Source organism: Bufo gargarizans, chromosome 11, assembly GCF_014858855.1.
Source record: "Bufo gargarizans isolate SCDJY-AF-19 chromosome 11, ASM1485885v1, whole genome shotgun sequence".
In the NCBI taxonomy this organism is placed as follows: domain Eukaryota; kingdom Metazoa; phylum Chordata; class Amphibia; order Anura; family Bufonidae; genus Bufo; species Bufo gargarizans.
Genome location: NC_058090.1, coordinates 95,169,064 through 95,241,152, shown reverse-complemented (window position 1 = coordinate 95,241,152; position 72,089 = coordinate 95,169,064). Strand labels below are relative to the sequence as shown.

The 72,089-nt window shown below is 43.5% G+C and overlaps 3 protein-coding genes across 3 annotated transcripts; all 3 read left to right on the top strand.

Annotated features, from left to right (window-relative positions):
• The first annotated feature begins 32,046 nt into the window (after nt 1-32,046).
• LOC122921430 (olfactory receptor 5B21-like) lies at nt 32,047-32,646 on the top strand. Its single transcript, XM_044271408.1, has one exon. It carries the CDS (start codon nt 32,047-32,049, stop codon nt 32,644-32,646), a length of 600 nt encoding a protein of 199 aa, XP_044127343.1.
• A 177-nt stretch (nt 32,647-32,823) lies between these two features.
• On the top strand, nt 32,824-57,558 carry LOC122921429 (olfactory receptor 5B21-like). Its single transcript, XM_044271406.1, has 2 exons — nt 32,824-32,831; nt 56,592-57,558. The coding sequence occupies exons 1-2, from the start codon at nt 32,824-32,826 to the stop codon at nt 57,556-57,558; spliced, it is 975 nt and encodes a 324-aa protein (XP_044127341.1).
• Nucleotides 57,559-68,831: 11,273 nt separating this feature from the next.
• LOC122921428 (olfactory receptor 5B21-like) lies at nt 68,832-69,767 on the top strand. The gene has a single exon (XM_044271405.1). The coding sequence runs from the start codon at nt 68,832-68,834 to the stop codon at nt 69,765-69,767; it is 936 nt and encodes a 311-aa protein (XP_044127340.1).
• The last annotated feature ends 2,322 nt before the right edge of the window (nt 69,768-72,089 follow it).

The following is a 72,089-nucleotide window of genomic DNA, read 5'->3' as shown; positions in this document are numbered from 1 at the left end:
ATAGCATTGTTATCCTGAGGAGGTTTATGAACCACCAGGAAACACCATGTGCTTTAACTGAGTTTTTTTAAATTTGAGATTTCCACTTTACTTGAATTTTGCATTATGAGAACTCAGATGACCATTAAATATTACCATATGGCTGACGGTACCTATTTTAGAAGACTTGGCTGATGCTCTAGTTTATATGGGAGCCTTCCACAGATATCGGGTTTTAGAAGAACAAAAGGAATAGACGTATTAGATTTCAGAGGTGTCTGGCAGAAACTTATTCTCAGGTCTCAATTTAAAAAAAATCCTTTATTAAGAGTTTTAATCCACAAGAATGATTAAAAAAGGTTAAATTGAAATGAACAGAATACAAGCAAAACCATATCTTGAATAACCCTTCTCTCCCAACCACCCTCCCTCCTTTCTCTGTTCTTCTGGCCCGGGGCACAATTTTGCTATCAAAGCCATTCATTATGCAGTGCTTTCATATATGAATATTTGTTTCAGCTTATATATTTCCCGGCTTCCAGAAATGAGAGATACTAAGTTTCGCCAATCTCCCAGTTGTTTCCTACTTTGCCTCAGATCACCCCCTACCTAGATCTCAGAAAACACTAGATATCTTAAATTATTTAGAAATTCACTGGATGGATGGTGGATTATTCCGTCAATTCTTCCTAATAGTTTTCTCAGCTTCAATGAGAACCAGCAACTCTACTAATCTCTATTCTTCATAATGAGGTAGAAATAAGGAAGTATACACTCCTATCTCTCCATCCATGAACATTTTTACTATCCACCTTACTTCCAAAAACGAAATATTTATTGCATTTCCATAAACCATACACCATATTTGCATTCTTCTTTCCACACTTATGACACAACCTTTTACATTCCCTCTTTAAACTTTAATCTTTAATCCTCAAAATGATTTATATTTTTATTAGAATATGAACACAGTTTTACAGTGCATTCAGAAAGCCCTTAACTTTTTTCACATTTTGTTATCTTGTGGCCTTCTGCTAAAATAAAATAGAAAATAACGTCTTTGCCCATCAATGTGCACTCAATACCCCATAATGATAAAATGAAAACTGAATGTTCAAAATCTTTGCCAATTTATTGAAAATGAAAAACTAGCATCTCATATTGATATAAGTATTCAGACTCTTTACTCGGGACTTAGATAAAGTCCCTTTGGCAGTGATTGCAAATTCTAGTCTTCTTGGGTATAATGCTACAAAATCCTCTCAAGCTCTATCAGGTTGGATGGTGACCATCAGTGGTCAGGGCTCTGGCTGGACCACTCAAGGATATTCATGGAGTTGTCACTAAGCCACTCCTGTTGTCTTGTCTGTGTGCTTAGGGTCATTGTCTTGCTGGTAGGAGAAAATTCGGTCCAGTCTGAGTGTCAGAGCACTCTGGATCAGGTTTTCATTAAGGATATCTCTGTACCACCTTGCTCTGTTCAGGTTTCCCTCAATCCTGACCAGTCTCTCTGTCCCATCGGCTATAAAAAAACACTCTTACAGCATGATTCTGCCACCACCATGCTTCACTGTAGGGATGGTATTGAGCAGGTGATAAGCAGTACTTGGTTTAGGTGCTTTTTTGCAAACTCCAGGCAGGCTTCCATATGTCTTACTGAGAAGCTTCTTTCTGGCCACTCTGCCATAAAGCTCAGATTGGTGGAGTCCTGCGATGATGGTTGACTTTTAGGAAGTTTCTCAACAGAATCTTTGTAACTTATCCATAGTGACCATTGGGTTCTTGGTCACCTCTCCTCCAGGCCCCTTCTCTCCTAATTACTTAGTTTGGTGGGGCTGCAAGCTCTAGAAAGATTCTTGGTTGTTCCAAAAGTCCTCTTGAGGACTTTTCAATACAGCACACATTTTTGTACTCTTCTCCAAATCTGTGTCTCCACATAATCCTTTCTATGGACAGTTCTTTACTCTAAATTGCTTGATTTTTGCTCTGATATGCACTGTTAGCTGTGAGACCTTATACAGACAGGGGTGTATCTTTTGAAATCATGTCCAATCAGATGAATATACCACACAAGAAAAAACGTGGATAGATCCGGCACCGAAATAAAAACAAATTCTATTGAGGTGTTCAGCAATGTGATTTTTAAGGCTGCGGGAGGTGCACCCAACATACTGGATCCTGCATTCAATAACATAAATAATATAGCTGGTGTTGCAGTTAATAAAAGTATTGATATTAGGACAATAGTTATTTGCTGTGGAGGTCACAGACTTACAAGGTTTGATGGATTGACATATATTACATCTGTTATGACCACATTTATACAGGCCTTTGCATGTGAGCCAGTGTTGTGCATTTTTGCCAATGTGACCTATACATAGAAGGAGCTAAAGTATTACCTAGTGTGATACCCCGTTTGGTGACAAATTTGCAGCCATTCTTGAGAATGTTTTTCATTTAGGGGTCATCATCCAAAATAGTTAAGTATTTTTTGAGGAGATGAACAATCTCATAATATCCTAAATAATAATTTGTAGAAAAAGTAACCTAATCAGTATTACGATTAGTAGTGTTACGTTTTTTGGGGAATACACATTTTTTGTTTTGTGACAGTGCCATCGCTGAGTAAAGATTCTCTATTTTTAGTGATCGCGATATTTTTGGCACTATTAAGAGGCCAATCATTTCTTTGAGGTGGCTATCAATGATGACGCATTCTTTATAAATATCCTTGATGTCTGAACAGGCACGTAACGCCCTGATGTACTCCCCTGCCGGGATGCTGCGAATTGTGTGCTTGGGATGGCCAAAATAGTGTTACGTGCTGTAGGTTTTCAATACAACTTGGTAATAACCCGGTTATGAGAGGAATCTCCAATCAGAGTTAGATCCAGAAAATACATTTCATATGGTTAGCTATTGTAAGTGAAAATAAGCGGAAAACTATTGTTATTTAGATATTCAATATAACGTCCATACCAGCCTATATAAGATAAATAAGGATTATGTTCAGAAAAAAATTGGTATCAAAGGATACAGCGCTTGAATATCGCAGTGTAGATGATGATCCACCCAGTCACAAAGTTTTCAAAAATGAATCCAGAGCAGGAGACAATAGGTCTATATGTAATAGGGGTATCCTGCTTATGATAAGCCCAACATGATAGGTGTACAGGGACAATCCATTTTCAGGTACTCTTTTTCGTTGTCACTTAAGACACCCAATCTGAGACCTTCGTCTAGTATAGAATCAAGGGCCCTGACAAATTCTGGAGTGGGGTCTTTAATTAATTTCCTATAGGTACCAGTGTCCTGTAAAATGTTATTGATAGCTGCTTCATAATCCTTACAATTTATGAACACTACGGCGCCTCCCTTATCAGATTTGTGATTTATGATGTCTTTGTTATTTTGGAGTTCTCTAAGTGCCAGAGTTTAGGAAGCGGCCATAGTATATTTTTTTTCTTTATTGTATTTTATTGTAATGATCTAAGTTCCCTTTCCATGGTTTTGGTTCTTGACTGTACCGGAAAAAAATGGATTGGTGATATTTATAGGTGTCACCATAGTTTCACTAATTTTAGGTATAGATTCCTCACTTAAATCATAAAGATGCTTTAATTGCTAATTGTTCCTGGAAGGACAATCCACTAAATATGTTGGTAGGTACAATAGATGGTACATCAACATCTTCATTACACTGTTTATCAGTGGCATACTGCTCCTAGAAAAAAAGTTTTTTTCACGGTAATTGCACTTAGTAATTTATTTATATCAAGTAAAGTAGAATAAGAATCAAAATGATTATCAGGGACAACGTTAAGTTCTTTAGATAGAACACTGATTTGTTGTTCGGTAAGTTTAGTAGATGGCACAGGTTGATCACATTATGTCTTTGTTCAGACTGCTGCATTACCATGTCTTTCTCTTTGGATACCTTGGAGTAGGATCTTTTGTGTTTATGCCTGCCCGGCCTCGGTATCAGAAAAATCAGATAGTCTCAGTAGAATTGAAACTGACATTCATTTTAGATTTTCTATATTTCTTGGATCTATTTTTGCAAATAGACTTCAGTGTTTGGGGGTCATCCTCATTATGTTTCCAGATATAAACCATGCTGTGATCATAGTCATGGGGTTTGCAAAGAAATTTTGATCTTTTTAAGTCTGTTATTATTTTTTCCAATTTTGCCAGGTTATCGTTAATTTTTACTCCATTTCCAAATATTCGTTTTGAGAAAACTCTTTTTTAATCTGTTTTTACAATGGAATAATTTTGCTGTGTGTCTCGGTGAGTTGTACGCCTTCATGGGTCACTATCAACTCCATCAAGAAAATGGAGCAGTCCGATAAAAAAGCATTCCAGTTGGATATTAAATTTTTATTATATATTAACCCCTTCACGACTGCAATACGTTTATATACGTGATATTTGCACATGCCCCGTGCAGCTATCACGTATATAAACGTTCTGGCAGCTCTTTAATCCAAGCGCTGCAAAGCTTCTGCCCCTGCCCTGGTGCTGTCACGGACAGCATACAGTGCAGTAATGCCGGCAAGGGACCAATCAAAGTGGCCCCTTGCCGGCAATAGATCCGATTGGCTAGTCTGTGCAGACTAACCAATCGGATCGCGGCAGTGTTAAAATGCCGGTTTCAGGCTCTGATCTGCGCCCTGCACATCAGAGCCTGAAATCACATAGTGTCCTCGTGCCCCCCCTATCTGTGCCCCCCGATCTGTGCGCCTCGTCTCTGGCTCTGTCCACCTGCCGCTCGTCTCTGGCTCTCCTGCTCCTGCGCTCATCTCCTGCCCTGATGCGGTCCTCCACCCCCTCCCTGTCCCATTCATTCTCCCCACCCCTCCTGCCCCAGCCCCCCTCAATGTTGCTGGCCGTACATCCCAAACCGCCCCCCCTATCCAGCGCTGCCCCCGGTCCCCCTGCTGTGTGTGATGGCGGCAGCTCCATTCCTGAGCCGCCGCCATCAGCAGAGTGTCAGCTCTATGCTGACACTCTGCTGTAACCCCATAGATGCCGCGGCATCCATGGGGTTAATAGAGGGAGGGAGCTCCCTCTTTCAAACATCGGGGCTGCTGCGCTGCGATTGCAGCACCCGATGGTTGCCATGGCAGCTGGACGCTTTGCAAAAGTGTCCGCTGTTGCCACCTACAGGGCATCTTATAGTATTATACTTTGCAATGCAAGAGCATTGCAAAGTAATGTACAGCTATCAGCCCCACTGGATATTTATGATCCAAGAGGGACTTGATAAAAAAAAGAAAGTGAAAATAATAAAAATGAAAAAATAAAATAAAATTTTTAATTAAAACAATAAATTGCCTTTTCCTATAAAAAAAATGAAAAAATAAAATAAACATATTAGGTGTCACCGCGTCCGTAACTACTGTCTCTATAAATATATCACATGATAGACCCCGTCCGATAAACACCATAAAAAAAAAAGAAAAACAGTGCCAAAAAAGCTATTTTAGTCACCTTACATCACAAAAAGTGCAACAGCGAGCGATCAAAAGGGCTTATGACCCCCAAAATAGTACCAATCAAACCGTTACCTCATCCCGCAAAAAATGATACCCTATTTAAGACAATCGCACAAAAAATAAAAAAGCTATGGCGTTCAGACTATGGAGACACTAAAACATCATTTTTTTGGTTTCAGAAATGCTATTATTGTGTAAAACTTAAATAAATAAGAAAAAGTATACATATTAGGTATTGCCACGTCCATAACAATCTGCTCTATAAAACTATCACATGACCTAACTCCTCAGATGAACACTGTAAAAATAAATAAATGAAAACTGTTCCAAAACAGACAATTTTGGGGTCACCTTGCCCCATAAAGTATAATAATCAATGATCAATAAATCCTATGTACCAATAAAAACCTCAACATTTTCCGGAAAAAACGAGCCCCTACACAAGACGATCGGCAGAAAAATAAAAAACATATGGCGTTCAGAAAACCAATCCAGCAAAATCTGCCTTCCAAAAACCGTATGGCATTCCTTTTCTTCTGCGCCCTGCCGTGTGCCCGTACAGCGGTTTACGACTAGGGATGAGCGAACTCGAACTGTATAGTTCGGGTTCGTACCGAATTTTGGGGTGTCCGTGACACGGACCCGAACCCGGACATTTTCGTAAAAGTCCGGGTTCGGGTTCGGTGTTCGTCGCTTTCTTGGCGCTTTTGTGACGCTTTCTTGGCGCTTTTTGAAAGGCTGCAAAGCAGCCAATCAACAAGCGTCATACTACTTGCCCCAAGAGGCCGTCACAGCCATGCCTACTATTGGCATGGCTGTGATTGGCCAGAGCACCATGTGACCCAGCCTCTATTTAAGCTGGAGTCACATAGCGCCGCCCGTCACTCTGCTCTGATTAGCGTAGGGAGAGGTTGCGGCTGCGACAGTAGGGCGAGATTAGGCAGATTAACTCCTCCAAAGGACTTCACTTGATTAATCGATCGATCTGCAGCTGTGCATCATTGAGCTGCTGAAATTCAAATGCTCACTCACTGTTTTTAGGCTGCCCAGACCGTTTGTCAGTCACTTTTTTCTGGGGTGATCGGCGGCCATTTTGTGTCTTGTGCGGTGCTGCGACCAAGTGCATCCAAGCTGCGACCAAGTGCATTTAACCCTCAATGGTGTGGTTGTTTTTTGGCTAAAGCCTACATCAGGGTGAAGCTGTCACACCAAGTGCATTTAACCAGCAATAGTCTGTTCATTTTTTGGCCATATACTAAATCAGGGGCAAGCTGCGCCCGTCACCAAGTGCATTTAACCCTCAATGGTGTGGTTGTTTTTTGGCTAAAGCCTACATCAGGGTGAAGCTGTCACACCAAGTGCATTTAACCAGCAATAGTCTGTTTATTTTTTGGCCATATACTACATCAGGGGCAAGCTGCGCCTGTCACCAAGTGCATTTAACCCTCAGTAGTGTGGTTGGTCAAGCTGTGACACCAAGTGCATTTAACCAGCAATAGTCTGTTCATTTTTTGGCCATATACTACATCAGGGGCAAGTTGCGCCCGTCACCAAGTGCATTTAACCCTCAGTAGTGTGGTTGGTGAAGCTATCACACCAAGTGCATTTAACCAGCAATAGTCTGTTCATTTTTTGGCCATATACTACATCAGGGGCAAGCTGCGCCTGTCACCAAGTGCATTTAACCCTCAATGGTGTGGTTGTTTTTTGGCTAAAGCCTACATCAGGGTGAAGCTGTCACACCAAGTGCATTTAACCAGCAATAGTCTGTTCATTTTTTGGCCATATACTAAATCAGGGGCAAGCTGCGCCTGTCACCAAGTGCATTTAACCCTCAATGGTGTGGTTGTTTTTTGGCTAAAGCCTACATCAGGGTGAAGCTGTCACACCAAGTGCATTTAACCAGCAATAGTCTGTTTATTTTTTGGCCATATACTACATCAGGGGCAAGTTGCGCCCGTCACCAAGTGCATTTAACCCTCAGTAGTGTGGTTGGTCAAGCTGTGACACCAAGTGCATTTAACCAGCAATAGTCTGTTCATTTTTTGGCCATATACTACATCAGGGGCAAGTTGCGCCCGTCACCAAGTGCATTTAACCCTCAGTAGTGTGGTTGGTGAAGCTATCACACCAAGTGCATTTAACCAGCAATAGTCTGTTCATTTTTTGGCCATATACTAAATCAGGGGCAAGCTGCGCCCGTCACCAAGTGCATTTAACCAGCAATAGTCTGTTCATTTTTTGGCCATATACTACATCAGGGGCAAGCTGCGCCCGTCACCAAGTGCATTTAACCCTCAGTAGTGTGGTTGGTCAAGCTATCACACCAAGTGCATTTAACCAGCAATAGTCTGTTCATTTTTTGGCCATATACTAAATCAGGGGCAAGCTGCGCCCGTCACCAAGTGCATTTAACCAGCAATAGTCTGTTCATTTTTTGGCCATATACTACATCAGGGGCAAGCTGCGCCCGTCACCAAGTGCATTTAACCCTCAGTAGTGTGGTTGGTCAAGCTATCACACCAAGTGCATTTAACCAGCAATAGTCTGTTCATTTTTTGGCCATATACTAAATCAGGGGCAAGCTGCGCCCGTCACCAAGTGCATTTAACCAGCAATAGTCTGTTCATTTTTTGGCCATATACTACATCAGGGGCAAGCTGCGCCCGTCACCAAGTGCATTTAACCCTCAGTAGTGTGGTTCGTCAAGCTGTGGCACCAAGTGCATTTAACCAGCAATAGTCTGTTCATTTTTTGGCCATATACTACATCAGGGGCAAGCTGCGCCCATCACCAAGTGCATTTAACCAGCAATAGTGTGGTTATTTTTTGGCCATATCCCAGTCTAATTCTGTCACTAAATCCATACCGGTCACCCAGCGCCTAAATACTAGGCCTCAAATTTATATCCCGCTAAATCTCTCGTTACCGCTGTACTGTTGTGGCTGGGAAAGTTATTTAGTGTCCGTCAAAGCACATTTTTTGTTCTGGGTTGAAGTACAATTCCCAATTTAGCAATTTCATAATTTAGTGGTTCCTGCTATATCAGAGCTATTTGAAATCTATCCCTAAAAGGGTATATAATATTCAAGGTGCACATAGGGTCATTCAGAATAACTTCACACACACGCTACTGTGCATTTCCAAGTCTAATTCTGTTAGTAAATCCATACCGGTTACCCAGCGCCTAAATACTAGGCCTCAAATTTATATCCCGCTGAATTTGAATACAATACATTGGGCCAAATAATATTTTTGTTGTTGTGGTGAACCATAACAATGAGAAAAACATCTAGTAAGGGACGCGGACGTGGACATGGTCGTGGTGGTGTTAGTGGACCCTCTGGTGCTGGGAGAGGACGTGGCCGTTCTGCCACATCCACACGTCCTAGTGTACCAACTACCTCAGGTCCCAGTAGCCGCCAGAATTTACAGCGATATATGGTGGGGCCCAATGCCGTTCTAAGGATGGTAAGGCCTGAGCAGGTACAGGCATTAGTCAATTGGGTGGCCGACAGTGGATCCAGCACGTTCACATTATCTCCCACCCAGTCTTCTGCAGAAAGCGCACAGATGGCGCCTGAAAACCAACCCCATCAGTCTGTCACATCACCCCCATGCATACCAGGGAAACTGTCTCAGCCTCAAGTTATGCAGCAGTCTCTTATGCTGTTTGAAGACTCCGCTGGCAGGGTTTCCCAAGGGCATCCACCTAGCCCTTCCCCAGCGGTGAAAGATATAGAATGCACTGACGCACAACCACTTATGTTTCCTGATGATGAGGACATGGGAATACCACCTCAGCATGTCTCTGATGATGACGAAACACAGTTGCCAACTGCTGCGTCTTTCTGCAGTGTGCAGACTGAACAGGAGGTCAGGGATCAAGACTGGGTGGAAGACGATGCAGGGGATGATGAGGTCCTAGACCCCACATGGAATGAAGGTCGTGCCACTGACTTTCACAGTTCGGAGGAAGAGGCAGTGGTGAGAACGAGCCAACAGCGTAGCAAAAGAGGGAGCAGTGGGCAAAAGCAGAACACCCGCCGCCAAGAGACTCCGCCTGCTACTGCCCGCCGCCATCTGGGACCGAGCACCCCAAAGGCAGCTTCAAGGAGTTCCCTGGCATGGCACTTCTTCAAACAATGTGCTGACGACAAGACCCGAGTGGTTTGCACGCTGTGCCATCAGAGCCTGAAGCGAGGCATTAACGTTCTGAACCTGAGCACAACCTGCATGACCAGGCACCTGCATGCAAAGCATGAACTGCAGTGGAGTAAACACCTTAAAACCAAGGAAGTCACTCAGGCTCCCCCTGCTACCTCTTCTGCTGCTGCCGCCTCGGCCTCTTCTGCTGCTGCCGCCTCGGCCTCTTCCTCCGCCTCTGGAGGAACGTTGGCACCTGCCGCCCAGCAAACAGGGGATGTACCACCAACACCACCACCACCACCTCCGTCACCAAGCGTCTCAACCATGTCACACGGCAGCGTTCAGCTCTCCATCTCACAAACATTTGAGAGAAAGCGTAAATTCCCACCTAGCCACCCTCGATCCCTGGCCCTGAATGCCAGCATTTCTAAACTACTGGCCTATGAAATGCTGTCATTTAGGCTGGTGGACACAGACAGCTTCAAACAGCTCATGTCGCTTGCTGTCCCACAGTATGTTGTTCCCAGCCGCCACTACTTCTCCAAGAGAGCCGTGCCTTCCCTGCACAACCAAGTATCCGATAAAATCAAGTGTGCACTGCGCAACGCCATCTGTGGCAAGGTCCACCTAACCACAGATACGTGGACCAGTAAGCACGGCCAGGGACGCTATATCTCCCTAACTGCACACTGGGTAAATGTAGTGGCAGCTGGGCCCCAGGCGGAGAGCTGTTTGGCGCACGTCCTTCCGCCGCCAAGGATCGCAGGGCAACATTCTTTGCCTCCTGTTGCCACCTCCTCCTTCTCGGCTTCCTCCTCCTCTTCTTCCACCTGCTCATCCAGTCAGCCACACACCTTCACCACCAACTTCAGCACAGCCCGGGGTAAACGTCAGCAGGCCATTCTGAAACTCATATGTTTGGGGGACAGGCCCCACACCGCACAGGAGTTGTGGCGGGGTATAGAACAACAGACCGACGAGTGGTTGCTGCCGGTGAGCCTCAAGCCCGGCCTGGTGGTGTGCGATAATGGGCGAAATCTCGTTGCAGCTCTGGGACTAGCCAATTTGACGCACATCCCTTGCTTGGCGCATGTGCTGAATTTGGTGGTGCAGAAGTTCATTCACAACTACCCCGACATGTCAGAGCTGCTGCATAAAGTGCGGGCCGTCTGTTCGCGCTTCCGGCGTTCACATCCTGCTGCTGCTCGCCTGTCTGCGCTACAGCGTAACTTCGGCCTTCCCGCTCACCGCCTCATATGCGACGTGCCCACCAGGTGGAACTCCACCTTGCACATGCTGGACAGACTGTGCGAGCAGCAGCAGGCCATAGTGGAGTTTCAGCTGCAGCACGCACGGGTCAGTCGCACTACAGAACAGCACCACTTCACCACCAATGACTGGGCCTCCATGCGAGACCTGTGTGCCCTGTTGCGCTGTTTCGAGTACTCCACCAACATGGCCAGTGGCGATGACGCCGTTATCAGCGTTACAATACCACTTCTATGTCTCCTTGAGAAAACACTTAGGGCGATGATGCAAGAGGAGGTGGCCCAGGAGGAGGAGGAGGAGGAGGAGGAAGAGGGGTCATTTTTAGCACTTTCAGGCCAGTCTCTTCGAAGTGACTCAGAGGGAGGTTTTTGGCAACAGCAGAGGCCAGGTACAAATGTGGCCAGACAGGGCCCACTACTGGAGGACGAGGATGAGGAGGAGGTGGAGGAGGATGAGGATGAAGCATGGTCACAGCGGGGTGGCACCCAACGCAGCTCGGGTCCATCACTGGTGCGTGGCTGGGGGGAAAGGCAGGACGATGACGATACGCCTCCCACAGAGGACAGCTTGTCCTTACCCCTGGGCAGCCTGGCACACATGAGCGACTACATGCTGCAGTGCCTGCGCAACGACAGCAGAGTTGCCCACATTTTAACCTGTGCGGACTACTGGGTTGCCACCCTGCTGGATCCACGCTACAAAGACAATGTGCCCACCTTACTTCCTGCACTGGAGCGTGATAGGAAGATGCGCGAGTACAAGCGCACGTTGGTAGACGCGCTACTGAGAGCATTCCCAAATGTCACAGGGGAACAAGTGGAAGCCCAAGGCCAAGGCAGAGGAGGAGCAAGAGGTCGCCAAGGCAGCTGTGTCAATGCCAGCTCCTTTGAGGGCAGGGTTAGCATGGCAGAGATGTGGAAAACTTTTGTCAACACGCCACAGCTAACTGCACCACCACCTGATACGCAACGTGTTAGCAGGAGGCAACATTTCACTAACATGGTGGAACAGTACGTGTGCACACCCCTCCACGTACTGACTGATGGTTCGGCCCCGTTCAACTTCTGGGTCTCTAAATTGTCCACGTGGCCAGAGCTAGCCTTTTATGCCTTGGAGGTGCTGGCCTGCCCGGCGGCCAGCGTTTTGTCTGAACGTGTATTCAGCACGGCAGGGGGCGTCATTATAGACAAACGCAGCCGCCTGTCTACAGCCAATGTGGACAAGCTGACGTTCATAAAAATGAACCAGGCATGGATCCCACAGGACCTGTCCGTCCCTTGTCCAGATTAGACATTAACTACCTCCCCTTAACCATATATTATTGGACTCCAGGGCACTTCCTCATTCAATCCTATTTTTATTTTCATTTTACCATTATATTGCGAGGCTACCCAAAGTTGAATGAACCTCTCCTGTGTCTGGGTGCCGGGGCCTAAATATATGCCAATGGACTGTTCCAATGTTGGGTGACGTGAAGCCTGATTCTCTGCTATGACATGCAGAATGATTCTCTGCTGACATGAAGCCAGATTGTCTGTTACGGGACCTCTCTCCTCTGCCTGTGTGCTGGGCCTAAATATATGACAATGGACTGTTGCAGTGGTGGCTGACGTGAAGCCTCATTCTCTGCTATGACATGCAGACTGATTCTCTGCTGACATGAAGCCAGATTCTCTGTTACGGGACCTCCCTCCTCTGCCTGGGTGCTGGGCCTAAATATATGCCAATGGACTGTTGCAGTGGTGGCTGACGTGAAGCCTCATTCTCTGCTATGACATGCAGACTGATTCTCTGCTGACATGAAGCCAGATTCTCTGTTACGAGACCTCCCTCCTCTGCCTGGGTGCTGGGCCTAAATATATGCCAATGGACTGTTGCAGTGGTGGCTGACGTGAAGCCTCATTCTCTGCTATGACATGCAGACTAATTCTCTGCTGACATGAAGACAGATTCTCTGTTACGGGACCTCTCTCCTCTGCCTGTGTGTGTGCTGGGCCTAAATATATGCCAATGGACTGTTGCAGTGGTGGCTGACGTGAAGCCTCATTCTCTGCTATGACATGCAGACTGATTCTCTGCTGACATGAAGCCAGATTCTCTGTTACGGGACCTCCCTCCTCTGCCTGGGTGCTGGGCCTAAATATATGCCAATGGACTGTTGCAGTGGTGGCTGACGTGAAGCCTCATTCTCTGCTATGACATGCAGACTAATTCTCTGCTGACATGAAGACAGATTCTCTGTTACGGGACCTCTCTCCTCTGCCTGTGTGTGTGCTGGGCCTAAATATATGCCAATGGACTGTTGCAGTGGTGGCTGACGTGAAGCTTCATTCTCTGCTATGACATGCAGACTAATTCTCTGCTGACATGAAGACAGATTCTCTGTTACGGGACCTCCCTCCTCTGCCTGGGTGCTGGGCCTAAATATATGCCAATGGACTGTTGCAGTGGTGGCTGACGTGAAGCCTCATTCTCTGCTATGACATGCAGACTAATTCTCTGCTGACATGAAGACAGATTCTCTGTTACGGGACCTCTCTCCTCTGCCTGGGTGCTGGGCCTAAATTTATGAAAATTGACTCTTACAGTGGTGGGTGACGTGAAGCCAGATTCTCTGCTATGGGACCTCTCTCCAATTGATTTTGGTTAATTTTTATTTATTTAATTTTTATTTTAATTCATTTCCCTATCCACATTTGTTTGCAGGGGATTTACCTACATGTTGCTGACTTTTGCAGCCCTCTAGCTCTTTCCTGGGCTGTTTTACAGCCTTTTTAGTGCCGAAAAGTTCGGGTCCCCATTGACTTCAATGGGGTTCGGGTTCGGGACGAAGTTCGGATCGGGTTCGGATCCCGAACCCGAACATTTCCGGGATGTTCGGCCGAACTTCTCGAACCCGAACATCCAGGTGTTCGCTCAACTCTATTTACGACCACATGTGGGGTGTTTCTGTAAACCGCGGAATCAGGGTAATAAATATTGAGCTTTGTTTGGCTGTTATCCCTCAATGTGTTAAAGAAAAAAATTAAATAAATGGAAAATCTGCCAAAAAAGTGAAATTTAGAAATTTCATCTCCATTTTCCTTTAATTCTTGTGGAACACCTAATGAGTTAACAAAGTTTGTAAAATCAGTTTTGAGTAACTTGAGGGGTGTAGTTTCTACAATGGGGTCATTTATGGGGGTATCTACTATATAGGCCCCACAAAGTGACTTCAGACCTGAACTGGTCCTTAAAAAGTGGGTTTTGGAAATTTTCTTAAAAATTTTAAGAATTGCTTCTAAACTTCTAAGCCTTCTAACGTCCTAAAAAAATAAAATTACATTTCCAAAATGATGCCAACATAAAGTACACATATGGGGAATGTTAAGTAATAGATATTTTATTAGGTATCACTTTCTGTTTTAGAAGCAGAGAAATTTAAATTTGGAAAATTGTGAATTTTTCCAAATTTTGGGTACATTTTGGATTTTTTCATAAATAAAGGTGAAATATATTGACTCAAATATATGACTATCATGAAGTACAATGTGTCACGAGAAAACAATCTCAGAATGGCTTGTATAAGTAAAAGTGTTCCAAAGCTATTACCACATAAAGTGACGCATGTCAGATTTGTAAATTTTGACCTGGACACTAGGGCATCAATGACCCTTGGTCATGAAAGGGTTAAAGTTGTTTTTATTTTTATATATATATATATATATATATATATATATACACTCACCTAAAGAATTATTAGGAACACCATACTAATACGGTGTTGGACCCCCTTTTGCCTTCAGAACTGCCTTAATTCTACGTGGCATTGATTCCACAAGGTGCTGATAGCATTCTTTAGAAATGTTGGCCATATTGATAGGATAGCATCTTGCAGTTGATGGAGATTTGAGGGATGCACATCCAGGGCACGAAGCTCCCGTTCCACCACATCCCAAAGATGCTCTATTGGGTTGAGATCTGGTGACTGTGGGGCCATTTTAGTACAGTGAACTCATTGTCATGTTCAAGAAACCATTTTTCCAGTCTTCAACAGTCCAATTTTGGTGAGCTCGTGCAAATTGTAGCCTCTTTTTCCTATTTGTAGTGGAGATGAGTGGTACCCGGTGGGGTCTTCTGCTGTTGTAGCCCATCCGCCTCAAGGTTGTGCGTGTTGTGGCTTCACAAATGCTTTGCTGCATACCTCGGTTGTAACGAGTGGTTATTTCAGTCAACGTTGCTCTTCTATCAGCTTGAATCAGTCTGCCCCTTCTCCTCTGACCTCTAGCATCAACAAGGCATTTTCGCCCACAGGACTGCCGCATACTGGATGTTTTTACCTTTTCACACCATTCTTTGTAAACCCTAGAAATGGTTGTGCGTGAAAATCCCAGTAACTGAGCAGATTGTAAAAATACTCAGACCGGCCCGTCTGGCACCAACAACCATGCCACTCTCAACATTGCTTAAATCCCCTTTCTTTCCCATTCTGACATTCAGTTTGGAGTTCAGGAGATTGTCTTGACCAGGACCACAACCCTACATGCATTGAAGCAACTGCCATGTGATTGGTTGACTAGATAATCGCATTAATGAGAAATAGAACAGGTGTTCCTAATAATTCTTTAGGTGAGTGTATATATATATGGTTGTAGAACACTGTGGATCTAGGAGGATGTCTAGGGCGGCTCTCCCTCTAGTTGGCGATGGCAAGGTGCTCCAAAATGATGTGTCACTAAAATATATTTATTAAATGGATGTAAGTATAAAATATAGCTAGAAATATATAAAATATATGTGTATATAAAATGTCCAAACAGATATCTTCAAGAAAAATATAAGCAAGAAAGGAAAATATATATCTAGAAAGGAAAATATATATCTAGAGCAAAGAAAGGAAAATATATATTGCTTTGCTCTAGATATATATTTTCCTTTCTTGCTTATATTTTTCTTGAAGATATCTGTTTGGACATTTTATATACACATATATTTTATATATTTCTAGCTATATTTTATACTTACATCTATTTAATAAATAGATTTTAGTGACACATTATATATTGAGTCTATGTGAATCCACTTATGAGAGTGCCCACTCTCTTCTTTTTTACTATGTGTAGAACACTGTGCCTTGCAGTAACACGCATAGGGATTCTGCTGTGGTAGTGAAATAATACTGTGAGTCAGTATGACATGCAGATGACAGGCATCGCTCTTAGAATCACTGCACACTTCACTTATTTTGGCAGTCACAGGGCCAAAACTGACCAAATAACTGAAGAATCAACTCAGCCTTACAGGTCGATGTTAGCGTCAAGAAGAAGCGCACTCCTTTTACACCCTCGTCAGCTGATTCCACATACTGTAGATGTCTACAGAACCAGTTCTATTAAACGCTTATAAAAGTAGAGCCCCTCGACAGAGTGAAGAGGGTGTCAGCAGTAAGATTGTGTTGACGTCACTGATTAATTTGCCCTTCCTCTGATCAGAACAATAACCCCCAAAAAAACTATCCTGTCTGTGGAGCATACGCCTTCACTTGGTCAGCATTTGCTCAATAATCCATCAGTATTGCTAATGCCCAAAAACACAGGAGTGGATCTAAAACAGAGATGACACGTGAATGGAATATTTGCATGTCTTCTGTGTTTTGTACCCACTTCTGCTTTTGGCTACCAAATCATAAGCAGATTCTGATGGGACCATACAGGCCTTACAGCTACACAGACAGGATCCGTTGTGCGGCCCATTTTTCCTTCCTTCTGACAGAGCAGAAGAAATGTCAAATAAATGATGATGTCAGCCAGGCCGAAAGCCAAAATAGTGGACCAGTCATGAAGTGGGGAGGGTGGGAAAAGCATAAGTCCACAGAGTGGCCAGATGACATAGTGGTGAGGGGAAGCAGCATGAGGAGACCACTGAGTGGCCCAATGACAGGGTTTAGAGGTGAAAGCAGTATGAGGAGGCCACTGAGTGGCACAATGACAGAGTCTGGAGGTGGCAGCAGCATCAGGAGGCCACTGAGTGGCAAAATGACAGAGTCTGGAGCTGTCGGAAGCAGCAGCAGCATCAGGAGAAGGCCTAATGATTGGCACAATGACAGATTCTGGATTTGGCAGCATCAGGAGAAGGCCACTGAGTGGCACAATGACCGAGTCTGGAGTTGGCAGCAGTATGAGGAGGCCACCAAGTGGCATCATGACCGAGTCTGGAGTTGGCAGAAGTATGAGGAGGCCACCGAGTGGCGCAATGACAGAGTCTCGAGGTGGCAGCAGCATTAGGAGGCCACCAAGTGGCACAATGACCGAGTCTTGAGGTGGCAGCAGTATGAGGAGGGCATCGAGTGGCACAATGACCAAGTCTTGAAGTGGCAGCAGTATGAGGAGGCCGAGTGGCACAATGACAAAGTCTGGAAGTGGTGACAGCAGAAGCATCAAGAGGATACCACAGAGTGGCAAGGTGACATAGTGTGTATATGGCAGCAGTAGCAGCATCAGGATACCACAGAGTGGCAAGATGACATAGGGTGGAGATGGCAGCAGCAGAATCAGAATACCACAGAGTGGCAAGGTGACATAGTGTGGGTACGGCAGCAGCATCAGGATACCACAGAGTGGCAAGGTGGCATAGTGTGGAGATGGCAGCATCAGCATCAGGAGACCTCAAAGTGACCCGGTGACAGAGTGGGGCGGTGGGTGGCAATACCAGTCCCCACTGATGAAGGTGGGTGAAATAAGGAGCACTCAGCATCATATGTGTGGCATCAGGCGAGGTGGCAGCAATAGAGTAGTAGCTGAGGCAGGTAGCCAGAAGAAACCGGTCTCTTTTGTGGCACCATGGATGATGTACTCTGACCCATCAGGCATTGGTGAGTGGAAATAATGGTTGATCCACGCCTGATTCATCTTGACAAAGGTAAGTCTCTCCATATTTTGGGTGGACAGGCCAGTTCTCTTTGGGGTTACCATGTCCCCCGCCGCACTAAACACCCACTCTGATGCCACACTACTGGCCGGGCAGAACAGATTTTCCAGGGCAAACTCTGCTAGTTGCGGCCACAAATCCAGTTTGGCTGCCCAATGTGGGTTGGCAGGGTCCTGTCCAAGTATGCCACCACCAGCTGGTTCAGGTCTTGCTCCAGGTCTACCTGCTGCTGCTGGTGAGTAGTTTCTTTACTATGCGAGTGAAGAAAGCTACTCATCAGCGACTGTAGACTCAGGCTGCTGCAGCTTGTACTGCTCCTGCCACCCCACCCCTTCCCAGCAGCCATGGCAGTGGAACATGAGCGCAGAGGACCCCCCGGTCCGACCTGCGAGAGGATGGACAATGGAGCAGATAGGCAGCGGTCAACTGACTACATAGGATGTCTCTGGAGTAGTTCAGTTTGTCCTCCCTCTCAGTGGGTTTAAAAAAAGGCCCCCATTTTGGACCAGTAGTGAGGGTCCAACAAGGTGGAGAGCCAGATGTCATCCCTCTGCCGAATGGTGACAATTCGGCTGTCACTACGCAAGCAAGTGAGCATGCATCGGGCCATTTGTGCAAGTGACTCGGAGGGACTCCCTGCCTCCATCTCCACTGCATACTGCCACAGTGTGTCTGGGTCCTCTGCCTCGTCTTCCTCATTGCCCTGTAGCTCCTCTGGCTGCTCCTGCTTCTCCTCTCCTGTCAGCTGAGTAGAAAACCACCCATTTCGCCACACATTGCCTGTGCTCCAATGTCCTCCTCCCCCAGTTCAGCCCCCACATGTGGCCGTAAGATCTAGGTGCCACGTCTCCTGTCCCCTGACCAGCCATTGTTACCACCATCTGTTCCAGGACAAGAAGCAGTGGAATGACGTCGTTCATCCTGTTTTCCTGGCAACTGACAAATAATGTGGCGTCCTCAAAGGGCCTGAGCAAACGGCAGGTGTCACGCATGAGCTGCCACTCGCTCACATCGAAGTTTCACAGGGGAGTACTCCTATCCGCTTGGATCATTAAGAAATCGTTGATGGCCTTTCTCTGTTCATATAGTCGGTCCAACATATGGAGGGTGGAATTCCAACGGGTGGAAACGTCTGCCTATGTTGGGGGATGCCGTTCTGCCGCTGCAGCTCAAGGATGGTATTTCCTGCGGTGTATGAGTGGCTGAAGTGCATGCATAGTTTCCTGGCCATTTTTAGGATGTCTTGCAGATGGATGGAATACTTCAGGAGCCGCTTGACAACCAGATTCAACACGTGTGCCATGCAGGGCGCAAGGCTCAGCCCTCCTTGACGCAGTGCCGACACCATGTTCTTCCCGTTGTCGGTCACCGATTCGATTTCTTGATGGAGGACGCGGAGCAGTTCCTTCTCTGTGTGACTCCGTTCGCCCAGGCAAATGAGGTGCAGAACAGCGTGACCCCCCTGTGCCCTGCACATGTGGTATGCTGGAGGGGCACTGTGACTTGTCGCTGCAGTAGAGGCTGAGGACATGGGGTAGGATGAGGAGGCAGAGGCGGACATTGTCGCAGGACCAACGGCGTGACAACAAGGAGGCGGAAGCGGCGTGACCTGGCCAAGTTCCTGGTGTGGCTGTGCAGGTACCACATTCACCGAGTGGGCCGTAAAGGACATGTATTGTCCCTGACTGTAGTTACAGTTCCACACGTTGGCGCTGCCGTGCACTTTGGCAGACACCGACGGGCTCAAGGACTGGCCCACCTTCTGTTCTACATATTTGTGCAGGGCTGGTACTGCCTTTTTGGCAAATAAATGATGGCTTGGGACTCTCCACCTTGGCTCGGCACAAGCCATCATTTCTCTGAAAGGTGCAGAGTCCACCACTTGGAAAGGGAGGGACTGCAGCACCCGCATCTTGGCATCTTCGAGCAGATTCAGCTTCTGCGCCGTTGGATGAATGCACGCATACTGCTGTCTCTTGGCAATCACTTTGGTGATCGATTGTTGCTGGAATTACTGACGAGGAGTAGGAGGAGGAGGAGCAAGAGCATCTGGAGCAACAGAAGGTGAGAATGACAGACAGCTCCCTTCGGCTGAGGTGGTGGAGCCTTGACTGCCTGAAACCGGGTGCGTGCCACTGGGTGATGCGTCAGGCGGGGCCACTACATCAGAGCTACGGTTCTCCCAGGCCAATTTATGGTGACGCTGCATATGTTGACACAGGACCATGGTGCTAACATTGGCATTCTGTCCACGCTTCACCTTCTGCCCACATATTCTACATATGGCCATGTTAACCTCCTCTGGTGGCTTAACAAAAAACTGACACACTGCCGAGTAGGTGATTTTCCCCCTAAAAGTCAGCACTGACTGACTGATACTGCCGCTGCCTCCATGAATCCCTGCACCACTACTTCCCAGGCAGGTAGACTGCTGTGAAGAAGGTGGTCGACCCCGGGCACATTTGGCTCCCGACCTCCCACTGCTGTTACCCTGCTGACTCCTAGTCATGCTACCACCTTGCTGGCTCAGCCGCTGCCTCACGGGAAAGCGGTCACCCTCTTCTCCTGATGATGATGAAGCCCCTTCTGCACCTGACTTCCTAGTGCGATCAGCTTCATGATCATCGAGTAGTGTCTGCACGTCACTGATGTCCTCCTCAACGGTCTCTGGGTCAGGAGCCTGACCGCTCGCAACACCACCTCCCACGCCACTCTCCTCATCACTACTTGCCCGCCTAGCGGAGGAAGCACGGATGTCTCTTCCAGATCTTGGCTGGGCAGTAGCTGCTGACTGTCCTCTAGATGCTCGTCCTCGTTCTATAGTGGAGCTGAGCACACAGCATACAATACTTCTGTAGGTGAGGGAACAGCAAAGGAGAGAGGCAGTTTGAGGACAGGTGAGAGCACAGGGCCTGCTCCCAGCCATGCCAAGTAAGGGTAGCGTCTAACGAACCCACCGACTGTTGGCTGGGGGTGTCTGATGACACTTGGGATAAAGTGGATGACTGAGTTAACCAATCAAGAACCGCTGGGTTGCTGTTCAAGACATGACCACTAGATGACACCGGGAGCTCTGGCCTCTCGCTGCGATGCCTGTTGCCACGCCCCCTTACTCTGCTGTGACCTCTACCTGCACCAGAAACATTTAGGCCTCTACACCTCTTCTGTGCATGGCCTGGCACTTCTCTGTCTGACATACTTTTAGCTGAATTAAATTAATTAAAAGCAAATTAAAACACCCCTAAGAACGACTAATATATTTTTCTTTTTGTGCTGAAATAGGCCACTAAACGCTTTCACCACAAATAACTGCAACAGTGAAGTGCCTATATATTTTTCTTTCTGTACTGAAATAGGCCACTAAACGCTATCACCACATATAACTGCAGAAGTGAAATGCGCATATATTTTTCTTTCTGTACTGAAATAGGCCACTAAACGCTTTCGCCACAAATAACTGTAACAGTGAAGTGCTTATATATTTTTCTTTCTGTACTGAAATAGGCCAATAAACGCCATCACCACATAACTGCAGAAGTGAAATGCGTATATATTTTTCTTTCTGTACTAAAATAGGCCACTAAACGCTTTTGCCACAAATAACTACAACAGTGAAGTGCATATATTTTTCTTTCTGTACTAAAATAGGCCAATAAATGCTATCACCACATATAACTGCAGAAGAGAAATGCGTATATATGTTTCTTTCTGTACTTAAATAGGCCACTAAACGCTTTCACCACAAATAACTGCAACAGTGAAGTGCGTATATATTTTTCTTTCTGTACTGAAATAGGCCACTAAATGCTTTCGCCACAAATAACTGCAACAGTGAAGTGCATGTATATTTTTCTTTCTGTACTATAATAGGCCACTAAATGCTTTCGCCACAAATAACTGCAACAGTGAAGTGCATGTATATTTTTCTTTCTGTACTGAAATAGGCCACTAAATGCTTTTGCCACAAATAACTGCAACAGTGAAGTGCATGTATATTTGCAGTACGCCGCCCTGTAGGGTGAGGCGAATAGTGAGGTCACAGGGGTAGTTACTAACCGAGGGTGGTTGTAGTACTCACAGTCTTTTGTATACCCTGGGCAGACGTACAGCAGTAATGGAGAGGCTGGCACAGGGGTCCTCTGGGGTACTCTCTGTATATAGGGACCAGGCCAGGTGGTAGGTGCCCTGGATTTTGCAGGTTTTTTTATGTGCCGATGGCAAGATCCCTTTAAGTTTGTGACGCCAGTGCCGGTAAAGGTGGCACACCGATTTATGGTAGGAATAATTGAGGAACACGATGTTGTGGTGAACCAAAACTTCCTTTTACTGGAAACAGTTAACTATTTACAGTCTTTTGGCAAAGTTCCATATGTCAGCAGCAGTCACAAGCAGGCTTATACAAATGGCAGGCACACTGTTCTTGCAAGTGACTCAGAGGGTTAAACACTTACAGATCAGGCTGCACTTTTCCTCAGAATCCTGTCTGTCTTTATCCCAAGGCCCGTATGCCCTATTCCAGGCTTTATCCTTGGTTAGGGGAAACTTACTCAGGTATATATCTCTTTGATTTAAGTAGATCCTTCTGCCCTTCAGCTCTCAGGTTTGCTGGAAACACTTTGGCTCTGCTCTGCTTTGGTTATGGGAACTTCAGGTTTCTCTCAGGAGGCAACTTCTTCTCCTGGTGGCGACTAGAAGCCTGGGCTGTCTAGCTGCATGTCAGGAGGTGGCCTTCAGTTCCTCTCTGGCTAAAGTGCACACTCTCTTCTGGCTCTACACAGACTCCTGACTACACAACTCCCTTCCCTGAACAGAACCTGACTATTTATACTAGGGGTTCCTTACCTCCCTCTACTGTCTAGGAGGAGGAATCACACCCCAACAGGCCTGATACACACATAACAGGGAAAAATACACATAAAAAACATTGCAATATACATTAAAATGGACTGTTCAATACAATGCCACTGTTCCTCAGGAGTTGGAGAACAACGTGGCCCAATTGACCCTTGTGTAGTGCCCACATTTACCTAGTGGGACACTACATATTTATCTATCTGTACTGAAATAGGCCACTAAATGCTTTCGCCACAAATAACTGCAACAGTGAAGTGCGTATATATTATTCTTTTTGTACTGAAATAGGCCACTAAACATTATCACCACAAATAACTGCAGAAGTGAAATGCATATATCTTTTTCTTTCTGTACTAAAATAGACCACTAAACACTTTTGCCACAAATAACTGCAACAGTGAAGTGCGTATACATTTTTCTTTCTGTACTAAAATAGTCCACTAAATGCTTTCGCCACAAATAACTGCAACAGTGAAGTGCATGTATATTTTTCTTTCTGTACTGAAATAGGCCACTAAATGCTTTCCCCACATATAACTGCAGAAGTGAAATGCATATATATTTTTCTTTCTGTACTGAAATAGGCCACTAAATGCTTTCCCCACATATAACTGCAGAAGTGAAATGCGTATATATTTTTCTTTTTGTACTAAAATAGGCCACTAAAGGGTTTTCAACAAAGCACTTGGACCCCAATAACGAGAACAAATTGCTGGAATGACAGAGCTGTATAATGGCTATTTGGATCCTCAATTAATCTTTTCCTGCACTTGTAAATTACTTTCCTAGCAGTGTCCTTAGTGCTTTCTGACGTCTCTCCCTGCACTAAGATGCTGTGAAGTGATTACTCCCTATCCTTTCCCTGCACTTATAAATCATTTTTTCAGTTTTTCTTTTCACAATGACATTTTTCCTATTCTTATCCCTAGCGCCTTCTTACGTCTGTCCCTGCACTCAGAACGCTGGAAAATGTCTGAATCTAAGATGGCCACCGTATTTATAGGGCTGTGACATCACAGGGCTGTCTGGCTGCTTATTGGCTGCATGCATGTCAGTCTGGGTAATCCCGCCTTCCCAGACTTCCTTTCTCCATGTATTCACACGTGCAGCAGCCATTTTAGGAAAAATGCTATTCGCTACCACGAAGCGTGAGGAAATTCGCATTCGTTGCAAATCAAATTTTTCCTGAAATTCGTATTGTATTTCACTTTGTCAGCTTCGATTCGCTCGTCTTTACTATTAAGGATGAACCCAAAACACTGATGTCTATTCTCAAAAATAGATTCAAGAAATATAGGAAATAAAAAATGAATGTCAGCTTCAGTTCTAATGAGGCAGAAACTTCAGAGGGACTATCCGATTTTTCTGATACTGATGTGAATACTCCTTATAATCTTACTACCAAGCTACAATATAATTATCAACAAAACTGAAAAAACTACGCCGGGCTGGGCGTAAACATAAAAGATCCTGCTCCAAGGTATCCCAAAAGAAAGACATGGTAATGCAGCAGTCTGAACAAAGACATAATGTGATCAACCTGCCATCTAATGTTAAGCGAGCATGCTCGGCCGAATACCAGTTCGGCTTGAGCATCGCTATGCTTGGCACATGGCAGTACTCGGCCGAGTACCGCATGTGCTCGATTTCAACACTCGAGTCTCCTTCCCGGACGTTTCGCGGCTACTAAGCAGCCAATAAACTTGCAGGTAAGTACTGCCCTCACTGTAATGCCAGAATCCATGTTGGCTACCGGCATTACAGTGATTGGCTGGCCGAAACACATCATCGGGTGCTATATAGCACCCGGTGACGTGTGTTCGGCTCATTCTAAGTCAGGGAGAGCTGAGCATAGGAAGGGACAGAGAGTGTAATCAAATATTATAAGTGAACAAAAACGTTTCAGACACCTAAAAGTCCTTGTAAGGACTATTGTGTGTGACAGCAGCAATATAATTTTGTAGCGCAACCTGCAACAGGCGCGGTCAGACATTGACTGCGCCTGCGCCGAATGCCGCGACGAACGGCGCAGGCGCGAGATTTCAGAAGACAGAAGCAGGGGGAGGATCGAATAGAGTTGAAGATGGGCGTGCTGGAGCGAGGCGCTGGGCGGCAAACTGAAAGGTAGACGGAGCCTCTAGGTGCTGGAAAAACGCCTGCATAGCACCTAGAGGCTCATTTGCATAAAGATATAAGTGCTTTTTTTGAGGTATGGGCCGAACGGATTAAGGTAATAATTAGCTTGTAAGCTACATCAGACACTAGCGGATCGCTAGTGTCTGATCACCAAATATGTGATCTGCAAGTGGTAGAAACCCTTTAAGGTCCTTTAATCTTTCCTGGTAAGTTTTATCCTGCAATCCATGAACCAGTTTAGTAGCTCTTCTCTGAACTCTCTCCAAAGTATCAATATCCTTCTGGAGATATGGTCTCCAGTACTGAGCACCATACTCCAAATGAGGTCTCACTAGTGCTCTGTAGAGCGGCATGAGCACCTCCCTCTTTCTACTAGTAATGCCTCTCCCTATACACCCAAGCATTCTGCATAAAACGCATAAAAATGGCCCCTGATTAAAATACATGTTTTTGTGGGTATTTTAGCCATTGATCCCCCTCTGGTATGTCACAGTCCATGTTGTGTGAGGATTTGTGCACTTCTAGTAAGTATTTGGTGGCTGCAAATATGACCTGAAGGTTTTTCTGTTTCGCCTGCCATTAAAGTAAATGGGGCCCGCGGCGAACTTACGGTATGCGAACATTTGATCGCGTTCGCAAATCGTCCCGGCCGATGTTCGTCCATCACTACTTTCAAGCATATATCACATTTAAAATAAAGAAGGCGAGCAGAAAAGGAAGGGGAAGTGGCCATGATGCTGATGGTGCACGCAGAGGCCAGTGCGAGCAGGTGGTAGGTTGGATTGCAGCAGATAATGCTTCCAGTCAGTTAAGCACCACCCTGTCTTCCACCAAGTCCAGTCTCAGTAGCTATGAGTCTGGTCAACACAATCCTCACCCTGATCCTCCTTCCTCCCACCATGTACAGTCTGGTCAAACAAGTGATCCCACACTCGGATATTCCGAGGACCTCTTTTCATCGCCATTACTTGATTTGGCCCTCTCGCCAATCACGCTTGAAGAGGGACATGAGATCTTGTGCCTTGATTCCCAACCTCTTGAGCATCCACAGTCACAAGAACATGACGGTGGGGAACGGCAATTAGTGTTTAATGAGGTGGATGATGATGAGACACAGTTGCCAATAAGTCAACCGCAATTACTGTCACTGAGGTTGTGGTTAGGTCAACAAATCAGGAGGATGATCAGAGTGAGGAAGTGGAAGAAGAGGTGGTGGACGATGAGGTCTCTGACCCAACCTGGGAAGGTGGAAAGCCAAGCGAGGACAGAAGTACAGAGGGGGAGGGATCTTCAGCACCGCAACAGGCTGGAAGAGGCAGTGGGGTGACAAAAGGGAGAAGGCAGGCCACACCAAACAGGCCTGCAACTGTTCCACGGAGCACCCCCTTGCGGAAATCTCCCTTGCCAAGGTGTTCAGCAACCTGGCGCTTTTTTGAGGAAAGTGCAGACGACAATAGAATTGTAATTTGCAACCAGTGCCAGACAAAAATTAGCAGGGGCGTGAACACTAGCAACCTCAACACCACCAGCATGGGCATCAAAGCACCATAATAGGTGGGCCGAATGCCTGGGTCAACAATCTGTGTCTGCGGGTCACCCCACTGCCTCCTCTTCCCCTGTGTTATGTGCTGGCCAATCCCTGTCCAAGATGCAGGCCCGGATGCCTCCCGCCCTGCACCTGGACATTCCCAAGCACCATCAGCGACCACATCCACTTCTGTGTCCCAGTGCAGCATCCAAATGTCCTTACCCCAAGCATTTGAATGCAAGCACAAATACCTAGCCACCCACCCACAGGCCATAGCACTAAATGCGAACCTTTCCAAATTACTGGCCCTGGAAATGTTGCAATTTAGGCTTGTAGACACTGAGGCCTTCCGCCGCCTGATGTCAGTGGCTGTCCCGCGTTGCGCAGTCCCCAGCTGCCACTATTTTTCAAGGTGTGCTGTGCCCGCCTTACACCAACATGTGTCCTGTAACATCACACGTGCCCTGACCAACGCAGTTACTGGGACGGTCCACTTAACCACAGACACATGGACGAGTGCATTCGGCCAGGGACGCTACATTTCCCTGACGGCACACTGGGTGAATGTTGCGGTGGCAGGGAGTGAGTTGTACCCTGGGATGGCACAGGTGCTACCGATGCCCAGGTTTGCCGGCCCTACGTCAATCAGGGTTTCCGCCAGCACCTACGTTATTGGCTCCAACCCCCACTTCTCCTCCTCCGCCTCCTCCTCCACTTCCACCTCCGAATTATCCTCGTGCAGCACCAGTCAGTCATCAGTCGGTGTAGCACTGCAGCGGGGAAGTGGCAACAGGCCACGCTGAAGCTGATACGCTTAGGGGACAAACAGCACACCACCGCAGAGCTGTGGCAGGGGATAAGAGACCAGACTGAGCTGTGGCTCTCGCCACTCAACCTAAAACCAGGCTGTCACGTCCTTCCCTGTGAGAGGCTTGAGAAGATCTCACAGACTTGCTACACGTGAGTCTATCTGACAGATTGTTCTGTTTCTCTTTGTTGTGGTTTTGGGCAGGATCCCACCTCCTCACAGGTTCTGGTCTTTAGCTAGTTAGTGGTGCTCACTATAGCCCTTGTGGTTTATATTTGCTTCTGGAGTTCTCAGCTAGTGTTTGGTGGATCTCCTGCTCCCCGTCCATCTTAGGCCTCATGTACACGACCGTTGTTGTGTTCCATGTCCGTTGTTCCGTTTTCCGTGATTTTCTGTGGACCCATTCTGCGGACTTTCAATGGGTCCGTTGAAAACTCGGATAATGCACTGTTTGTCATCCGTGTCCGTGATCCGTGTTTTCAGTCTGTCAAAAAAATATGACCTGTCCTATTTTTTTCACGAACAACGGTTCGCGGACCCATTCAAGTCAATGGGTCTGTGAAAAAACACTGATGCACACAAGATTGTCATCCTCATCCGTGATCCGTGTCCGTTTTTTTCCTATCATTTGCAAGGCAAACTTGACTTAGATTTTTTTTTACTTTCCTTCATATCTGGTGATCCTCCAAAAATAAAGGAAGACACACGGAAACAAAAACGGATCACGGAACAACGGAACCCCGTTTTGCGGACCGTGAAAAAATACTGTTGTGTGCATGAGGCCTTAAGCTAAGTCCTACTCCTTCCCTTTTATTATGTGTTCTGGATAGGCCTCAGGAAGACACTGATTCCTCCACCTTGTGCTAGGAACCGGTTGCCTTATCTCCAGCTCCCTAGCTGAGAGTTTGCTTTAGTTTCACTAGGCTTAGGTTCCAGCGCATGAGCACTTCCACCCTAAGGATTTGCTCATATTGTCAGCAGTCATGGAAAGGCTCAGGGATTGTCAGGTGGTGACCTTTTCCTGTTCACTTGCTTTGGGGCCTAGCCTGGTGTTTTGTTGCTTTTGTTGTATTTGGTTTGCTTCCCTTCCCTCACCTACCGTGACACAGGCATGGTTGTATCTCATACGGCCGTAACTTGATGGCAGCTTGGCTCGGCAAGCTCACACACATCCCATGCCTAGCACACGTGTTCAACCTTGTGGTTCAGCGGTTTCTAAAAACCTACCCTAATTTGCCTGAGCTACTGGTGAAGGTGCGCCGCGTGTGTGCACATTTCTGCAAGTCATCAACAGCTTCCGCCGGTCTGTCAATGCTGCAGCAGCACTTGAAATTTCCAGCTCACCGGCTTTTGTGCGACGTGAGCACGCGCTGGAACTCCACGCTCCACATGTTGGCCAGGCTTTGTGAGCAGTAGAGAGCAGTAGTGGAATACCAGCTGCAACATAGTTGTCGCCTTTCTAGTCAGCTTCCGCTATTCTCAAGCGAGGAGTGGGCATGGATGTCTGACCTCTGTGAGGTTTTAAGAAACTTTGAGGAATCAACACAGATGGTGAGCGGCGATAACGCTATTATCAGCGTAACCATCCTACTTCTGTGTCTACTCAAACGCTCGCTGCTCACAATTAAGGACAACGCTTTGCATGTGGAAGAGGTGGAAATGGGGGAAGAAATTACACAGGGTGATAGCCAGACCACCCTCAGTTCGTCTTCTCAGCGTGAATTGGATGATGAAGAGGAGGAGGAGGAGCAGGAGAAAGTTGCATCCACTACAGAGGGTAGTACCCATGGAAGTTTAATTCCATCTGTTCAGCGTGGGTGGGCAGAAGAGGAGGAAGAGGATGAGGAGATTGAGAGTGATACTCCTGATGTCTGTTCATACTCTGGCACACATGGATGACATCTCTCATTTCTCTGGTAGAGAGGATGAGAGGACGAGCAAAACGGTGCAATACCAGAAGATCCTTGTTGAAAAATTGCTCCAAAAATGTCAATCTGACAACGCTGGCGGCAGAGTCTGTAGTTCCTTGACAAACCGATAAGGGGAGACAAGGCGAACACACTACAGTTCCAACAGAGGCAGGGCAACACTCTCCAAAGCCTGGGACAGTTTCATGACACCCCGCCAGCACCCTCACCCTGATGCGCGGCCTAGTGTCACAAGGAGGGAAAAATTTTGGAAGATGGTGAAGGAGTACATTTCAGACCATGTCAGCGTCCTCAATGATCCCTCAGTGCCTTATAACTACTGGGTGTCCAAGCTGGACACGTGGCACGAACTGGCGCTCTACACCTTGGAGGTGTTGGCCTGCCCTGCCGCCAGCGTTTTGTCTGAGCCAGTATTTACTGCTGCTGGTGGCATTATAACAGATTAGCGTATCCGCCTGTCAACTGAAAATGCTGACAGGTTTACTCTTATTAAAATGAACAAGGCCTGGATTGACCATGACGTCTCGACTCCACCAGAGGAAAGCTGATGAACATAAAGGCACTTTAAATGTGTTGTTTATAATGCACCCCTTCCACCACAAACAAGGGTATATGGATAAAACTTCCTTTTCTCATCCTCCTTCTCCTCTTCCATCATATCAACACATGCCTTCGCATATAATGTTTTACAGGGTCAGCTCAACAGAAGGCACTCACCTACAATGTTTTATAGGGTCAGCTCACCAGCAGGCCCTTGCATATAATATTTTACAGGGTCAACTCACCTGAAGGCCCTTGCATATAATGTTTTAGAGGGTCAACTCACCTGCAGGCCCTCACCTACAACCTTTTAGAGGGTTAGCTCACCAGCATGCCCGCACCTAAATATATTTGCAGGGTCAGCTCACCAGTAGGCCCTCGCATTTAATTTTCACAGGGTCAGCTAACCAGCAGGCCTTCACCTACAATCTTTTACAGGGTCAGCTCACCTTAAGGCCCTCGCATAAAATGTTTTAGAGGGTCAGCTCACCTGCAGGCCCTCACCTACAACCTTTTAGAGGGTCAGCTCACCAGCAGGCCCGCACCTAAAATCTTTTACAGTCCCACTACCTGAACAATTGTACCACAATGTGAATGAGGCCCTCCTTTATGTGATATACAGGTTGTATCGGAGTGCCTCTTCCTTGTAATTTTTGTCAGCACTTTCACTTTATATACAAGTAAATATACAGGAAAGAATGTTTCCTAACAATTTTTCCTCTAAAATTGATTTTATCTTTGCTTTGGTGAGTATTATTGTCAGTCTGTAAAAGTGGTGTACTACTTGGACAACATTGTTCCCAGCAGCGACCTGGGAGTCCAAGATGCATACAGACATCCTCCCCATGTTGTTCCTGACCCATTTACCGTAGGTGGTGTATCCATGAACTTTCTGACCTTTTCCTATGAACCAGGTACCCTCAACTCTTCAGAGCAGGGGGTGTCTGGTTTAATGCTTGGGTTCTCCCATTGACTTCCATTATACTCGGGTGCTCGTTACAGCACCCGATCATCCCGATGTGTTCGGCCAGAGCACCCGAGCACTTTGGAACACCTCAATAGTATCAAAAATCCTGAACTGAAAAACCGGTCAGGTGCAGTTGCACATTATGTGAACATCCACCAAGGCAACACAGAGACCTTTCAGGTTAAAGCTATTGAAAAGGTTAATCAGACCAAAAGAAAAGGCAATTGGAGATAAGCCCTGCTGAGGATTGAGGCGTACTGGATCCTCACAATGGAAAGCAGGTCTCTTAATGAAATGAACCTTAAGACCGATTTGTCATACCTATATTGTTAACCTTATTCACACTGCATTTTGCCTTCTTGTTAAATGCATATTTTGCAATATGTTCTAGTACTGGGCTTGATATATTATATTATATTATATTACTCTTTTATTAAGATATTTCCAGTCCAGCTCCTATTCCATCCATGACAGATTTTATGTGTTACTCCTTTTTCAGCATGCCTGTTAGTATATACATTTTTATCATTTTCTATGTCTTGTATGCTATGAGAAAGGGCTTGTATGCCCGAAACGCGTAAGCGACAGTGGTTTAATATCTTTTTACTATGTTCTGAGTTAATAAAGGAATTCATTTTTATTTGGGTGCCAGATCTATCCACGTTTTTACTGCATTATTCCGGGTTGCCAGCACAGATCGCATGCACCATTACTTCATGGGGGTGAGCTGATCTAAATTTCTTTTTTATTGAATATACCACCAGTGGGCTCCAATCAATATGTAGAAACATCTCAAAGACGATCAACAAAAATGTGTGGCCCCCTGAGCTAAATTTCAAGAGTTATAGCACAGGGTCTCAATACTTATGTCCATAAGTAGTTTTTCCTTTTAACATGTTCGTAAAAATTTGGAAAATTCTGTTTTCACATTCTTATTTTGGGGTAATGAGTGCAGATACATAGGGAAAATCTTGATCATCTTTTATTTTATCACAAGGCCACAATACGGTAAAATGTGAAAAAATGAAAGGGCCTGAAGACTTTCAGAATGCATTGTATATGAAAAGCCACATTCACTTGGTGTAATTTACTAACTGTAACCTTTGTTTTTCTTCAGGTTTCTGTGTATTCCTATGGAGAACTTCAACCAGACACTTCCTAGTCGGTTCTTCCTGCTTGGAATATCTACTGTCCCTCACCTTCAGGTTACAGGGTTCCTTTTATTCTTGGTGATGTATATGATCGCAATGGCAGGAAACTGTCTTCTTCTCATTACAGTGAGGATCAGCCCAATGTTACACACCCCTATGTACTTCTTCCTGAGTAATCTTTCTTTAATTGACATTGGTTTCTCCTGCACTGTAGTTCCTGTAATCCTCAAAAATACTCTTTCCACAGACAAAAGTATTTCAATGGGGGGTTGTGTTTTCCAGATGTTCTGCTTTTTAGTATTTGGGGCAGCAGAATGTGTTTTACTTGCCGTCATGGCTTACGATAGGTTTCTGGCCATCTGTAGACCACTGCATTACAGCAGTATTATGAACATGCGGTTTCACATCATCTTAGCATTAATACCATGGATGGTTGGTTTTGTTAACTCTTCCATACAAGTGAGCATCACCTGGAGACTTCCCTTCTGCAAGACTCATCATATCAACCATTTGTTTTGTGAAGTACCCCCTTTCTTACGAATTTCCTGTACAGATCCTTGGCTGAATGAGATAGCCATGTATGTAGCAGCCGGGATTATTGTTTTGTTTTCTTTTCTCTTGACATTGATTTCCTATGTTTATATAATCTCCACCATTGTAAAAATACGTTCCTCACATGGAAAACAGGCCGTTTTTTCTACATGTACCTCCCACCTCACTGTTGTCACCCTCTATTATGGAACTCTCATGTCCATCTATCTTCAGCCTCCATCTTCTCACTCTCTAGAAACAGACAACACTCTATCTGTTCTCTATACGGTGGTCACTCCGATGTTGAATCCCATCATCTACAGCATAAGAAATAAAGAAGTAAAAAACTGTATAATCAATATCAAAAATCGAGCAAATTTGTCTAAAAACATTTTGATGTAAGTTGTAGTAGATAAAGTTACCGAAACTATAATTAAGCAGATTAGTTTTATGGTATGCCAGAGGTCATTTTCTAAATGTGTTTTTATTGTCCAACTTTATTTAAATCCTACTATTACAAATAGACCGAAATCAATATGGAGTTTTTTTAAAATAAATAAAATAATTTTCACCGGATATATGATGAGGTTAGAATTTGTTCACTAAAGTGTTACTCAACTTACCTGACTCCAGGTAATTGTTTTGCACTATCTAATCTGGGTGCTCTATCTGACAGAAGGCTGAACATGGTGTGCACATTGTTTTCAGCTTCCCTTCATGCTTTGCCCTGCTCAAGTGAACATCTATACAGTCCCCTCAGTGAGTAGGTAGGTAGGCCTTATCAATAAGGAAGAGGGTCTGGCACTGCTGAGCTCCCCTGACTCTGGAATACAAGATGTACACACTTTTTCTTGCAAAACATAAGTCTGAAAAATATGAATACTGCACATTTAAATTTCTTATTATCTGTTTTGTTGTTTAGAAAAGATGACCATTCAAGCCTTTAACCCCCTCTACCCAGGGCCAGTTTTCACCCTCCTGCCTAGGCCATTTTTTGAAAATTTGATGTGTCACTTTATGTGGTAATAAGTTTGGAATACTTTTACTTATCCAAGCCATTCTGAGAATGTTTTCTTATGAAACATTGTACTTTATGAATATATTTCAGCTTTATTTATGAAAAAAATCCAACATTTACCCAAAATTTTGAAAAATTATCAATTTTTAAAATTTCTATTTCTCTGCTTTTAAAACAGAAAGTGATATCTCATTAAATATTTATTGCTTAACATTCCCCATATGTCCACTTTATGTTGGAATCATTTTGTAAATGTTTTTATACTTTTTTGGACATTAAAAGGCTTAGAATTTGGAGGAATTAAATTAAGAAGCAATTAAATGAATTTTAAAGAAAAAAAAAAGTCACTTTGTGGGGCTCACATAGTAGAAACCACCCATAAATGACCCCAGTTTAGAAACTACACCCCTCGAAGTTATTCAAAACTGATTTTACAAACTTTGTTAACCCTTTAGATATTTCTCAAGAATTAAAGGAAAATGGAGATGAAATTTCTAAATTTCACTTTTTTGAGAGATTTTCCATTTTAATCATTATTTTTTCTGTAACACATCAAGGGTTAACAGCCAAACAAATCTAAATATCTATTACCCTGATTCTGCAGTTTACAGAAACACCCCGCATGTGGTGGTAAACTGATGTAGGGGCACTCGGAAGGGCGCAGGAGAAAAGGAGCGTTGCATGGTTTTTGCAAGGCAGATTTTGCTGGACTGATTATTTTTTTTGACACCCTTTTGAAGCCCCCCGATGCACCCCTACAGTAGAAACTCCCAAAATGTGACCCCATTTTGAAAACTATGGGATAAGTTGACAGTTTTATTGATATTTTGTGGTACATATGATTTTTGATCGCTTTTTGTTAGGCAAGGTAAATAAAAAATGGCTGTTCTGGCACAGTTTTTATTTTTTGTTTTTTACAATGTTCATCTGACAGGTTAGATCATGTGCTTTTTTTATAGAGCAGGTTCTTACGGACGCAACAATATCAAATATGTCTGCTGTTTTTTTTTTATTTCACTTTAACACAATAAAAGCATTTTTGAAACAAAAAATGTTTTAGTGTCTCCATATTCTGAGAGTCATAGTTTTTTAAAATTTTTGGGGCTCATTTTTTGCGGGAAGAGGCGACGGTTTGATTGGTACTATTTTGGGGGGCATACGCCATTTTTGATCGCTTGGTGTTGCACTTTTTGTGATGTAAGGTGACAAAAAATTGCTTTTTTGGCACAGTTTTTATTTATTTCGTTTTTACGGTGTTTATCTGATAGGGTAGATTATGTGATATATTTATAGAGCCGGTTGTTACAGGCACTGCGATATCTAATATTTTTTATTATAAAATCAGGATTGAGACCAGCGCCTATCACACATTGGGGGCATAGCCTAACAATATGCTCCCAATGTCCAAGATGAGACAGCCCCTTTAATACCATGATGGTTAATACCAAGTAACAGATACTGTTACAGATGCGCATTAAGTAATTCAATGTATGGCTTGGTGAATGGTGTCTGAACCAAGGGTTTGGCTTTGTGTCTCATGTTAGCTCTTGTTGGAATGGAAAATAACTGTACAAGAAAGATGGTTTGCATCTTTCTCTCAAGGGAACGAATGTCCTCTGTGAACAGTTCCAAGTATTTGCTAAGAAGCATTTAAACTAGGAAAGGGGGACAAAAGAGTGATAATCCAGCAGTCCAACTGCCCCCCGGAACAATGCCAGAAGAGGCCAGTAGCACAAAGGTTAAGAAATGACCAGCTCAGAGTCTTGTCTACAAATGCTCGCAGTCTAGGAAATAAGATCAATGAACTTGAGGCTATAATGGCATCTGAGAATCTATACAGGAAAGACAGAGAAGGCAAGAAGGGGGGAGAGGTGGCACTGTATGTGAAAGATAGCATAAAATCTAATTTGATACAAGTTAGCGAGAACAATTTAGAGTCAGTTTGGGTTACCTTGCAGCTTGATAATCATAAGGTAACTCGTGTAGGTGTGATATATAGACCACCTAGCCAAGTCAAAGAATTAGATGATCTACTAGTTGAGGAAATAGCTAAAATGACATTGAAGGGGGAAGTTATCATTATGGGAGACTTCAATCTTGCAGATGTAAACTGGAAAACCAAAATAGCTAGTTCTGCCAGGAGTACAGATATTCTAAATTCCCTACTGGGATTATCTCTACAGCAAGTAGTGGAGGAGCCAACCCGGAAGGAGGCCATTTTAGATTTAGTATTCACAAATGGGAATTCGGTATCTGATATTACAGTAGGGGAAAGCTTGGGATCTAGTGATCACCAGTCAGTGTGGTTTACTATAAGTACAGTGACTGAGTCACACCACACAAAAACAAAAGTTTTTGATTTTAGAAAAACTGACTTTTCTAAAATTAGATTAGTGGTATACGAGTCTCTATCAGACTGGAACAGTTTCATTGGAGTCCAAGAGAAATGGGACTACTTAAAAGTGGCACTATTGAAGGCAACAGAAAATTGCATTAGGCTTGTCAGTAAAAGCAAAAAAAGGAAGAGACCACTGTGGTACTCAGCAGAAGTGGGCAAAATCATTGAAAACAAAAAGAAAACATTTAGGAATTATAAAAATAAAAAAAAACAAGGATGACAGGCAAATTTATAAGATTAGGCAGAGAGAGGCCAAACAAGTTTTAAGAGCTTCTAAAGCACAGGCAGAAGTGAAATTAGCTCAGTCAGGGAAAAAAGGCGATAAGGCATTCTTCAGATACATAAATGAAAAAAGGAAACTAAATCAAGGAATTACCAAATTAAAAACAAAAGAAGGAAGGTATATGGAAGAAGATAAAGAACTAGCTGACTGCCTCAGAGAAAACTTCTGTTCAGTTTTTACAAAGGAAAATGAAGGAGAAGGACCTCAGTTAGGAAAGAAGACTAATGAATCTTTTGATGCATGTGTCTTTACAGAGGAAGAGGTTCTAAGTCAACTGTCTAAAATTTATACAAATATTTCACAGGGGCCTGATGGGATACACCCAAAGCTATTAAAAGAGCTCAGCGGTGAACTAGCAAAACCATTAACAGATTTATTTAACCAATCACTGGCAACAGGAGTAGAGTTGAGCGAACACCTGGATGTTCGGGTTCGAGAAGTTCGGCCGAACATCCCGGAAATGTTCGGGTTCGGGATCCGAACCCGATCCGAACTTCGTCCCGAACCCGAACCCCATTGAAGTCAATGGGGACCCGAACTTTTCGGCACTAAAAAGGCTGTAAAACAGCCCAGGAAAGAGCTAGAGGGCTGCAAAAGGCAGCAACATGTAGGTAAATCCCCTGCAAACAAATGTGGATAGGGAAATGAATTAAAATAAAAATTAAATAAATAAAAATTAACCAAAATCAATTGGAGAGAGGTTCCATAGCAGAGAATCTGGCTTCCCGTCACCCACCACTGGAACAGTCCATTCTCAGATATTTAGGCCCCGGCACCCAGGCAGAGGAGAGAGGTCCCGTAACAGAGAATCTGTCTTCATGTCAGCAGAGAATTAGTCTGCATGTCATAGCAGAGAATGAGGCTTCACGTCAGCCACCACTGCAACAGTCCATTGGCATATATTTAGGCCCAGCACACACACAGGCAGAGGAGAGAGGTCCCGTAACAGAGAATCTGGCTTCATGTCAGCAGAGAATCAGTCTGCATGTCATAGCAGAGAATCAGGCTTCACGTCAGCCACCACTGCAACAGTCCATTGTCATAAATTTAGGCCCAGCACCCAGGCAGAGGAGAGAGGTCCCGTAACAGAGAATCTGGCTTCATGTCAGCAGAGAATCAGTCTTCATATCATAGCAGAGAATCAGGCTTCACGTCACCCACCACTGTAAGAGTCAATTTTCATAAATTTAGGCCCAGAACCCAGGCAGAGGAGAAAGGTCCCGTAACAGACAATCTGGCTTCATGTCAGCAGAGAATCAGTCTTCATATCATAGCAGAGAATCAGGCTTCACGTCACCCACCACTGTAAGAGTCAATTTTCATAAATTTAGGCCCAGAACCCAGGCAGAGGAGAAAGGTCCCGTAACAGACAATCTGGCTTCATGTCAGCAGAGAATCAGTCTTCATATCATAGCAGAGAATCAGGCTTCACGTCACCCACCACTGTAAGAGTCAATTTTCATAAATTTAGGCCCAGAACCCAGGCAGAGGAGAAAGGTCCCGTAACAGACAATCTGGCTTCATGTCAGCAGAGAATCAGTCTTCATATCATAGCAGAGAATCAGGCTTCACGTCACCCACCACTGTAAGAGTCAATTTTCATAAATTTAGGCCCAGAACCCAGGTAGAGGAGAAAGGTCCCGTAACAGACAATCTGGCTTCATGACAGCAGAGAATCAGTCTGCATGTCATAGCAGAGAATCAGGCTTCACGTCAGCCACCACTGCAACAGTCCATTGTCATAAATTTAGGCCCAGCACCCAGGCAGAGGAGAGAGGTCCCGTAACAGAGGATCTGGCTTCATGTCAGCAGAGAATCAGTCTGCATGTCATAGCAGAGAATGAGGCTTCACGTCAGCCACCACTGCAACAGTCCATTGGCATATATTTAGGCCCAGCACACACACAGGCAGAGGAGAGAGGTCCCGTAACAGACAATCTGGCTTCATGTCAGCAGAGAATTAGTCTGCATGTCATAGCAGAGAATGAGGCTTCACGTCACCCACCACTGCAACAGTCCATTGGCATATATTCAGGCCCAGCACCCAGGCAGAGGAGAGAGGTCCCGTAACAGAGGATCTGGCTTCATGTCAGCAGAGAATCAGTCTGCATGTCATAGCAGAGAATCAGGCTTCACGTCAGCCACCACTGCAACAGTCCATTGTCATAAATTTAGGCCCAGCACCCAGGCAGAGGAGAGAGGTCCCGTAACAGAGGATCTGGCTTCATGTCAGCAGAGAATCAGTCTGCATGTCATAGCAGAGAATGAGGCTTCACGTCACCCACCACTGCAACAGTCCATTGGCATATATTCAGGCCCAGCACCCAGGCAGAGGAGAGAGGTCCCGTAACAGAGGATCTGGCTTCATGTCAGCAGAGAATCAGTCTGCATGTCATAGCAGAGAATCAGGCTTCACGTCAGCCACCACTGCAACAGTCCATTGTCATAAATTTAGGCCCAGCACCCAGGCAGAGGAGAGAGGTCCCGTAACAGAGGATCTGGCTTCATGTCAGCAGAGAATCAGTCTGCATGTCATAGCAGAGAATCAGGCTTCACGTCAGCCACCACTGCAACAGTCCATTGTCATAAATTTAGGCCCAGCACCCAGGCAGAGGAGAGAGGTCCCGTAACAGACAATCTGGCTTCATGTCAGCAGAGAATTAGTCTGCATGTCATAGCAGAGAATCAGGCTTCATGTCAGCCACCACTGCAACAGTCCATTGGCATATATTTAGGCCTAGCACACAGGCAGAGGAGAGGTTCATTCAACTTTGGGTAGCATCGCAATATAATGGTAAAATGAAAATAAAAATAGGATTGAATGAGGAAGTGCCCTGGAGTCCAATAATATATGGTTATGGGGAGGTAGTTAATGTCTAATCTGGACAAGGGACGGACAGGTCCTGTGGGATCCATGCCTGGTTCATTTTTATGAACGTCAGCTTGTCCACATTGGCTGTAGACAGGCGGCTGCGTTTGTCTGTAATGACGCCCCCTGCCGTGCTGAATACACGTTCAGACAAAACGCTGGCTGCCGGGCAGGCCAGCACCTCCAAGGCATAAAAGGCTAGCTCTGGCCACGTGGACAATTTAGAGACCCAGAAGTTGAATGGGGCCGAACCATCAGTCAGTACGTGGAGGGGTGTGCACACGTACTGTTCCACCATGTTAGTGAAATGTTGCCTCCTGCTAACACGTTGCGTATCAGGTGGTGGTGCAGTTAGCTGTGGCGTGTTGACAAAAGTTTTCCACATCTCTGCCATGCTAACCCTGCCCTCAGAGGAGCTGGCCGTGACACAGCTGCCTTGGCGACCTCTTGCTCCTCCTCTGCCTTGGCCTTGGGCTTCCACTTGTTCCCCTGTGACATTTGGGAATGCTCTCAGTAGCGCGTCTACCAACGTGCGCTTGTACTCGCGCATCTTCCTATCACGCTCCAGTGCAGGAAGTAAGGTGGGCACATTGTCTTTGTAGCGTGGATCCAGCAGGGTGGCAACCCAGTAGTCCGCACAGGTTAAAATGTGGGCAACTCTGCTGTCGTTGCGCAGGCACTGCAGCATGTAGTCGCTCATGTGTGCCAGGCTGCCCAGGGGTAAGGACAAGCTGTCCTCTGTGGGAGGCGTATCGTCATCGTCCTGCCTTTCCCCCCAGCCACGCACCAGTGATGGACCCGAGCTGCGTTGGGTGCCACCCCGCTGTGACCATGCTTCATCCTCATCCTCCTCCACCTCCTCCTCATCCTCGTCCTCCTCGTCCTCCAGTAGTGGGCCCTGGCTGGCCACATTTGTACCTGGCCTCTGCTGTTGCAAAAAACCTCCCTCTGAGTCACTTCGAAGAGACTGGCCTGAAAGTGCTAAAAATGACCCCTCTTCCTCATCCTCCTCCTCCTCCTCCTGGGCCACCTCCTGTTCCATCATCGCCCTAAGTGTTTTCTCAAGGAGACATAGAAGTGGTATTGTAACGCTGATAACGGTGTCATCGCCACTGGCCATGTTGGTGGAGTACTCGAAACAGCGCAACAGGGCACACAGGTCTCGCATGGAGGCCCAGTCATTGGTGGTGAAGTGGTGCTGTTCTGTAGTGCGACTGACCCGTGCGTGCTGCAGCTGAAACTCCACTATGGCCTGCTGCTGCTCGCACAGTCTGTCCAGCATGTGCAAGGTGGAGTTCCACCTGGTGGGCACGTCGCATATGAGGCGGTGAGCGGGAAGGCCGAAGTTACGCTGTAGCGCAGACAGGCGAGCAGCGGCAGGATGTGAACGCCGGAAGCGCGAACAGACGGCCCGCACTTTATGCAGCAGCTCTGACATGTCGGGGTAGTTGTGAATGAACTTCTGCACCACCAAATTCAGCACATGCGCCAAGCAAGGGATGTGCGTCAAATTGGCTAGTCCCAGAGCTGCAACGAGATTTCGCCCATTATCACACACCACCAGGCCGGGCTTGAGGCTCACCGGCAGCAACCACTCGTCGGTCTGTTGTTCAATACCCCGCCACAACTCCTGTGCGGTGTGGGGCCTGTCCCCCAAACATATGAGTTTCAGAATGGCCTGCTGACGTTTACCCCGGGCTGTGCTGAAGTTGGTGGTGAAGGTGTGTGGCTGACTGGATGAGCAGGTGGAAGAAGAGGAGGAGGAAGCCGAGAAGGAGGAGGTGGCAACAGGAGGCAAAGAATGTTGCCCTGCGATCCTTGGCGGCGGCAGGACGTGCGCCAAACAGCTCTCCGCCTGGGGCCCAGCTGCCACTACATTTACCCAGTGTGCAGTTAGGGAGATATAGCGTCCCTGGCCGTGCTTACTGGTCCACGTATCTGTGGTTAGGTGGACCTTGCTACAGATGGCGTTGCGCAGTGCACACTTGATTTTATCGGATACTTGGTTGTGCAGGGAAGGCACGGCTCTCTTGGAGAAGTAGTGCCGGCTGGGAACAACATACTGTGGGACAGCAAGCGACATGAGCTGTTTGAAGCTGTCTGTGTCCACCAGCCTAAATGACAGCATTTCATAGGCCAGTAGTTTAGAAATGCTGGCATTCAGGGCCAGGGATCGAGGGTGGCTAGGTGGGAATTTACGCTTTCTATCAAATGTTTGTGAGATGGAGAGCTGAACGCTGGCGTGTGACATGGTTGAGACGCTTGGTGACGGAGGTGGTGGTGGTGGTGTTGGTGGTACATCCCCTGTTTGCTGGGCGGCAGGTGCCAACGTTCCTCCAGAGGCGGAGGAAGAGGCCGAGGCGGCAGCAGCAGAATAGGCCGAGGCGGCAGCAGCAGAAGAGGTAGCAGGGGGAGCCTGAGTGACTTCCTTGGTTTTAAGGTGTTTACTCCACTGCAGTTCATGCTTTGCATGCAGGTGCCTGGTCATGCAGGTTGTGCTCAGGTTCAGAACGTTAATGCCTCGCTTCAGGCTCTGATGGCACAGCGTGCAAACCACTCGGGTCTTGTCGTCAGCACATTGTTTGAAGAAGTGCCATGCCAGGGAACTCCTTGAAGCTGCCTTTGGGGTGCTCGGTCCCAGATGGCGGCGGTCAGTAGCAGGCGGAGTCTCTTGGCGGCGGGTGTTCTGCTTTTGCCCACTGCTCCCTCTTTTGCTACGCTGTTGGCTCGGTCTCACCACTGCCTCTTCCTCCGAACTGTGAAAGTCAGTGGCACGACCTTCATTCCATGTGGGGTCTAGGACCTCATCGTCCCCTGCATCGTCTTCCACCCAGTCTTGATCCCTGACCTCCTGTTCAGTCTGCACACTGCAGAAAGACGCAGCAGTTGGCACCTGTGTTTCGTCATCATCAGAGACATGCTGAGGTGGTATTCCCATGTCCTCATCATCAGGAAACATAAGTGGTTGTGCGTCAGTGCATTCTATGTCTTTCACCGCTGGGGAAGGGCTAGGTGGATGCCCTTGGGAAACCCTGCCAGCGGAGTCTTCAAACAGCATAAGAGACTGCTGCATAACTTGAGGCTGAGACAGTTTCCCTGGTATGCATGGGGGTGATGTGACAGACTGATGGGGTTGGTTTTCAGGCGCCATCTGTGCGCTTTCTGCAGAAGACTGGGTGGGAGATAATGTGAACGTGCTGGATCCACTGTCGGCCACCCAATTGACTAATGCCTGTACCTGCTCAGGCCTTACCATCCTTAGAACGGCATTGGGCCCCACCATATATCGCTGTAAATTCTGGCGGCTACTGGGACCTGAGGTAGTTGGTACACTAGGACGTGTGGATGTGGCAGAACGGCCACGTCCTCTCCCAGCACCAGAGGGTCCACTAACACCACCACGACCATGTCCACGTCCGCGTCCCTTACTAGATGTTTTTCTCATTGTTATGGTTCACCACAACAACAAATATATTATTTGGCCCAATGTATTGTATTCAAATTCAGCGGGATATAAATTTGAGGCCTAGTATTTAGGCGCTGGGTGACCGGTATGGATTTAGTGACAGAATTAGACTTGGAAATGCACAGAAGCGTGTGTGTGAAGTTATTCTGAATGACCCAATGTGCACCTTGAATATTATATACCCTTTTTGGGATAGATTTCAAATAGCTCTGATATAGCAGGAACCACTAAATTATGAAATTGCTAAATTGGGAATTGTACTTCAACCCAGAACAAAAAATGTGCTTTGACGGGCACTAAATAACTTTCCCAGCTACAACAGTACAGCGGTAACGAGAGATTTAGAGGGATTTAAATTTGAGGCCTAGTATTTAGGCGCTGGGTGACAGGTATGGGTTTAGTGACAGAATTAGACTTGGAAATACACAGTAGCGGGTGTGTGTGAAGTTATTCTGAATGACCCAATGTGCACCTTCAATATTATATACCCTTTTAGGGATAGATTTCAAATAGCTCTGATATAGCAGGAAACCACTAAATTATGAAATTGCTAAATTGGGAATTGTACTTCAACCCAGAACAAAAAATGTGCTTTGACGGACACTAAATATCTTGCCCAGCAACAACAGTACAGCGGTGGGTAACGAGAGATTTAGAGGGATTTAAATTTGAGGCCTAGTATTTAGGCGCTGGGTCACCGGTATGGATTTAGTGACAGAATTAGACTTGGAAATGCACAGAAGCGTGTGTGTGAAGTTATTCTGAATGACCCTATGTGCACCTTCAATATTATATACCCTTTTAGGGATAGATTTCAAATAGCTCTGATATAGCAGAAACCACTAAATTATGAAATTGCTAAATTGGGAATTGTACTTCAACCCAGAACAAAAAATGTGCTTTGACGGACACTAAATATCTTGCCCAGCAACAACAGTACAGCGGTGGGTAACGAGAGATTTAGAGGGATTTAAATTTGAGGCCTAGTATTTAGGCGCTGGGTCACCGGTATGGATTTAGTGACAGAATTAGACTTGGAAATGCACAGAAGCGTGTGTGTGAAGTTATTCTGAATGACCCTATGTGCACCTTCAATATTATATACCCTTTTAGGGATAGATTTCAAATAGCTCTGATATAGCAGAAACCACTAAATTATGAAATTGCTAAATTGGGAATTGTACTTCAACCCAGAACAAAAAATGTGCTTTGACGGACACTAAATATCTTGCCCAGCAACAACAGTACAGCGGTGGGTAACGAGAGATTTAGAGGGATTTAAATTTGAGGCCTAGTATTTAGGCGCTGGGTCACCGGTATGGATTTAGTGACAGAATTAGACTTGGAAATGCACAGAAGCGTGTGTGTGAAGTTATTCTGAATGACCCTATGTGCACCTTCAATATTATATACCCTTTTAGGGATAGATTTCAAATAGCTCTGATATAGCAGAAACCACTAAATTATGAAATTGCTAAATTGGGAATTGTACTTCAACCCAGAACAAAAAATGTGCTTTGACGGACACTAAATATCTTGCCCAGCAACAACAGTACAGCGGTGGGTAACGAGAGATTTAGAGGGATTTAAATTTGAGGCCTAGTATTTAGGCGCTGGGTCACCGGTATGGATTTAGTGACAGAATTAGACTTGGAAATGCACAGAAGCGTGTGTGTGAAGTTATTCTGAATGACCCTATGTGCACCTTCAATATTATATACCCTTTTAGGGATAGATTTCAAATAGCTCTGATATAGCAGAAACCACTAAATTATGAAATTGCTAAATTGGGAATTGTACTTCAACCCAGAACAAAAAATGTGCTTTGACGGACACTAAATATCTTGCCCAGCAACAACAGTACAGCGGTGGGTAACGAGAGATTTAGAGGGATTTAAATTTGAGGCCTAGTATTTAGGCGCTGGGTCACCGGTATGGATTTAGTGACAGAATTAGACTTGGAAATGCACAGAAGCGTGTGTGTGAAGTTATTCTGAATGACCCTATGTGCACCTTCAATATTATATACCCTTTTAGGGATAGATTTCAAATAGCTCTGATATAGCAGAAACCACTAAATTATGAAATTGCTAAATTGGGAATTGTACTTCAACCCAGAACAAAAAATGTGCTTTGACGGACACTAAATATCTTGCCCAGCAACAACAGTACAGCGGTGGGTAACGAGAGATTTAGAGGGATTTAAATTTGAGGCCTAGTATTTAGGCGCTGGGTCACAGGTATGGATTTAGTGACAGAATTAGACTTGGAAATGCACAGAAGCGTGTGTGTGAAGTTATTCTGAATGACCCTATGTGCACCTTCAATATTATATACCCTTTTAGGGATAGATTTCAAATAGCTCTGATATAGCAGAAACCACTAAATTATGAAATTGCTAAATTGGGAATTGTACTTCAACCCAGAACAAAAAATGTGCTTTGACGGACACTAAATATCTTGCCCAGCAACAACAGTACAGCGGTGGTAACGAGAGATTTAGAGGGATTTAAATTTGAGGCCTAGTATTTAGGCGCTGGGTGACAGGTATGGGTTTAGTGACAGAATTAGACTTGGAAATACACAGTAGCGGGTGTGTGTGAAGTTATTCTGAATGACCCAATGTGCACCTTCAATATTATATACCCTTTTTGGGATAGATTTCAAATAGCTCTGATATAGCAGGAACCACTAAATTATGAAATTGCTAAATTGGGAATTGTATTTCAACCCAGAACAAGAAATGTGCTTGAACGGACACTAAATAACTCGCCCAGCTACAGCACTAGGGACAGATTTAGCTGGATATAAATTTGAGGCCTAGTATTTAGGCGCTGGGTGACCGGTATGGATTTAGTGACAGAATTAGACTGGGATATGGCCAAAAAATGAACAGACTATTGCTGGTTAAATGCACTTGGTGTGACAGCTTCACCCTGATGTAGGCTTTAGCCAAAAAACAACCACACCATTGAGGGTTAAATGCACTTGGTGACAGGCGCAGCTTGCCCCTGATTTTGTATATGGCCAAAAAATGAACAGACTATTGCTGGTTAAATGCACTTGGTGTGACAGCTTCACCCTGATGTAGGCTTTAGCCAAAAAACAACCACACCATTGAGGGTTAAATGCACTTGGTGACAGGCGCAGCTTGCCCCTGATTTTGTATATGGCCAAAAAATGAACAGACTATTGCTGGTTAAATGCACTTGGTGTGACAGCTTCACCCTGATGTAGGCTTTAGCCAAAAAACAACCACACCATTGAGGGTTAAATGCACTTGGTGACAGGCGCAGCTTGCCCCTGATTTTGTATATGGCCAAAAAATGAACAGACTATTGCTGGTTAAATGCACTTGGTGTGACAGCTTCACCCTGATGTAGGCTTTAGCCAAAAAACAACCACACCATTGAGGGTTAAATGCACTTGGTCGCAGCTTGTGCTGGCGCACCACAAGACACAAAATGGCCGCCGATCACCCCAGAAAAATGAGACTGACAAACGGTCTGTGCAGCCTAAAAACAGTGAGCAATTGAGGATCAGCAGCTCAATGATCCACAGCTGCAGATCGATCAGTTAATCAAGTCCTTTGGAGGAGTTAATCTGCCTAATCTCGCCCTACTGTCGCAGCCGCAACCTCTCCCTACGCTAATCAGAGCAGAGTGACGGGCGGCGCTATGTGACTCCAGCTTAAATAGAGGCTGGGTCACATGGTGCTCTGGCCAATCACAGCCATGCCAATAGTAGGCATGGCTGTGATGGCCTCTTGGGGCAAGTAGTATGACGCTTGTTGATTGGCTGCTTTGCAGCCTTTCAAAAAGCGCCAAGAAAGCGTCACAAAAGCGCGAAGAAAGCGACGAACACCGAACCCGAACCCGGACTTTTACGAAAATGTCCGGGTTCGGGTCCGTGTCACGGACACCCCAAAATTCGGTACGAACCCGAACTATACAGTTCGAGTTCGCTCATCCCTAAACAGGAGTCGTTCCAGAAGATTGGATATTAGCAAATGTTGTGCCCATTCACAAGAAAGGTAGTAGGGAGGAATCGGGCAACTATAGGCCAGTAAGCCTGACATCAATAGTGGGGAAATTAATGGAAACCATACTTAACGAGAGGATTGTGGAACATCTAAAATCCCATGGATTGAAAGATGAAAAACAGCATGGGTTTACTTCAGGGAGATCATGTCAAACTAATCTTATTGATTTTTTTGATTGGGTGACAAAAATAATAGATGGAGGAGGTGCAGTAGACATCGCTTATCTAGACTTTAGTAAGGCTTTTGATACTGTCCCACATAGAAGGCTTATCAATAAAGTGCAGTCTTTGGGCTTGGACTCCCATATTGTTGAATGGATTAGGCAGTGGCTGAGGGACAGGCAACAGAGGGTTGTAGTCAATAGAGTATATTCAGACCAAGGTCTTGTTACAAGTGGGGTACCTCAGGGATCTGTTCTGGGACCCATATTGTTTAATGTCTTTATCAGCGAAATTGCAGAATGCCTCAATGGTAAGGTGTGTCTTTTTGCTGATGACACAAAGATTTGTAACAGGGTTGATGTTCCTGGAGGGATACACCAAATGGAAAAGGACTTAAAATTTTATGTTGATAAGTGCAAGATAATGCACCTGGGGCGTAAAAACCCAAGAGCAGAATATAAAATCAGTGATACAGTCCTAACCTCAGTATCTGAGGAAAGGGATTTAGGGATCATTATTTCAGAAGACTTAAAGGTAGGCAGACAATGTCATAGAGCAGCAGGAAATGCTAGCAGAATATTTGGGTGTATAGGGAGAGGAATTACCAGTAGAAAGAGGGAGGTGCTCATGCCGCTCTACAGAGCACTAGTGAGACCTCATTTGGAGTATTGTGCTCAGTACTGGAGACCATATCTCCAGAAGGATATTGATACTTTGGAGAGAGTTCAGAGAAGAGCTACTAAACTGGTACATGGATTGCAGGATAAAACTTACCAGGAAAGATTAAAGGACCTTAACATGTATAGCTTGGAAGAAAGACGAGACAGAGGGGATATGATAGAAACTTTTAAATACATAAAGGGAATCAACAAGGCAAAAGAGGAGAGAATATTTAAAAGAAGAAAAACTGCTACAAGAGGACATAGTTTTAAATTAGCGGGGCAAAGGTTTAAAAGTAATATCAGGAAGTATTACTTTACGGAGAGAGTCGTGGATGCATGGAATAGCCTTCCTGCAGAAGTGGTAGCTGCAAATACAGTGGAGGAGTTTAAGCATGCATGGGATAGGCATAAGGCCATCCTTCATATAAGATAGGGCCAGGGGCTATCCATAGTATTTAGTATATTGGGCAGACTAGATGGGCCAAATGGTTCTTATCTGCCGACACATTCTATGTTTCTATGTTACAGGGCTGCTGCTGCTTCACTCACCAGTACGGGGCTTCTGTATCCCTGTGGAGTGGACTCACTTCCTGCTCTCCACTTCCCTGTGGGCCTGGTCACTGGGGTTTCTCTGGCCCTCCATGCAGACGGTGGCCTTCTTGCTAAGCTTGATCTTTTTTCACAAGCACTTAGGGCCCACACTCCCTCCAGCTTTCAAAGGGCCATTATACATGCCCTAATCATCTCCAGCCTATAATTGACTATTTTGCGGTATTTAAGGAACCTTCCATTGTGAGAAGGTACCTGAGCAATTTCGTAGGTGCTACTCATACTCAACCTGCCCTAATCTCGGCCTGTCCTCCACTATGATTTTGTCTCTTCACTGGGTGCTCTGCATCAGTTTCTATGACCCCCATAGTGCAGCTGTCAATCACACAGAGACTACTCCAGGAGTTAGCAGCATGGTGGTTCCCTTGCAGCGAAGTCCAGATTCCAGTAGAGGAGTTAAATAGTGAAAACTTTGGGATTGCCACAGGGTCAGACTGGCCCACAGAGTACCAAAGAATCCTTTGTTGGGTCCAAGATCTGACAATAATGGACCTCTAATAAAAGGCCCCTTAACTTCCTGTATACACAGAGGGTGGACCAAAGGTACTTCAGTCAGACACTAGATTGCCAGGATAATGCTCTTAAGTTTAGCCCAAAATCATAGCAGTTGGTTGACACAGTGGTTCTCATTCAATAGTAATTATATATATACTGATATATGATGGTATTTTCCTACAACTGGAATACTTTTGAAAGGTGTACTCATTTTCTCCATTACCAGCCGCGATACTGCTAAAAATCCTTGGGACGCTCTACTTGACAAATGTATCCCAAGACATGGTTGATCCATTATTTCAATCCATTGCTTATGCTTGGAAAAAATACTAATTTCTCTGAGGTGAAGAGCTTCCTCTCATGGTACAGGGTTAGCGTACAGTATTCTTGAGCAACAATGTGGACTGGTTTGAGCGGATCTTGGCTCCTTGGATGGCATACAGTAGTCACATTCTTTTGCTACACCTTCTATTCATCTTACAGATAGAAGTTTGACTGACCAACCAAGTGCCTCCTCCATCCATATCAACAAATTTCCCTTGACTACTGTCTTGGGAACCGTTCGTCTTCTTTCCTTATCGGAAGCCTATACAGACATTACTCCAAAAATGGTTAATATTTAGAAATGAATAAATGTTTTTCAAATTCTCTAGAATTCTTTGAGCATGAAGAAAACAGATAAAATAAAATAATGAAATGTCGGGAGACTTCTAATAAACACTAAAGAGCTTTGAAGATCGTAATCAATTCTCCAACCATTCATTTATACAAACAATTTGTTTGTGATACTAGATATATATAGCACAGTAACGGTAGTGTATATTTATTCTATGATCCACTACATGAAGAGAGGAGAAGATAGGCATAATATCGCAAACAAAAACTAAAAGTTAAGCCCTGTGAAGAAAAGAAATGTTAAAATTTTCAAGAATGTTATTCTTGAAATTTTTATTGCATTTATTGACAAAAAATGGCCATGTGCTTGGTGGACTATATAATAACCTGAAGATCTTAAGGTAGGTAAAAGATAAAATTGCTAAAGTGTATGGTATGATACAAGGTTTATTAAATTTGAAAAGAAATGTCATGAAAGTGTCACTTTTTAATTTAATTATGTCACATGAAACTATAATTTGGACCCTTAAGTACATAATAAATTAACACCGTAAAGCCTACCTCCAGTAATACAACAATTTTCCCTTAAAAAATAGTACAGGTGACTATAAAAATATTGCAATATATTTTATTAAAGAAAAATTATTTTGTCTGCTTTTCTCTTTCCTGATTTTAAGGCCTCGTGCACACAGCCATATTTTCAATCCACATTCAATCTGCATTTTTTGTGGATCAGATGCTATTGCAGATCCAATCAATGCAAAGAAGCCACAAAAGATGCAGACAGCACACCATGTGCTGTCCAAATCCGTATGTCTGTTTCGCGGCTCCACCAAAAAATAGAATATGTCCTATTCTTGTCCATTTTGCGAATAAGCTTAGGCATTTGTACATAGTGCCGGATCTGTGGAAGAGTTTCATGAAGGATGCACATGGTCAGTATCCATGTTTTCCAAATCAGGAATTTGCAGACTGCAAAACAGATATGGTCATGTGCATGAGGCCTAACACTGACACTTTTTGAGAGAGGAGGTGGGAGGAAGAAGATGCTAGATGAGATACATACTGTACAAACTGCAGTTTATTAGCTCTGCTACACTTAACATTTTTGACCTACTATTTAAAGTAAGATGAGGCTCTACCACTGTTCAGAGTGCGGTAATAAATCACTTCCTAGATGGCAGCCGCCTCCTCATTCCTTTTCCTCAATACATAGACTTTTCATGGTGACGCTAAAGACAGAGCTACTAGAGATAACAGGCTGAAGGAAAAGAACCCAACAAGAAGCCAAGGACAAAGCATAATTCTGTGATAAGATATATTACAAAGTGTCTTATAATAACCTGTACTATCATTTCTGGAAACTTGTTTAAAACCGTAATGTACTTTTATAATGTAGCTTTTTTTTACGTAAATATTAGGGGCAATATTAGAATTTACGATATTTTGCGAATATTTGGGCGAATATTCGCCATATCCTCGTGAATTCAAGAATTCGTGATCTCCAGTCATTATTTTCTTGATTGCAAAAATCGGCAATCGGAAAATTTGCGATCAACACTACTCCTTTAGGCAACTTTCCTATTGGTTGCTAGGGATGTTGCTAAGTACCGATATTCGCAATATATTCGTGAATAAGAATATATTGCACTCTATTCTAAATATTCACAAATAAAATTTGCGATTCGAATATTCATGCTCAACACTTGTAAGAGAAACAAAAAAAACATTTTCACTCTTCAATTGTTGTGGCATCAGTATAACTAGTTGTGAGACTTTTTTTTTGCTAGTTTGACGGTGTAAAAGGCGTGCTCTTCTTATTGGTGCTAACATCGACCTGTAAGTCTGAGTTCATACTTGAGATGTTTGGTCAGTTTTGGCCCTGTGACTGCCCAAATATGTGAAGTGTGCAGTGATTCTAGACCGACGCCTGTCATCTGCATGTCATACGGACTCACAGTATGATTTCTCTACCACAGCAGACTCCCTATGTGTGTTACCGCAAGGCACAGTGTTCTACACCATTATAAAGAATCTCTGCAGCCAGGAAATAGACGTTTTTTAATGCATTTCGCCGCAAATAAATTCTTATTGAACCAAATTTTTCCCAAAAATTCTGCGAACCGGCTGAATAGATTTTTTGAAAAAAATCTCTAGCCATAATATAAATACTTTTATTAACTGCAACACAAACTATATTATTTATGTTTTTTAATGTATTTAATGCAGGATCCAGTATGTTGGGTGCACCACCCACAGCCTTAAAAATCACATTGCTGAACACCTCAATAGTATCAAAAATCCTCAACTGAAAAACCTGTCAGGTGCAACTGCACATTATGTGAACAGCCTCCAAGGCAACACACATACCTTTCAGGTTAAAACCATTGAAAGGGTTAATCAGCCCAAAAGAAAAGGCAATTGGAGATAAGCCCTGCTGAGGCGTGAGACGTACTGGATCCTCACAATGAGAAGCAGGTCTCCTAATGGTATGAACCTTAAGACCGATTTGTCATACCTACAGTACAGACCAAAAGTTTGGACACACCTTCTCATTCAAAGAGTTTTCTTAATTTTCATGACTATGAAAATTGTAGATTCACACTGAAGGCATCAAAACTATGAATTAACACATGTGGAATTATATACATAACAAAAAAGTGTGAAACAACTGAAAATATGTCATATTCTAGGTTCTTCAAAGTAGCCACCTTTTGCTTTGATTACTGCTTTGCACACTCTTGGCATTCTCTTGATGAGCTTCAAGAGGTAGTCACCTGAAATGGTCTTCCCAACAGTCTTAAAGGAGTTCCCAGAGATGCTTAGCACTTGTTGGCCCTTTTGCCTTCACTCTGCGGTCCAGCTTACCCCAAACCATCTCGATTAGGTTCAGGTCCGGTGATTGTGGAGGCCAGGTCATCTGGCACAGCACCCCATCACTCTCCTTCATGGTCAAATAGCCCTTACACAGCCTGGAGGTGTGTTTGGGGTCATTGTCCTGTTGAAAAATAAATGATGGTCCAACTAAACGCAAACCGGATGGAATAGCATGCCGCTACAAGATGCTGTGGTAGCCATGCTGGTTCAGTATGCCTTCAATTTTGAATAAATAGCCAACAGTGTCACCAGCAAAGCACCCCCACACCATCACAACTCCTCCTCCTCCATGCTTCACTGTGGGAACCAGGCATGTAGAGTCCATCTGTTCACCTTTTCTGCGTTGCACAAAGACACGGTGGTTGGAACCAAAGATCTCCAATTTGGACTCATCTGACCAAAGCACAGATTTCCACTGGTCTAATGTCCATTCCTTGTGTTCTTTAGCCCAAACAAGTCTCTTCTGCTTGTTGCCTGTAGTGATGTCGCGAACATAAAATTTTCCATTCGCGAACGGCGAACGCGAATTTCGGCAAATGTTCGCGAACAGGGCGAACCGCAATAGACTTCACTAGGAAGGCAAATTTGAAAACCCATAGATACTCCTTGTGGCCACAATAGTGATGGAAAAGTTGTTTCAAGGGGACTAACACCTGGACTGTGGCATGCCGGAGGGGGATCCATGGCAAAACTCCCATGGAAAATTACGTAGTTGACGCAGAGTGTGGTAAGTTGAAATCGCGATGCGATTTATAGAACTTGAATTAATCGCATTGCGATTTCAACTTAGAGCTTCTGCCGACTTCCGTGCTCATGGAGCGTCCCCATCACCATGGGAACGACTCCATGCTAGAATGTACTGTCGGATTTGAGAAAGTTGTAATTGCAATGCGATTAATGCAGGTTATATTAATCGCATTGCGAATTCAACTTAGAGCTGCGGGGTTCCTAATGGTTGTATTGCTAGTATATAACGAAGATTGAGAATATAGTGCTATATTAGTTATATTCGTCAATTCTAGCAATACAACTATTAGGAACTCAGATCTAAGTTGAATTCGCAATGTGATTAATACAACCTGCATTATTCGCATTGCGATTACAACTTAGATCTGAGTTCCTAATAATTGTATTGCTAGAATTGACAACGAATATAGGACTATATTCTCAATCTTCGTTATATTCTATCAATATAACCATTAGGAACCCAGCTCTAAGTTGTAATCGCAATGCGATTAATATAACCTGTATCAATCGCATTGCGATTACAACTTTGTGACACTGCAGCTTCAGAATTAATCGAAGATGCTGTCCTTGCTTTTTGATAGGCGGTGGGAGGGTCTGGGAGGGAGGGTATGCTGATCGGCTGGAATGTGTCTGCTGACTGTGAGGTACAGGTTCAAAGTTTGCTCAATGATGATGTATAGGAGGCGGACCAAACATTGCATATGTTCGCCCGCCGCGGCGAACGCGAACATGCGACATTCGCCGGGAACTGTTCGCCGGCGAATAGTTCGGGACATCTCTAGTTGCCTGTCCTTAGCAGTGGTTTCCTAGCAGATATTCTACCATGAAGGCCTAATTCACACAGTCTCCTCTTAACAGTTGTTCTAGAGATGTGTCTGCTGCTAGAACTCTGTGTAGCATTGACCTGGTCTCTAATCTGAGCTGCTGTTAACCTGCGATTTCTGAGGCTGGTGACTCGGATGAACTTATCCTCCGCAGCAGAGGTGACTCTTGGTCTTCCTTTCCTGGGGCGGTCCGCATGTAAGCCAGTTTCTTTGTAGCGCTTGATGGTTTTTGTGACTGCAATTGGGGACACTTTCAAAGTTTTCCCAATTTTTCGGGCTGACTGACCTTCATTTCTTAAAGTAATGATGGCCACTCGTTTTTCTTAAAGGAATTTGTTTTTATTTGGGTGCCGGATGTATCCACATTTTTCCTGCACTGTTCCGGGTTGCCAGCCCAGATCCCGTGCACCATACCTGCATGGAGGTGAGCTGATCTAAATTTATTTTTTATTGAATATACCACAGGTGGGCTCCAATCAATATGTAGAAACATCTCAAAGACAGTCAAGAAAAATGTGTGGCCCCCTGAGCTAAATTTCAAGAGTCATAGCAAAGGGTCTCAATACTTATGTCCATGCCAAATTGTAGGTTTTCCTTTTAACCCCTTAAGGACCGGGCTCATTTTTACCTTCCGGACCAGGCCATTATTTGCTAATCTGACCAGTGTCACTTTATGTGGTGATAACTTTAAAACGCTTTGACTTATCCAGGCCATTCTGAGATTGTTTTTTCGTCACATATTGTACTTCATGACACTGGTAAAATGGAGTAAAAAAAATCATTTTTATTTATAAAAAAAATACCAAATTTGCCAAAAATGAGAAAAAAATTGCAAATTTTCAAGTTTCCATTTCTCTACTTCTATAATACATATTAATACCTACAAAAATAGTTATTACTTTACATTTCCCATATGTCTACTTCATGTTGGGATCATTTTGGGAATGACTTTATTTTTGGGGGACATTACAAGGCTTAAAAGTAAATGTTGAAATTTCTCTTAAATTTTCAAAAACCAACTTTTTAAGGACCAGTTCAGGTCTGAAGTCACTTTGTGAAGCTTACATAATAGAAACCACCCCAAAATGACCCCATTCTAGTAACTAAACCCCTCAAGGTATTCAAAACTGATTTTACAAACGTTGTTAACCCTTTAGGTATTCCACAAGAATTAATGGAAAATAGAGATACAATTTCAAAATTTCACTTTTTGGGCAGATTTTCAATTTTTATCTTTTTTTTCCATTTACAAAGCAAGGGTTAACAGCCAAACAAAACTCAATATTTATGACCCTGATTCTGTAGTTTACAGAAACACTCCATATGTGGTTGTAAACTGCTGTACAGGCACACGGCAGGGCGCAGAAGGAAAGGAATGCCATACGGTTTTTGGAAGGCAGATTTTGCTAGACAGTTTTTTTGACACCATGTCCCATTTGAAGCCCCCCTGATGCACCCCTAGAGTAGAAACTCCAAAAAAGTGACCCCATTTTAGAAACTACGGGATAGGGTGGAAGTTTTGTTGGTACTAGTTTAGGGTACATATGATTTTTGGTTGCTCTATATTACATTTTTTGTGAGGCAAGGTAACAAGAAATAGCTGTTCTGGCAACGTATTTTTTTTTTATTTAAAACATTCATCTGGCAGGTTAGATCATGTATATATATATTTTTTATTTATGTAGGTTTTACACAATGATTTAATTTTTTTAACAAAAAAATCATGTTTTAGTGTCTCCATAGTCTGAGAGCCATAGTTTTTTCAATTTTTGGGCGATTGTCTTAGGTAGGGTCTCATTTTTTGCAGGATGAGATGACGGTTTGATTGGCACTATTTTGGGTGCCTATGACTTTTTTATCGCTTGCTATTACACTTTTTGTGATGTAAGGTGACAAAAAATTGTTTATTTAGCACAGTTTTTCTTTTTTCTTTTTTACGGTGTTCACCTGAGGGGTTAGATCATGTGATATTTTTATAGAGTCGGTCGATACGGATGCGGTGATACCTAATATGAATACTTTTTTTATTTATGTAAGTTTTACACAATGATTTCATTTTTTTAACAAAAAAAATCATGTTTTAGTGTTTTCATAGTCTAAGAGCCATAGTTTTTTCAATTTTTGGGCGATTGTCTCAGGTAAAGGCTCATGTTTTGCGGGATGAGGTGATGGTTAGATTGGTACTATATTGGTGGGCATACGCCTTTTTGATCGCTTGCTGTTGTACTTTTTGTGATGTAAGGTGACAAAAAAATTGTTCATTTAGCAGTTTTTATTTTTTATTTTTTACGGTGTTCATCTGAGGGGTTAGGTCATATGATATGTTTATAGAGCTGGTCGATACGGACGTGGTGATACCTTATATGTCTATATGTCTTTTCCCTATTTTTTACAATTATTTTTTATTTTTGAAAAAGGACATTTTTTTTTTTTACTTGAAACTTCATTTTTTTTGTAAAACTTTAATTTTATTAACTTTTTTTCCCCACTATATTATTTGTCCCACTCTGGGACTTCAACATTACAGGGTCTGATCCCTGTTTCAATGCAGCACGATACATCTGTATTGTGCTGTATTGAACTGTTGGTGTCTTACACTGTAAGACGCTAACAGTTGCCTAGGACACCCAGCCTGGGGGCTGGGCCTCTTAGGCCTCCGTACATGCCAGGCCCCAAGCCTTGGAATGGCTTGGGGCTGCCATGGCAACCATCAAGTCCCCGCCACAACAGCGCGGGGACCGATGGATGAGGTGAAGGAGCGCAAACCTCCCATATGCCACTGTCAGCGCTGACCGCGGCATATGAGGGGTTAATCCACCGGCATCTGCGTTATCGCCAATGCTAGTGGATGCAGCAGGGATCCGGCTGTCAGTAACAGCCCGATCTCTGCCGCTGATCGCGTGACCGCACGCGGGAGGGGGGGGGGGGAACGACTGCAGGACGAGAACGCTCGTCCTCTAGCGCTAAGTGCCAGCGATTTAGGACGAGCATTCTCGTCCTGGGTTGTTAAGAAGTTAATACATTTGAAAAAAATAAATTCTGTTTTCACATTCTTATTTTGGGGTACTGAGTGCAAATTAATGGGGGAAAACTTGGTCATCTTTTAGTTTATCACAAGGCCGCAATATAGTAAAATGTGAAAAAATTAAAGGTCCTGAAGACTTTCAGAATGCATTGTATATGAAAAGCCAGTTAATACCAGTTAATACCCTTAATTGTAGTATTACCACATTAACTTGGTGTAATTTATTAACTGTAACCTTTGTTCTTTCTTTCTTCAGGTTTCTGTATATTCCTATGGAGAACGTCAACCAGACACTTCCTAGTCGGTTCTTCCTGCTTGGAGTATCTACTGTCCCTCACCTTCAGGTTACAGGGTTCCTTTTATTCTTGGTGATGTATATGATCACAATGGCAGGAAACTGTCTTTTTCTCATTACAGTGAGGATCAGCCCAATGTTACACACCCCTATGTACTTCTTCCTGAGTAATCTTGCTTTAATTGACATTGGTTTCTCCTCCACTGTAGTTCCTGTAATCCTCAAAAATACTCTTTCCGCAGACAAAAGTATTTCAATGGGGGGTTGTGTTTTCCAGATGTTCTGCTTTTTAGTATTTGCGGCAGCAGAATGTGTTCTACTTGCCGTCATGGCTTACGATAGGTTTGTGGCCATCTGTAGACCACTGCATTACAGCAGTATTATGAACATGCGGTTTCACATCATCTTAGCCTTAATACCTTGGATGGTTGGTTTTGTTAACTCTTCTATACAAGTGTTCATCACCTGGAGACTTCCCTTCTGCAAGACTCATCATATCAACCATTTGATTTGTGAAGTACCCCCTTTCTTACGAATTTCCTGTAGAGATCCTTGGCTGAATGAGATATCCATGTATGTAGCAGCCGGGACCATTGTTTTGTTTTCTTTTCTCTTGACATTGATTTCCTATGTTTATATAATCTCCACCATTGTAAGAATACGTTCCTCACATGGAAATCATGCAGTTTTTTCTACATGTACCTCCCATCTCACTGTTGTCACCCTCTATTATGGAACTCTCATGTTCATCTATCTTCAGCCTCCATCTTCTCACTCTCTGGAAATAGACAACACTGTATCTGTTCTCTATACGGTGGTCACTCCAATGTTGAATCCCATCATCTACAGTATAAGAAATAAGGAAGTAAAAACCTGTATAATGAATATCAAAAATCGAGCAAATTTGTCTAAAAATAATTTGATGTAAGTTATAGTAGATAAAGTTTCTGAAACTATAATTAAGCAGATGAGTTTTATGGTATGCCAGAGGTCATTTTCTAAATGTGTTTTATTGCCCAACTTTATTTAAGTCCTACTATTACAAATACACTGAAATCAATATGGAGTTTAAAAATAAATACATTTGGGACATTGTAGTAAGCATTCTGTATTAAGAAGTATATATTGTTATAAGGGAAAATAATAAAGATCGGGTCCCCATCCCGATCATCTCCTAGCAACCATGCGTGAAAATCGCACCGCATCCGCACTTGCTTGCGGATGCTTGGGATTTTCACACAGTCCCATCTACTTCTATGGGGTCTGTGTTGCGTGAAAAAAATAAATATAGAGCTTGCTGAGATTTTGACGCAACGCACAAGTGATGCGTGAAAATCACTGCTTATGTACACAGCCCCATTGAAGTGAATGGGTCCAGATTCAGCACGGGTGCAATGCGTTCAACTCACGCATTGCACCCGCGCAGAATTCTCGCCCATGTGAAAGGGGCCTTAGGTATTTCTCAAGAATTAAAGGGAAATTTAGATTAAATAACAAAATGTAACTGTTTTGGAGTATTTTCCATTTTAATAATTTTTTTCTGTAACACATCAAGGGTTAACAGCCAAACAAAACTCAATATCTATTATCCTGATTCTGCAGTTTACAGAAACACCCCGCATGTGGTGGTAAACTGATGTTAGGGCACCCAGCAGGGCACAGAAGAAAAGGAGCGCTGCATGGTTTTTAGAAAGCAGATTTTGCTGGACTGATTTTTAGACAACGTTTTGAAGCCCCCCGATGCACCCCTACAGTAGAAACTCCAAAAATTGACCCATTTTGCAAACTACGGGATAAGGTGACAGTTTTATTGATATTTTGTGGTACATATGATTTTTGATCACTTTTTGTGAGGCAAGGTAACTAAAAAATGGCTGTTCTGGCAGTTTTTATTTTTTGTTTTACAATGTTCATCTGACAGATTAGATCATGTGCTTCTTTTATAGAACAGGTTCTTACGGAAGCGACAATATCAAATATGTCTGCTTTTTTTATTTATTTCACTTTAACACAATAAAAGCATTTTTGAAACAAAAAATAAATGTTTTAGTGCCTCTATATTCTGAGAGTCATATTTTTTTTTTATTTTTGGGCCGATTGTCTTTCGTAGAGGCTCATTTTTTGCAGGCAAACGCCATTTTTGTTCGCTTGGTGCTACACTTTTTGTGATGTAAGGTGACAAAAAATAGCTTTTTTGGCACAGTTTTTATTTATTTTGTTTTTACGGTGTTTATCTAATAGGGTAGATTATGTGATATATTTATAGAGCCCCTTAAATAGCATGATGTATTTAAGGAACCTTCCATTGTGAGAAGGTACCTGAGCAATATTGTAGGTGCTGCTCATACTCAACCTGCCTGTCCTCCACTATGATTTTGTCTTATCACTGGGTGCTTTACATCACTGTCTATGACCCCCATAGGGCAGCTGTCAATCACACAGAAACTACTCCAGGAGATAGCAGCTTGGTGGTTCCCCTGCAGCGAAGTCCAGATCCCTGTAGAGGAGTTAAAGAGTGACAACTTTGGGATTGACACAGGGTCAAACTGGCCCACAAAGTACCAAAGGATCTTATGGTGGGCCCAAGCTCTGACAATAATGGACCTCTAAGAAAAAGGGACCTTAACTTCCTGTATACACAGAGGGTGGGCCCAAGGGACTTTAGTCAGACACTGGATTGCCAGGATAATGCATTTAGGTTTAGCCCAAAGTCATACCAGTTGGTTGACACAGTGGTTCTCATTCAATGGTATATATATACCGATATATGATGGCATTATCCTATAACTGGAATACTTTTGAAAGGTGTACTACTTTTCTCCATTACCAGCAGCAATACAGCTAAAAATCCTTGTGATGCTCTACTTGACAAATGTATCCCAGGAATCCCAAGACCGGGTTAAACCATTATCTATTTCAATCCATTGCTTATGCTTGGAAAAAAGACAAATTTCTCTGAGGTGAAGAGCTTCCTCTCATTGTACAGAGTTAGCTTACAGTATTCTTGAGCAACAATGTGGGCTGGTTTGAGCGGATCTGGGCTTCTTGGAGGGCATATAGTAGTCACATTCTTTTGCTACACCTTCTATTCATTTTACAGATAGAAGTTTGACCAACCACCTGCCTCCTCCATCCATATCAACAAATTTCCCTTGACTACTCTCTTGGGAACCGTTCGTCTTCTTTACTTATCGGAAGCCTATACAGACTTTACTGCAAAAATGGTTAATTGTCACAGCGGGGAGTGAGGGAAACCACCCACCGTGCGGTGTCAAAGGGAAAAGGGGATCAGCCTGGCCAAAAGGAGTAATAAGGGAGCAGGTCACCTCCTACCGCGTCCCTAATCCTCTCCCTGACTCCTCACCATATGAGCGTATCCCAATGGTGGGACGGCTCATACACTGGATACCTAATATCCTGTGTCACCCTGGAAATCTCTCATTTAGGAGCAGGGGAGAGACTACCTGTTCATCCATAACACAGAGGAACAGGAGTCTCTAACTAAGGCCAGGCTGCAAGGAGAGGGGAACACATACAGCTATTGAGATGGCAGGTAAGTGAAACCAGTAACACACCTACCTGCCACAAACACACTGACTGGAACCCGTGCACAAGTGCTAGTGTCCACACCAACATTAAAGGACACCATAGCTGCAATAACTTGAGACAGTGGAATGTCTAGTAAACATGACCCCAAACACAACCAGACATGTAACACCAAACTAGACATTCAAACATCCTTCACATAACCCACTCCATACAAATAGAGACGGAAAGGGAAGGAGATACCGGGATAACATTGAACATCTATGACCACAAGGGTGGCCCTCACTGGACAGATGGAACAAGCCAGGAACCGTGAACCACCAGCATACACCAAGGCTGGAGGAACCCAGAGCTTCAGGCATCCAGCAGAGGCTAAATAGCCCAAGCAGCCACACCCACACACACATAAACCCAGTGTTAACAAAACACTAGGGAGGGAGTTAACCCTTCCAACACCAGACAAGGGAAGGAAGCCACTTAAAGGGGAAGGGCACACACAAGCATACCAATCCACATGTTACCACCGGCAACAGCATGCGTGGCAACCATGTCCCGGCAATCACCCAGAAGGCATGCCACTGCATACTCTCACAGCAACACGTTGCCATGGGCAATCGCAAGTGTGGCAACAGTGTCACAGCACAAACCAAAGGCCAGGACATTAATATTTAGAAATGACTACATTTTTTTCCAATTCTCTTGAATTCTTTTTAGCATGATGAAAACAGATAAAATAAAATAATGAAATGTCGGGAGACTTCTAATTACCACAATCAATTCTCCAACCATTAATTTATACAAACAATTTGTTTGTGATACTAGATATATATAGCACAGTAACCGTAGTGTGTATTTATTCTATGATCCACTATATAAAGAGAGGAGAAGATAGGCATAGTATAGCAAAAAAAACTAAACGTTAAGCCCTGTGAAGAAGATTATTATTTTTTTTTTTCAAGAATGTTATTCTTAAAAATGTATTGCATTTATTGACATAAAATGGCCACGTGCTTGGTGGACTATATAATAACCTGAAGATCTTAAGGTAGGTAAAAGATTAAATTGTAAAAGGGTATGGTATGATACAGGGGTTATATAATTTGAAAAGAAATGTCATGAAAGTGTCACTTTTTAAATTAATTATGTCACATGAAACTATAATTTGGACCCTTAAGTACATATTAAATTAACACCATAAAGCATACTTCCAGTAATACAACGATTTTCCATTAAAAAATAGTATAGGTGACTATAAAAACGTTGTAATATATTTTATTAAAGAAAAATTATTTTGTCTGCTTTGCTCTTTCCTGCTTTTAAGGCCTCATGCACATAGCCATATTTTCAGTCCACATTTAATCAGCATTTTTTTGTGGATCAGATGCTATTGCAGATCCAATCATTTCAAAAAAGCCACAAAAGATGCAGACAGCACACCATGTGCTGTCCAAATCCGTATGTCTGTTTCGCGGCTCCACCAAAAAATAGAACGTCCTATTCTTGTCTGTTTTGCGGATAAGGATCAGCATTTGTAACATAGTGCCGGATCTGTGGAAGAGTTTAATAAAGGATACACATGGTCAGCAACTATGTTTTCCAAATCAGGAATTTGCAGACTGCAAAACAGATATGGTCATGTGCATGAGGCCTAACACTGACACTTTTTGAGAGAGGAGGTGGGAGGAAGAAGATGCTAGATGAGATACATACTGTACAAACTGCAGTTTATTAGCTCTGCTACACTTAACACTTTTGACCTACTATATAAAGTAAGATGAGGCTCTACCACTGTTCAGAGTGAGGTAATAAATCACTTCCTAGATGGCAGCAGCCTCCTCGTTCCTTTTCCTCAATACATAGACTTTTCTTGGTGAAGCTAAAGACAGAGCTACTAGAGATAACAGGCTGAAGGAAAAATAACCCAACAAGAAGGCAAGGACAAAGCATAATTCTATGATAAGATATGTTACAAAGTTTCTTATAATCACCTGTACTATCATTTCTGAAAACTTGATAATAAACGTAGGTACACTTTAATAATGTAGCTTTTTTGACATAAGAAAAACAATAATAAACATTTTTGCTCTGCAATTGTTGGATCATCAGTTTTTTAATCAGTATAACCAGTTGTGGGGCTTTTTGTTTGGCCAGTTTGACGGTGTAAAAGGAGTGCGCTTCTTCTAGGCGCTAACATTTTGTTTTGGATCCACTCCTATTTTTTGGGGCATTAGCAATACTGATGGATTACTGACTAAATGCTGACTGACTGAAGCCGGATGCTCAACAGACAGGATCTGTTTTTTGGGGGTTATTGTTCTGACTGATCAGACTTACTGCTGACACCCTCTCCACTTTGTCAGGGGGGCTCTATTTCTATAAGCGTTTAATAGAACAGGTTCTGTAGACATCTATGTGGAATCAGCTGACTACGGTATAAAAGGAGTGCGCTTCTTCTAGGCGCTAACATTTTGTTTTGGATCCACTCCTATTTTTTGGGGCATTAGCAATACTGATGGATTACTGACTAAATGCTGACTGACTGAAGCCGGATGCTCAACAGACAGGATCTGTTTTTTGGGGGTTATTGTTCTGACTGATCAGACTTACTGCTGACACCCTCTCCACTTTGTCAGGGGGGCTCTATTTCTATAAGCGTTTAATAGAACAGGTTCTGTAGACATCTATGTGGAATCAGCTGACTACGGTATAAAAGGAGTGCGCTTCTTTTTGGTGCTAACATTGACCTGTAAGGCTGAGTTCATACTTGAGTTATTTGGTCAGTTTTGGCCCCGTGACTGCCCAAATAAGTGAAGTGTGCAGTGATTCTAAGAGCGACCCCCTGTCATCTGCATGTCATACGGACTCACAGTATTATTTCACTACCCCATCACACTCCCTATGCGTGTTACTGCAAGGCACAGTGTTCTACACCATTATAAAGAATCTCTGCGGCCAGGAAATAGCAGTTTTTAATGCGATTCACCGTGAATAATTTTGGATTGAACCAAATTTTTCCCAAAAATTCAGCAAAACGGCCGAGTCGAATTTTTTTTAAATTCGCTTATCTCTAGTCATAATATCAATACATTTATTAACTTCAACACCAACTATATTATTCAGGAATGAATTGAATGCAGGATCCAGTATGTTGGGTGCACCAACCACAGCCCTAAAAAAATCGCATGGCTGAACACCTCAATAATATCAAAAATCCTCAACTGAAAAACCGGTCAGGTGCAGCTGCACTTTATGTGAACAGCCACCAAGGCAACACACAGACCTTTCAGGTTAAAGCCATCGAAAGGGTTAATCAGCCCAAAAGAAAAGGCAATTGGAGATAAGCCCTGCTGAGGCGTGAGACGTACTGGATCCTCACAATGAGAAGCAGGTCTCCTAATGGTATGAACCTTAAGACCGATTTGTCATACCTATATTGATAACCTTATTCACACTGCATTTTGCCTTCTTGTTGAATGCATGTTTTGCAATATGTTCCAGTACTGGGCTTGATATATTATATTACTCTTTTATTAAGATATTTTCAGTCCAGCTCCTATTTCATCCATGCCAGGTTTTCTGTGTTACTGCTTTTTCAGCATGCCTGTTAGTATATACATTTTTGTCATTTTCTATGTCTTGTATGCCATGAAGAAGGGCTTGTATGCCCAAAACGCGTAAGCGACAGTGGTTTTAATATCTTTCTATTATGTTGTGAGTTAATAATGGAATTTTTTTTTCTATTTGGGTGCCGAATTTTTCCATGTTTTTCATGCATTGTTCCGGGTTGCCAGCCCAGATCACCTGCACCATACCTGCATGGAGGTGAGCTGATCCAAATTTCTTTTTTATTGAAAACTAGGAGAAGGACCCGGCTTCGCTCGGGTATATTTCATCTATTTCATTTAATGTTTGTGTGTGTCATTAAAAGATATCGACAGTATCCATAATAACAGTGACCTCCACAGCAGCCTGCCCCCTTAACAGTAACATCAACAACACTCTCCACTATAACAGTGACCTCCACAGCGGCCGCCCCCTTAACAGTAACATCAACAACACCCTCCCCTTTAACAGTGACCTCCACAGCGACCGCCCGTTTAATAATGATCTCCACAGTACTACGTCTCATTAACAGTGATTTCCACAATAACTCGCCCCCTTAACAGTGATCTCTACAGATCTCTGTTTCCTTAAAATGTGACCTCCACAACACCCTTCCCCCTTAACAGTGACCTCTAAAGCACCCCACCCCTTAACACTGACCTCCATAGCGGTCCGCCCTCTTAACTATGACCTCCACAGTTCCCTGTCCCCCTTAATAGAGACCTTTACCGCGCCCGCCCCTTTAACAGTGACCTGAACAGCATCCCGTCCCCTTATCAGTGACCTCCACAGCAGCCCGCCGCTTTCACAGTGACCTTGACAGCATCGTGCCTCCTTAACAGTGACCTCCACAGCAGCCCGCCCCTTTAACACTGGCCTCCACAGTGGCCGCCCCTTTATTAGTGACCTCCACAGTACCCCATTTCTTTAACAGTGATTTCCACAGGATTTTACATTCTATGTTTTGCCAGTGTAGGGAGAGGTTGCTGTGTGGAGCAGAGACAGACTGTTAGGGACACCAAACGCTAGCTAATAGGGCCACAAAAGTCCTTTTAAGCACTAGTATAAATGTGCTATCGATAGGTGTGATATACTTACAGTGCTGCCCATAATTATTCATACCCCTGGCAAATTTTGACTTAAAGTTACTTTTATTCAACCAGGAAGTCATTTTTTGACGGGAAATCACATCGGTGTCTCCCAAAAGATAATAAGACCATGTGCAAGAGGCATTATTGTGGGGGGGGGGGGGGCCCCCCAAAATTCTCAGCTTTTATTTATATTTGAGCAAAAAGTGTCCAGTCCAAAATTATTCCTACCCTTCTCAATAATCAATAGAAAAGCCTTTATTGGCTATTACAGCAATCAAACGCTTCCTATAATTGCAGACCAGCTTCTTGTAGGTCTCCACAGGTATTTTTGCCCATTCATCTTTAGCAATGAACTCCAAATCTTTCAGGCTGGAGGGTCTTCTTGCCATCACCCTGATCTTTAGCTCCCTCCACAGATTCCCAAAAGGATTCAAGTCTGGACTCTGTCTGGGTCACTCCAAAACGTTAATGTTTCTGTCTGCTAACCATTTCTTCAACACTTTTGCTGTGTGTTTTGGGTTATTGTCATGCTGAAATATCCACTGGTGCCCAAGGCCAAGTTTCTCTGCCTGATGTTGTCGTTGAGAATCCTCATGTATTGCTCTTTTTTCATGGTGCGGTTTACTGTGATGAGGTTCCCTGGTCCATTGACTGAAAAACACACCCAAAGCATTAGGTTCCCACCACCATGTTTGACAGTGGGGATGGTGTTCTTTGGGTTGAAGGCTTCTCCTTTTTTTTACGCCAAATGAAGAAAACATCATTGTGACCAAACAATTCCATTTTTGTTTCATCTGACCATAACACAGAAGACCAGAAGTCTTCTTCTTTGTCCAGATGAGCTTTTGCACAGGCCAAGCGAGCTTTTGTGTGCCTTATCTGGAGAAGTGGAGTCCTCCTTGGTCTGCATCCGTGGAACCCAGAAGTGTGCAGTGTTCGTTGGATTGTCTGCCTTGAGACATTGCCACCAGCAGAGCCCAGATTCACCAGGATGGCCTTGGTGGTGATCCTTGGATTCTTTTTTACCTCTCTAACTATCCTCCTGGCCAGCACAGGTGTCACTTTTGGCTTCCGACCACGTCCTCTGAGAATTTCCACAGTGCGGAACATCTTGTATTTTTTAATAATACTTTGCACCGTAGCCACTGAAAACATTTAGAAATGGCCTTGTAGCCCATTCCTGACGTGAGCAGCCACAATGCGCAGCCGCTGGTCCTCACTGACCTCCTTTGTCTTAGCCATGACTGTCCACAAACCAACTGCAGAGAGCTGCTGTTTTTCAACTGTTGAGTTGATTAAAACAGCTGTTCCCAATTAATCAGGGTAATTAGGATGCTTTAGAACAGCTTGGACTATTTGGAATGGTATAGAACTTTTGATTTTCCCACAGACTGTGACAGACTATGACAGTTTGTGAAGGTATAAATAATTTTGGACTGGACACTTTTTGCTCAAATGTAAATAAAAGCTGAGAAATGTTTTTTTTTTTCCCCACAATAATGCCTCTTGTACATCGTCCTATTATCTTTTGGGAGACACCTATGTCATTTCCCGTCAAAAAATTACTTGCTGGTTGAATAAAAGTAACTTTAAGTCAAAATTTGCCAGGGGTATGAATAATTATGGGCAGCACTGTATAATATACTTTCTAATATAGAAAGTATATTATAGTGCATTTGTATTGTGCTGCAGTTGTGTGTGGTTCTGCTGCGATACCGCAGCTATATAGAGGGACAAACACTATTAGAATAACTAATCGCAACTGGTGTGATATACCTGTTGCCCCCCAAAAAACTGATTGAGGGGGTGTGATATACCTATAATATACTTTCTAAAAAGTATATAGTGCATTTGTATTGTGCAGCAGTTGTCTGATTTTCTGCTGCGATACCACAGGTATAAAGAGGGACAAGCGCAATTGGAACAACGATTTGCAATGGGTGTGATATACCTGTTGCCCCCCTAAAAAATGATTGAGGGGTGCAATATACCTACTTCCACATTAAGGGGTTTCATATACCTGCTTCTACGAAATACTGATTAAGGGGTTTCATATACCTGCTTCTACAAAATACTGATTGAGGGGTGCGATATACCTGCTTCCACAAAATATTGATTGAGGCCTGCGATATACCTGCTTCCACAAAATACTGATTGAGGGGGTTCGATATACCTGCATCCATCAAATATTAATTTAGAGTCCATTCACACGTCCACAAAATGGGTCCGCGACCTATTCATTTTCAATAGAGCTGGAATGTGCTGTCCACATCCGTATTTGCTGATCCGCACTTCCATTCCACAAAAAATAGAACATGTCCTATTCTTGTCTGTAATTGCAGACGAGAAAAGGCATTTTCTATGAGAGTGCCGGCAATGTGCGGTCTGCAAAATGGGGGACGCCCATTGCTGGTGTCTGTGTTTTGCGGATCCGCAAAAAATATACGGACGTGTGAATGGACCCTAAGGAGTTTAATATACCTGCTTCCACAAAATACAGATTGAGGGGTGCGATATACCTGCTTCCACCAAATATTGATTAAGGGGTTCTATATACCTGCTTCCACAAAATACTGATCGAGGGGTACAATATACCTGCTTCCGCAAAATACTGATTAAGGGGTTTGATATACTGTACCTGCTTCCGCAAAATACTGATTGAGGGGTGCGATATACCTGCTTCCACCAAATATTGATTAAGGGGTTCTATATACCTGCTTCCAAAAAATACTGATTGAGGGGTTCGATATACCTGCTTCCGCAAAATACTGATTAAGGGGTTTGATATACCTGCTTCCGCAAAATACTGATTGAGGGGTGCGATATTCCTGCTTCCACAAAATGTTGATTAAGAGGTTCTATATACCTGCTTCCACAAAATACTTATTACAGGGTTTGATATACCTGCTTCCACCAAATACTGATTGAGGCCTGCGATACACCTGCTTCCACAAAATACTGATTAAGGGGTTTGATATACCAGCTACCATCAAATACTGATTGAGGCCTGAGATACACCTGCTTCAACAAAATATTGATTGAGGTGTACGATATACCTGCTTCCACCAAATATTGATTAAGGGGTTCTATATAGCTGCTTCAACAAAATACAGATTGAAGGTTGTGATATACCTGCTTCCACAAAATACTGATTAAGGGTATTTTATATACCTGCTTCCACAAAATACTGATTGAGGGGTGCGATATACCTGCCTCCACAAAATATTGATTAAGGGGTTCTATATACCTGTTTCCACAAAATACTGATTAAGGGGTGTGATATACCTGCTTCCACAAAATACTAATTAAATGGTTGGATATACCTGCTTCCACAAAATACTGATTTAGGGCTGCAATATAACTGCTTCCACAAAATACATATTAAGGGGTTCGATATACCTGTTTCCACCAGTCAATGGAGGGATTCTTCTAATGCTGTTACCTTACAGGCAAGGTTCCTGGTGGTAACCCCAAAATTCAATCTTTACAGCACTCTGGCACTAAAGATGCTGATATATACTGTATATATTCAGATGTTTGAAGTGTCCCATTTACACACATATGTGAGACGCTGCATAACACAATTCTGCTTTTACCAGTAAACGAATCGCAAACGAATTTCATAAGCGGAAATTCGCTCATCTCTAGTCTCAATAATTATGTCCATGCCAAATTGTAGTTTTTCCTTTCAATACATTTTGTAAAAATTTGTAAAATTCTGTTTTTGCATTCTTATTCTGGGGTACTGAGTGAAAATTTGTGGAGGAAAACTTGGTCATCTTTTAGTTTATCACAAGGCCACAATATAGTAAAATGTGAAAAAATGAAAGGGCCTGAAGACTTTCAGAATGCATTGTATATGAAAAGCCAGTTAATACCCTTCATTGTAGTATTACCACATTCACTTGGTGTAATTTACTAACTGTAACCTTTGTTTTTCTTCAGGTTTCTGTATATTCCTATGGAGAACTTTAACCAGACACTTCCTAGTCGGTTCTTCCTGCTGGGAGTATCTACTGTCCCTCACCTTCAGGTTACAGGGTTCCTTTTATTCTTGGTGATGTATTTGATCACAATGGCAGGAAACTGTCTTCTTCTCATTACAGTGAGGATCAGCCCAATGTTACACACCCCTATGTACTTCTTCCTGAGTAATCTTTCCTTAATTGACATTGGTTTTTCCTGCACTGTAGTTCCTGTAATCCTCAAAAATACTATTTCCACAGACAAAAGTATTTCAATGGGGGGTTGTGTTTTTCAGATGTTCTGCTTTTCAGTATTTGGGACAGCAGAATGCGTTTTACTTGCAGTCATGGCTTACGATAGGTTTGTGGCCATCTGTAGACCACTGCATTACAGCAGTATTATGAACATGCGGTTTCACATCATCTTAGCCTTAATACCATGGATGGTTGGTTTTGTTAACTCTTCTATACAAGTGAGCATCACCTGGAGACTTCCCTTCTGCAGGACTCATCATGTCAACCATTTGTTTTGTGAAGTACCCCCTTTCTTACGACTTTCCTGTACAGATCCTTGGCTGAATGAGATATCCATGTATGTAGCAGCCGGGATCATTGTTTTGTTTTCTTTTCTCTTGACATTGATTTCCTATGTTTATATAATCTCCACCATTGTAAGAATACGTTCTTCACATGGAAGACAGGCAGTTTTTTCTACATGTACCTCCCACCTCACTGTTGTCACCCTGTATTATGGAACCATCATGTCCATCTATCTTCAGCCTCCATCTTCTCACTCTCTGGAAACAGACAACAATCTATCTGTTCTCTATACGGTGGTCACTCCAATGTTGAATCCCATCATCTACAGCATAAGAAATAAGGAAGTAAAAAACTGTATAATCAATATAAAAAAATCTAGCAAATTTGTCTAAAAACATTTTTATGTAAGTTATAGTAGATATTTTACTGAAACTATAATTAGGTGGATGAGATTTATGGTATGCCAGAGCTTTGATGGTATGCCACAGGTCATTTTCTAGATTTGTTTTTATTGTCCAAATTTATTTACGTCCTACTATTACAAATACACTGAAAAAAAAAATTCACCGGATCTTCTGGATATATAATGAGGTAAGCATTTTGTTGACTTGTGGTCTAAGGTAAAATAAAGTGTTACTCAGCTTTCCTTACTCCGGGTAATTGTTTTGCACTATCTAATCTGGGTGCTCTATCTGACAGAAGGCTGAACATGGTGTGCACATTGTTTTCAGCTTCCGTTCATGCTTTGCCCTGCTCAAGTGAACATATACACAGTCTCCTCAGTGAGTAGGTAGGTAGGCCTTATCAATATGGAAGAGGGTCTGACACTGCTGAGCTCCCCTGACTCTGGAATACAAGATGTACACACTTTTTCTTGCAAAAGATGAGTCTGAAAAATATGAATACTGCACATTTAAATTTCGTAATATCTGTTTTGTTGTTTAGAAGAGATGATTCTTCAACCTTTAACCCCTTCTACCCCGGGCCAGTTTTCACCCTCCTGCCTAGGCCATTTTTTAAAAATCTGACGTGTCACTTTATGTGGTAATAACTTTGGGATACTTTTACTTATCCAAGCAATTCTGAGATTGTTTTCTTATGAAACATTGTACTTTACGAATATATTTCACTTTTATTTATAAAAAAATCCAACATTTTACCCAAATTTGTAAAAAATCAGCAATTTTAAAATTTTTGATTTCTCTGCTTTTAAAACAGAAAAATCAGTAATTTTTTTTTTTTTAAAGAAAGTGATACCTCATTAAATATTTAGTACTTAACATTCCCCATATGTCTATTTTATGTTGGCATCATTTTGTAAATGTCAATTGAATATTTTTTTTTACGGTAAATTTATTTTTAAGAAAATTTCCAAAACCCACTTTTTAAGGACCAGTTCAGTTATGAAATCACTTTGTGGGTCTTACATAGTAGAAACCACCCATAAATGACCCCAGTTTAGAAACTACACCGCTCAAGTTATTGAAAACTGATTTTACAAACTTTGTTTACCCTTTAGGTATTTCTTAAGAATTAAAAGGAAAATGGCGATGAAATGTAAAAATTTCACTGTTTTGGCATATTTTCCTTTTTTTTTTTTTTTCTGTAACACATCAAGGGTTAACAGCCAAACAAAACTCAATACCTATTATCCTGATTCTGCAGTTGTGGTGGTAAACTGATGTAAGGGCACCCGGCAGGGTGCAGAAGAAAAGGAGCGCTGCATGGATTTTGGAAGGTAGATTTTGCTGGACTGATTTTTAGACACCCTTTTGAAGCCCCCCGATGCACCCCTACAGTAGAGACTCCCAAAAAGTACCCCATTTTGCAAACTATGGGATAAGGTGACAGTTTTATTAATATTTTGTGGTACATATGATTTTAAATGACTGTTCTGGCACAGTTTTTACTTTTTGTTTTACAATGTTCATCTGACTGGTAAGATCATGTGCTATTTTTATAGAGCAGGTTCTTACGGACGCGACAATATCAAATATGTCTGCTTTTTTATTTATTAAAAAAAAATTATGTTTTAGTGTCTCTATATTCTGAGAGTCATATTTTTTTTTAGTTTTTTGGCCGATTGTCTAATGTAGGCACTCATTTTTTGCGGGATGAAGTGACGGTTTGATTGGTACTATTTGTGGGGCATACGCCATTTTTGATCGCTTGGTGTTGCACTTTTTGTGATGTAAGGTGACAAAAAATTGCTTTTTTGGCACAGTTTTAGTTTAGTTTTTACGGTGTTTATCTGATAGGGTAGATTATGTGATATATTTATAAAGCCGGTTGTTACGGGCGTGACGATACCTAATATGTGGGAGTTTTCTTTTTTTTTCTTGTAAAATCAGGGGTGGGACCAGCGCCTATCAGACATTAGGGGCATTACCTAACAATAATAAACTATCTTTAATACCATGATGGTTAATACCAAGGAGCAGATACTGTTACAGGGATGCCGCTGCTTCACTCACCAGTATAGGGCTTCTGTATCCCTGTGGAGTGGACTCATCTGCTGCTCTCCACTTCCCTGTGGGCCTGGTCACTGGGGTTCCTCTGGCCCTCCATGCGGGCTGTGGCCTTCTTGCTAAGCTTGGTCTTTTTTCACATACACGTAGGGCACACATTCCCTCCAGCTCTCAAAGCACCATTATACATGCCCTAATCTCCAAGATTTAGGGAACCTTCCATTGTGAGAAGGTACCTGAGTAATA

Coding starts and splice junctions, on each gene's coding strand:
- LOC122921430 (XM_044271408.1), top strand. CDS start 32,047: ATGGCTTACGATAGGTTTCTGGCCATCTGTAGACCACTGCATTACAGC.
- LOC122921428 (XM_044271405.1), top strand. CDS start 68,832: ATGGAGAACTTTAACCAGACACTTCCTAGTCGGTTCTTCCTGCTGGGA.